At 36.5% G+C, this 72089-nt stretch overlaps 1 pseudogene; it reads right to left on the bottom strand.

Annotated features, from left to right (window-relative positions):
- Positions 1–24808: 24808 nt before the first annotated feature.
- LOC103673201 lies at positions 24809–48683 on the bottom strand (annotated as a pseudogene).
- Between the last annotated feature and the right edge of the window lie 23406 nt (positions 48684–72089).

The following is a 72089-nucleotide window of genomic DNA, read 5'->3' as shown; positions in this document are numbered from 1 at the left end:
TCCTGAACCATGCAATATTGGAAACTAGTCTCCCTTAGAAACTTATTCTTATGTGTCATAGCTGTAGTAGGAAAGCAAATGAACGTGGTAAAGAGGCATAGTTTTGGAGGGTTTCTGTTGTTTGGTTTTGTTTTTGTTTTTTTTTGAGAGAGAGCAAATGAGAGAGAGAGAGAGAGCAAACAGGAGTGGGTGACAGCAGCAGAGGGAGAGGGAGAAGCAGATTCCCTGCTTAGCAGGGAGTCCGATGCTGGACTCAATCCCAGGACCCCGAGATCATGACCTGAGCCGAAGGCAGACACTTAACCAACTGAGCCATCCAGATGCCCCAAGAAGCATAGCTTTTTATAGCACTCTTTACTAATCCTTAGGAGATAGTTTTAAAGCACCCAAACAGAGGTGACAGAAGGATCGAGGTTTTGGGATTTGTTTTTCCTTCATTATAATATTTAGTCTTCTTACATTGATTCATTCCAAAAGTATCTGCTGGAAGTACACTATTTTTGTGTATTATGTTTAATTTCATTTGGTTTATACAGTTACTGGCATGTAAACTTTTATTTAGTTTTCAGTATTGCAATTCATGAAACATTTTTGGGAAAATGTCTAGTCACTACTATCTTAAACAATCAAGAATTGAAAATTTAGCTCCAAATTTCTAGTGACAAAACTTTTATAATTTTATAAGATGCAAATATAGTTATCAAAATAAATGCTAAAATAAGGCAGTTAGGATTTTTTTTCTCACATTGACAAAATATTCTATAAAACATAATTATAACAAAATACTATTTCAGTAGTCCATGAATAAAAATTCAGATCTCTCTACATTTCATGTTGGAGTAGAAAGTTCACAAAGAACATCAAGTCTTTTTTTAAAAAAGAAGAAAACAAATATCTAAACCCTTTCAAATTGTTATATTCTCATGGCAAGCATTCTGATTTGTTTTTATAAACAAAAATTAAAAGAAAATCTTTCAAAATTGTGCTTGTGCAAGCTTACATAAACAAATACTAATGTTTTGAAATATACAGAGATCTGAATTCTAACCCCTTTTAAATCACGATTATCTGCTGGATGACCTTAGAAGGTAACTTCTTTCAACCAAAATTAGTTTCCCCAACTACTACATATCACATAGTTGTATGAAAATCAAATGGGAAAGTATTTTGGAAATGCTAGGGTTTTAATATTCCTGCAATATATGATGCGGAAATGAGAGAAAGCAACATCAGTGTCAGATAGAAGGCCCAGAAGAAATTTCCATTGAGTTCATTAAATTTATGCTGCACCCATTTTGAAATTAAATGTTCTCAATTAAAAAAAAAATCTACATGCTATAAAATTTGTGAAGTTATAGTCTAGGTTATGGATTTAGCATGAGTTAGTAACAATTTAATCTTGTTTTAATATCACAGGCTTCTGGCCAGGATTATACCTCATACATTGCTGAAATATTTTCCTGAAATAATTCAGTACTTTGAGAGGGAATTTTATATTCACTGTATATGCCAGCCCTCAAGCCTCAACTAAACTCAACTTGAAAAACAATGCGGTACACAACACCCCAGCACAAACTTTTCTCACATTACTTAAGAGATTCTGATTGGATTATAGTGATCAACCCATATGGTACGATATCATTTGGCACCATTTTCCAGGTAGCACGATATTATTCACAGTCCTGCAGCTATGTCTGCAGGCTTTATAGGTGGTTACAAATGGAAATGGGCCACATGCCCCAAACTTTCTCTCCTTTATTACCTTCTTTTTTTTTTTCCTGACAGTTGTGGTTTCATTTATTTTATTTATCTATTTCATAAGACTGTCTCCTTAAGCAGAGGTTAGCAACAGCATCAACCGGAAGCAGGGCTGAAAAGAAACCCAGAATTCTCTCTAGAATGCTGGAATTTTCAGAGGTAGTGATTCTATCCAATTCAAACTACTGGTCAATTCCTGCTTCTTCTTTTGCTCAGATTTATTTGGCTTCTAAGATAGGTTCAGAGACACCCAAGTAAGGTATACCAGTATATTCAGGAATAATGATTATTCAAATAACATCTAAAACTGATGCACTAATTACAATTATTGTATATAATAACTAATTACTTTTGGATTCATATGAAAGCAAGTCAAATAAAATATACATATTAATTATCAGTCCTTGTTTTTGTTATTTGATTAAGGAATTAATTTTCCCTAGGTGTGGTTCAGGAGCACATCAGCCAACATTAAACCATAGATTTTATTACATCAAAAAAATATAATTATGAAAAGAAATAATACAAAGAGGAAAATACTATAATTCCGAACTTGAAGGAAGACCTTCTACCATAAGTCTGTTTGTGTTAGTACTTTTGTCTTTTTTCTCTATTTATTTATTAGAATCTCATCCATGTTAAACATGTCTACTAAGAGACTGTTTGCAAGTTGGTGGTCAAAATTTCCCTCTCTGTACTCATGCCTTTGGATAGTCCCCTCCCATACTGATTTTTGCTTGGCCATGTGACTTTCCCTGGACGATTTGGAACAAAACAGCTGAAAAGTACTTTTGGTGGGGGGGGCACACACTCTCCTAGTGCGGGGAACCGTTCCCCTCCAAGAAAATAAGTCTAGGCAACACTTCCAGAGGTTGAGAGAATATAGGACAGAAGCTCCAGCTATCCATCCACTCCACCAACGGACTGCAAAACTCAGCCAAGTAAATGCAGACCAGGAAACATCGCCCAGCTGAACCACAGAATCAGGGGCAAATAAATGATAAATGTTTAGCATTTTTGCCACTAATTTTTGGAGTTGTTTTCACAAAACAAAATCTGACTAATATGACTACCATCATGATATTTTCAATGAAAAAGAAATGGTAAAGGAAGACAATTTTGTGGTGAGTTTATAATCTGATTTTTATTATAAATTTAATATGGGACTTCTAGAACTGAATTTTGGCAGATTCTCCAATATGTATGCAATACTGTACCATGACAGTCTTATATATAACTTTTCATAGACTGTCTTACATATTGCATTCATTTAATACAATTAGATGAATCAAATAAAATGATGGCTGAGTTATGATTCTGAATTTAAAACTTTAAAAATTACCTTTAAAATAATTCTAATAAATTTTAATGTACTAGAATGGTTTAGATTGATTTCTGTTTATGGTACCTTCAAGTGGAATTCCTGTTTAGAGTTGTTTATCTTTTCCTTGATAATCTGTGGTTTCTAGTACTGTCCCCAAGAGTAAATTTGCATGTAAGTTTGAATGTTCTATAGTTTGAACATTTTTAGGAAATGTAAGAGCTATTGCCAATTCTCAGGGAGATTTCCAAATACATCTTCCTAAAGGAGAAAGCGGTACAAGGAAAATCTCTCTGAAATAGCCCTTGTAGAAATAAATATAAACCCTAAGCCAGGGGAAGATTTCTAATTCATTCCCTATGCCAAGGAAACTAAAAGAACAGTTAGCAGAGTAGATGTTACAGAGTTACAAAAAAATTTCCATAAGACGACTCTGTGGATCATTAAATAGATTCTGTATAAAAATGCCATTTGTCCTTGGACTTCACTATCCTATATCTATACAATGAACTTGTGCATCTGTTTTCTATCAAATTTTGTCAAGGTCCAGAGCAGCCTGAATTTCAGAAACTTGCTTCCCAGCTATTTCTGTTAACTTCCTAGGAACTGCCTCAGTTTTTTCCAGAGAAAAAATGAAACTCAAGTTTTTCCCCTCTGGTACTTCCTTCGATGCTGGCAAATCTCGTGATATAGACACAGAATTGAGACTTACAGCCAATAGTAACCACCTCTGATGCCCCTCAATGACTTCTAATGGAAGGAAGAAGACATTATGTTCTCTTACCCTCTGTAACACAAAAGAGATAGGAATGTGCCTTCTAATAAGATTTGAAAAACTTGGAGAAAATGGAAATAAAAAGGTAAAGTAACTTAAAACTGCTATTATCCATTCTTAAAGCCCATGGTTCTAGGCTCTACTTCATCATCCTTGAGTAGCTCCTGGAAGCTTTCCGTAGAAGTGCCCAGCTTAGCCTGATGGTCAGGAATCCCTTCTTTCAGCTCCCTAATCTTCTTCAATGGAAAAGGACATTGTTTTCTCTCCAAGTTCAAGTTTCACCTTATTTTCTGCCCTGGATATGACATAATTCATGAAGGATAATAAATCAATTCCCTTTGGGAGTCTCTCCCACCTGAAAATTGCCTGAATCCAAGGCGCAGAAAAACAATCATGGGAGTTGGTGTTACATTAGGCAAAGTTCGCTTCCATCATGTTAATTACACAGTAGGCATAACACCCTCAGTTGGCCCAGGCTACCTTCCAAGCAGACTAGAGCATCTCCTTTACATGTTTTTTCTTCCAGCATGAGGTAAAGGTGAAATTAAACTGAAAAGTTCTTCCACTTTTGTCTGGTTTTAGCTTCCACGTGACTTTGAGTAAATGTTGAAGCCAAAACAAATGAGCAAGTAAATAGGACATACACATGCTCCTGAAAATGTACTTTACATGCATGGAGTATGGTAAATACACATTTGGGAACTTTTTTCTTCAAATTGAATTTTTATAACAGTTCTATCATATTATGAAGTTATTCCATTCCAATCTTATTATTAAATAGAATACAAAATGTCTTCTTGGGTGCCTCTCTTGAGTACATTCTTACAATACATGTACATGATTTTAAGCAAAAATAAACATTAGTATCTTAGAGGACAGAAAGGCATGCACACCACTCCAGATGGTGGTTTTCCAGGCACAAATGCCATCAAAGTCACCCATTACATATGAAATTCATCCCAATATCCACGTTGCCAATAGATCATCAGAAGGTCCAATGCCATGGGTGGTCCTCTGAAGGAATTCTGAGAGAAAAGTGTGGAATTTGCATTAGTAAAGAGAATATGAGATACTGGAACCCTGGAGGAGAAAAAATCAGTGGGTCCAGGACATCAGGAGCTCTTTTGAAAGATGGTCAACTCATGTTATTAGAAGCTGACTTAACCTCAGTGGAATTATGTAAGGAGGAGAGTTGGGCCTTAAAATGCCTGGATTAAGTAACTACCAGATGAGGTAGATGCATAAGAAATTACATTTGTTATCTACCAGTCTCAGTCTCCTCCTACAAAGTCATGACACTTGAGGGAAAAGGTAGTGCCAAATATTTTCATACTTAGTGATGAATTCAAAACACACACACACACACACACACACACACACACAGATACACATACACATTCCATGTCATTTATCCATTCATTTCCTCCATCATTTATTCTACACCTATTTATTAAGAAACTATTTGTTCCAGGCTCTGATTTAGATATAACATTTGCAACCATGAAGAAAAGACACAGAGTTTCTCACCTTGGCACACTTACATTTAGTGAGCAAGACAGAACACCAACAAGCAAACGGACCATGTAAATGCATACTATGTTAGATACTGATGCCCATTATGAAGATGACTGCAGTAGACAATGGGGATAGGGATTTCCAGGGCAGGGGACAGTTTTATGTTGGGGAAACGCCTTCTAATGAGGTGACATTTTAGTAAGAACTTAAAATTGTGAGGACCAAAATATGAGGATGGTTTGGAGAAGAATATTCCAGGGACAATAAACAGCTTTTGCAAAGGTTCTGTAATATCATGTTTCATAGATTTAATGATCACCCAGCAGACCAATCTGGTGCCAGTGGAGATGTCAAAGGTGAGAGTATCATGAGCTGAGGCAGAGAAGTACCTGGGGCTAGATTATGAAGAACATGTAATCATAAAAAGGTCATAGTATTCCAAGGGGGTAGGAAACCATAGGAGGGCTTTAAGTAAAGGAGTAATCAAAATTTACTTCAATTGTAAAAGATGGCTCATGCTTCTATGTTCTGAGTAGTTTAGAGGGAAGTGTTGAAGAGGAATAACCTTGTAGAAAGTTATTTATTGCAATAACTGGCAAGAGATGGTGTCTGTTTTAGGTCAAAAGGTAGCAGTGATAGTTGGAAGAAATGTTTAGATTTTGGGTATTTGTATCTGTTGATTTGATGTGGGGTAAAAGGAATACAGAGAAATTGTGGATACTCCAAGAATCTGACCTTGTCACCTAGAAAGATATTACCATTTGGTGACATTGAGGAGACTGGAAGAATGTTTGGTGGGGAAAATCAAGAATACAAATTTGGATATTATTAGTTGGCATCATTAGTTAAATATTTAAGTGAAATGTCAAGTAGACAGCAGGATATATGAGTGTGAAGTTCAGAGAAAAAGTCTAGAGAGAAAATAGAAATTTGAGAGTTATAGGCAAAGAGAAACCAAACTTTCTAATTCTGCATAGAGATTGGAACTTCAGTTAGTTTGCAGGCTCTGTTTCCATGATAACAAGATAAGAGTTAAATACCATCTCCAGGCAACATATTACTTAACACAGAAATTACCCCTGATTTGCAAATTACATCTGGACAAGGAGCTATGAACATCAAATAGGGTTATATATTGGGCTTTCCTGAGGGCAATGACTCTTAAAACTGTTTGTACCCTGCAGGGACCTGGAAGCTATCCTTATAGGAGTATTGGCTCCTGTATGACATGAGGCTTTTAAACCAGAGAAGATTCCCCATCTTCCGAGTATGGCTGAGTATGGTCTTTCTTCTTGAACCTGAGTTGTCATCTGATTCAGTATCTTCTGGATGGCTTTGTGAACTTTTCCACAGACTGCTGCAAAAAGAAATATTTGATGTTGAGTTGCTGGTATGCTGTGGTTCCTGTCTGATAACCTTCTAAGCAGATTGATGTCAAATGTTGTTTATGATAGGGTCTTGAGTCTAAATGTGTAGTTGAGGCCAAGAAGACCCTGATGAACATAGGAGGAGTGTTCAGCATGTGGATGGTATCTAAAGGTGTAAGGCTAGATAAAATTTCTTTTTTTTAATTTTTTAAAAGATTTTATTTATTTATTTATTTATTTATTTGACAGAAAGAGAGAGAGCACAAGCAGGGGGAGTGGCAAGCAGAGGAACAGGGAGAATTAGGCTCCCCAATGAGAAGGAGCCCAACACAGGACTCAATCCCAGGACCCTGGGATCATCACCTGAGCCAAAGACAGATGCTTAACCGACTGAACCACCCAGCCTTCCCTAGATGAAATTTCTTAAGGACCATTAACAAAGAAGAGATAAGTTCTGAAAACTGTGCCTTTAGGCACCCCAGAAGTTAGAGGTCAAGGAGAAGAGAAGGAACAAATAGAGAAAACTGAAAATGAGCACAGACTGAGGTAGGAAAATACCCAAAAGAATGTGTTATACTGGAAACCAAGGAAAAGGGTATTTCAAAAAAGCATGAGGAGTCGTTTCTGTCAAATGTTCTCTTTGCCACTATAAAGTTGATTACCAGAGAAAGCACACGGGGGGACAGTAAATTTTGGCTAAATTCTATGTTATGATTGACTGATATTCATGACATACCAAAGAGAAAAAGTCTAGTCTACCTCTTTCGGGATTGAAGCTAGAAGTTCATAGAGTTGGAATTAGTTAAAGGCACTGTAGCTTGTCCCAGAGATGAAAGGTGGACCAGATATTCAATGTTCAAGGGCATGGTGGAAGAATAACTAGAAGAGGAGAAAGAAAGAAATGGAGTGAGGGAAGGTTTGGTTTGTACTTATATCACTATTTCATTCTTTCATAGGAAATGACCAAAGGAAATGGAATTGAAGTTTTTCTGTTTTTGCTATTCCCAAAGACTAAGAATGAAAATTCAAATGAGGGGCTCCTGGGTGGCTCAGTCCTTGAGCGTCTGCCTTTGGCTCGGGGCGTGATCCTGGCGTTCTGGGATCGGGCCCCATGTCAGGCTCCTCTGCTGGGAGCCTGATTCTTCCTCTCCCACTCCCCCTGCTTGTGTTCCCTCTCTCGCTGGCTGTCTCTCTCTCTCTGTTCTGTCAGATAAATAAATAAAATCTTTAAAAAAAAAAAAAGAAAGAAAATTCAAATGAACTAAGGCAACATTGCATGTCAACTACACTCAAATAAAAAAACTTAAAAAATAAAATTCACATGAAAAGTAAAATATGCAAAATAAGAAATGGAGAACAATAAATATTTGGTGAATCCATTAATCTTAGGACCTATTAACCACCTTAAAAATCAAAGGAACATATACAATTGTGTTTTTACTGTTAATTAACTTTCAGCATAATTACTTCACAACAGTTGGGTTTTTTGTTTTTTAATTACATGCTACATTCGGGGCACAGTCATTTCCTGTTCTTCATTCAGCGTATGGCTCTTTCTTTGATGACACATGTAGGCTAGGGAATGTTTCAATGAATGAAAACTGCAGTTCTAGTTATTTCATACACCCTGTTGCTAGTCAGTGCATGTTGGCTTATGAATCCCCTTTCACTTTATTGACAATCTCATCTTCACCATAAATCAGTTGTCAAGGATGACTACATCTGGCATTCTACTCAAGAGGAAATTTCACATTATGTCATAATACTTAGAAAGGGAATGTAGAACGTTGATATTCTCTCAAATTCCTGTGCCTTACTTCACTTTTTTATGTGAAAAGTAATATTAACAAATATCGGTATGATTGGCACATTCCCTTAGGCTGGGAGAAGCTATGAATCTAAAAGCATCTTAGTTATGCAGCCATTATTCAAATGCCCCCCACTCCAAATAAAATAAGAAATTAAAATAAAATAATTTTAAAAAACACCCAGCAGAAACAATTAGTTATGTGGGTGTTATCTTCATGGCTAAACCAATTTCTGGTGACATACTATTTTATGTGAGTAACTCCTAATACAACATGAAGTCGTGTGTGATGGAAATCAGATTACTCTTTTAGATACATAAAAGGAACTCACTTGCAATTACTACAATTCAGATAGAAGCATGACAAACCTTGTGTAATCAACTAAAGAAAATCAGATTTCCCAATTAATAGTGTAAATAAATTTTCTGGGGTTAGATATCTCTATCTCTATATTATCTGTATATCCATCCATATACAATAGAAAACCCACTTGGTCGGGGAAGAATTTGTATTCCTGTCCAAAGGCAAAATATGCAAAGCTTCCTGCAAACAGTAGCTGCAGTATGATCTTGAGAATAAAATTTAAAGAGCAAACTGAAACAAAAACTGTGATTCTACAGCTAAGACTGGCTGACATTCATGGGGCTTAGTTTCCATGAAGAAATCGGTAAAAAAAAAAATATCATTTTCTATAATTTTACCTAAAATTATCAAAATAATGATCACACATTTTTTAAACTGCTGACTTGTGATAGAAATTGGCTGAAGGCACTAGATACAGAGGCAGGAAAGCTCACTTCATAACTCAAGATTTTTTGGATTCTTCTTTAACCTTGACGAAGCTCTCTTGACATTGCTAAGCCTTCCTTGTAAAGACAGTTTTAACTATCATTAAGTTTTTTGAGTTGTGGAAACCTCTGAGGTTAGAATGAAAGCTAAAAGACCCTTCACCCAAAAAACACATGTAAGAACAAGCCTATGGTTTAAAGATACCTAAGAACCCAAAACAGATATTATAAAGGATATTAGATATTTTTCCTGTAATTAGACATGAATTTTTAAAAAATTATAGAACATTTGCTAATTTAATGCCATACAGGTACCCTTTCAATCTGTGTCACATACCTGTTCTAACAGACCAATTCCTTAATTGTTTATTTCATTCGATTGCTGAATAATAATCCATTGCATACTTGTTTTATTCACCTACCTCTTGGTTGCTACCAGATATCATTGAAACTGCTATAAACAACCATATTTAATATACATTTTCAAATCAATTGTGCAGCAACCTAGAAGCATAATTGTTGGGTTGTATGGTAGACAATGTTTACCTCTGTGAGAAACTGCCAGATTGTCTTCCTAAAGCGTTGTGCCATTGTGCGCTCCCATCAGCAGTGAGAGTTTCTTTTTTTTCATATTCTTTGCAGCAATTGATATCATCAGTTTTTTAAATGTTAATATTCTAAATGTTCAGTGATATCACATTAAGACAAATGATGTAGAACATCTTTTTACGTGCTTCTCTGCCAAGTACATAACAGGTGTTCAGATATTTTGAACTATTCAAATATTTTGCCCATGTTTAATTGGATTTTTCATTTCCTTATTATTTATTTTGAGAAGTGCGTTGAATATTTTGATTAAAAGTCCTTTATTACATATGTTTTTGGCAAATATTTTTCCTAGTGTATGGTCTATCTTCTCATTTTCTCAACCATGTTTTTTTCAGAGCAGAAGTTTTTAATTTTAATCAAGTTTATCTTGCCCATTTTTCTCTCTGATGTACCTAAAAGAGTAATCTGGTGTTGTATCTAAAAATTAATCACCAAAACCAATGTCACATATATTTTCTATATCTTGGCCTTTTCTTTCCCTAAAAATTTTATAGTTTCACATGGAAGTCTACGATGAATTTTGAGTTAATTTTTTGAAGGTTCAAGGCACATGTTTTTTTGTCTGTTTTTGGCATATGGATGTCCAATTGTTAACAATTTGTTGAAAAGGTTATCCATTCTGCTTTCAACTGTCTTTGTTCCTTTGTTGAAATTTGGTTGACTATGTATATGTGGTCTATTTTGGCTCTCTGTTCTGGTCCATTGACATATTTGTTTATTCTTTTGCCAATTTCATGTTGTCATGATTACTCTAGATTTATAAGTCTTGAAATCATGTAGTTTGACTTGTTCAACTTTGTGCTCTTCTTTAGTACTGTGCTGAGTATCCTGGGTCCTCCCCATTTCCATAAGAAATTTGGAATCATTTTTTGGTATCTTCAAAAACAGCTTGCTAGAATGTTGTTTAGTATTACACGGCTCTATAGATCAAGTTGGGAAGATATGATTTGGTTTCTAAAAGCTTCACCAAAAATAAATGAGAAAAATATGAAAGGGAGAAGGAAACACTGGATTGGCTGAGTCCTCCAATCCATGAGTATAGACTATCTTTCCATTTAGTTAGATCTTCTTTGATTATCTTAGTCAGTGTTTAAGTTTGTTGCAAAAGACTCAGAAAATATGTTGTTAGATTTACATCTAAGTACTGTATATTTTTGATGCTAATATAAATGATGGGTTTTTCTTAAATTCTAAATTTCTTTATTGCTGGTATATTGGAAAGCAATTGCCTTTTTGTACTGATCTTGAATGCTTCAACTTGCTATACTTGCCTATGATTTCCAGGAGGTTTTTCTGTTTCTTTGTTTGTTTATTTGTAGATTCTTCGTGGTTCCCTTACTATTAATCATGTCATCTGCATGTAAAGATAATGTCATTTCTTTTCTTTTAATCTAATACTTTTTTTTGCACTAGCTATGATTGCCAGTATGATGTTAAATAGGAGTTATAAGAGAGAACATTCTTGCCTTGTTCCCAATAGTAGTTGGAAAAGTTCAGTATTACACCACTAAGGATGATGTTAATATAGGTTTTCTGTGGATTTCAAAAATTAAGTTGAAGAAGGACACTTCCATTCAATACTTTGCTGATATTTTCTTTATAGTAAATGGGTGTTGGATTTTGTCAAGTGATTTTTTTTTTTTTTGCATCAACTAATACAATAATTTTTCCTCTTTAGCCTGTTGGTAGATTACATTGGTTTATTTTCAATTTGTTGTTATATTCAAAATAAGTTGCAGTACCTATATTAATATCATACATAGTGGACTTCAGAACAAAGAAGATTATTGGGGATAAAAAAGGACATTATGGAAGGGAGGAGTTAAGATGGCGGAGGAGTAGGGGACCCCTTTTTCAGCCGGTCCCCCGAGTCGAGCTGGATAGGTACCAGACCAGCCTAAACAACCACGGAACCAGCCTGAGACGCAGGAAGACGCATCTGGATCTCTACAAATGAACATCTCCAGCGCTGAGTATTGAGGTACGAAGCGGGGAGCCATGAAACCGTGCACAGATATCGGAAGATAAACGGAAGGGGGAGGGAGCCACCGCGTTCGGGTGCCGGGAAGCGGTAGCCACTTGCACGGGAGAGCGGGCGGGGCTCACGGTCGGCACCCGCAAAACAGCAGACTGAGACCGTGAGCCGGGTGCGCGCACCACCAGGCATCTCGCGGAACCCCGGAATCCTGGTGCGCTCACTGGATCCAGACTGAGACCGGGAGATCCGGGAGCGCGCGCCGGGCGGCTGGCGGCTGGCGGCATTAGAAACACAAAGGAGAGAGACTCGCGGCCCTGGAAGTGTGGAGCTGACGCCGGGTGTGGGGCGCACATCCCGGGACGCTGCAGGGTTGAGCAGCACCAACAGAAACAGAGTTAAAGTGGCCAGAACATTAGTAGAGAACGGGCCGCAATCCTTCTGTTCCGTGACAGAGGCTGAAATTTGGCCGCTGCTGCTCTGACTCTCAGAAGAGGCACAGCAAACCGCCAGGGAAAGCCGCCAGAGAACAAAAGCCTGGAAATACCGGCTCAGGGAGTGCCCATCCCCATCCCCCCTCGCAGGGGACACGGAGACTCTACCCAAACAGGGCTGCCTGAGTATCGGCGCGGCAGGCCCCTCCCCCAGAAGGCAGGCTGAAAAATCAAGAAACCCACAACCCGGGCGCCTGGGTGGCGCAGTCATTGAGCGCCTGCCTTTGGCTTAGGGCGTGATCCCAGCGTTCTGGAAAGGAGTCCCTCATCGGGCTCCTCCGCTGGGAGCCTGCTTCTTCCTCTCCCACTCCCCTGCTTCTGTTCCCCCTCTCTCGCTGGTTGGCTGCCACATAAATAAATAAAATCTTTAAAGAAGAAGCCCACATCCCTAAGATCCCTATAAAACAAGGGGCACGGCCTGGGACCCAGTCAATAATTTGGGCTCTGGAAACCCCGCAACCTCTCTTCATCAGAATGACAAGAAGGAGAAGCCCCCCCCAGCAAAGAAAAGACAGTGAGACTGTGGCCTCTGCCACAGAAATAATGGATATGGATGTAACCAAATTATCAGAAATGGAATTCAGAGTAAGGATGGTCAAAATGATGAGTAGAATTGAAAAAACTATTAACGAAAAGGTTACTGAGAATATAGAATCCCTAAGGACAGAAATGAGAGCGAATCTGACAGAAATTAAAAATTCTATGAGCCAAATGCAGGCAAAACTAGAGGCTCTGACAGCCAGGGTCACAGAAGCAGAGGAACGGGTTAGTGAATTGGAGGATGGGTTAATAGAGGAAAAAATGAAAATAGAAGATGGTCTTAAAAAAATCCACGCCCACGAATGTAGGTTACGGGAGATTACTGACTCAATGAAACGATCCAATGTTAGAATCATCGGCATCCCCGAGGGGGTGGAGAAAAACAGAGGTCTAGAAGAGATATTTGAACAAATTGTAGCTGAAAACTTCCCTAATCTAGCAAGGGAAACAAACATTCGTGTCCAAGAGGCAGAGAGGACCCCTCCCAAGCTCAACCACGACAAACCTACGCCACGTCACGTCATAGTGCATTTCGCAAATATTAGATGCAAGGATACAGTATTGAAAGCGGCCAGGGCAAAGAAATTTCTCACGTACCAAGGCAAAAGCATCAGAATTACGTCAGACCTGTCTACACAGACCTGGAATGAGAGAAAGGGTTGGGGGAGCATATTTAAAGCTCTTTCAGAGAAAAACATGCAGCCAAGGATCCTTTATCCAGCAAGGCTGTCATTCAGAATTGATGGAGAAATAAAGACATTTCAGAATCGCCAGTCACTAACCAATTTTGTAACCACGAAACCAGCCCTACAGGAGATATTACGGGGGGTTCTATAAAAGTAAAAAGGCCCCAAGAGTGATACAGAACAGAAAGTCACAGCCAATACAAACAAAGACTTTACTGGCAACATGGCAACATTAAAATCATATCTCTCAGTAATCAGTCTTAATGTAAATGGTTTGAACCATCCCATAAAACGCCACAGGGTTGCAGATTGGATAAAAAGAAATGACCCATCCATTTGCTGTCTACAAGAGACTCATTTCGAACCCAAAGATGCATTCAGACTGAGAGTAAGGGGATGGAGTACCATCTTTCACGCAAATGGACCTCAAAAGAAAGCTGGGGTAGCAATTCTCATATCAGATAAATTGGATTTTAAACTACAGACTATAGTTAGAGATGCAGAAGGGCACTATATTATTCTTAAGGGAAGTATTCAACAAGTGGATATGACAATTATAAATATATATGCCCCCAACAGGGGAGCAGCAAGATACACAAGCCAACTCTTAACCAGAATAAAGAGACATATAAATAAAAATACATTAATAGTAGGGGACCTCAACACTCCACTCTCAGAAATAGACAGAACACCCTGGCAAAAACTAAGCAAAGAATCAAAGGCTTTGAATGCCATACTCGACGAGTTGGACCTCATAGATATATATAGAACACTACACCCCAGAACCAAAGAATACTCATTCTATTCTAATGCCCATGGAACATTCTCAAGAATAGACCATGTTCTGGGACACAAAACAGGTCTCAACCGATACCAAAAGATTGAAATTATCCCCTGCATATTCTCAGACCACAACGCTCTGAAATTGGAACTCAACCACAAGGAAAAATTTGGAAGAAACTCAAACACTTGGAGACTAAGAACCATCCTGCTCAGGAATGACTCGATAAACCAGGAAATCAAAAATCAAATTAAACAATTTATGGAGACCAATGAGAATGAAAATACAACAGTCCAAAACCTATGGGATACTGCAAAGGCAGTCCTAAGGGGGAAATACATAGCCATCCAAGCCTCACTCAAAAGAATAGAAAAATCTAAAATGCAGTTTTTATATTCTCACCTCAAGAAGCTGGAACAGCAACAGAGGGACAGGCCTAATCCACGCACGAGGAAGCAGTTGACCAAAATTAGAGCTGAAATCAATCAAGCAGAAACCAGAAGTACAGTAGAGCAGATCAACAGGACTAGAAGCTGGTTCTTTGAGAGAATCAATAAAATTGACAGACCACTGGCAAGACTTATCCAAAAGAAAAGAGAAAGGACCCAGATTATTAAAATTATGAATGAAAAAGGAGAGGTCACGACGAACACCATTGAAATTGGAAGGATTATTAGAAATTTTTATCAACAGCTATATGCCAATAAACTAAGCAATCTGGAAGAGATGGAATCCTTCCTGGAAACCTATAAACTACCAAGATTGAAACCGGAAGAAATTGATTCCTTAAACAGGCCAATTAATTATGAAGAAATTGAGTCAGTGATAAACAACCTTCCAAATAACAAAACTCCAGGCCCGGACGGTTTTCCTGGGGAATTCTACCAAACATTCAAAGAAGAAATAATACCTATTCTCCTAAAGCTATTTCAAAAAATAGAAACAGAAGGAAAGCTACCAAACTCATTCTATGAGGCCAATATTACCTTGATCCCCAAACCAGGCAAAGACCCCCTCAAAAAGGAGAATTACAGACCGATTTCCCTAATGAATATGGACGCCAAAATCCTCAACAAGATACTTGCTAATAGAATCCAACAGTACATTAAAAGGATTATCCATCACGATCAAGTGGGATTCATACCTGGGATGCAAGCGTGGTTCAATATTCGCAAATCAATCAGCGTGATACATCATATCAACAAGAAAAGACTCAGGAACCATATGATCCTCTCAATCGATGCCGAAAAAGCATTTGACAAAATACAGCATCCTTTCCTGATTAAAACCCTTCAGAGTGTAGGAATAGAAGGTACATTTCTCAATCTCATAAAAGCCATCTATGAAAAGCCTACTGCAAATATTATTCTCAATGGGGAAAAGCTGGAAGCCTTTCCCTTAAGATCAGGAACTCGACAAGGATGCCCACTCTCGCCACTATTATTCAACATAGTACTAGAAGTCCTTGCAACAGCAATCAGACGACAAAAAGGGATCAAAGGTATTCAAATTGGCAAAGAAGAAGTCAAAATGTCTCTCTTTGCAGATGACATGATACTCTATATGGAAAACCCAAAAGAAGCCACTCCCAAACTATTAGAAGTTATAGAGCAATTCAGTAACGTGGCGGGATACAAAATCAATGCTCAGAAATCAGTTGCATTTCTATACACGAATAACGAGACCGAAGAAAGAGAAATTAGGGAATCCATCCCATTTACAATAGCACCAAAAACCATACGTTACCTTGGAATTAACTTAACCAGAGACGTAAAGGACCTATATTCTAGAAACTATAAATCACTCTTGAAAGACATTGAGGAAGACATAAAAAGATGGAAAGATATTCCATGCTCATGGATTGGAAGAATTAACATAGTTAAAATGTCCATGCTACCCAGAGCAATCTACACTTTCAATGCTATCCCGATCAAAATACCGAGGACATTTTTCAAAGAACTGGAACAAATAGTCCTTAAATTTGTATGGAAACAGAAAAGGCCCCGAATCTCCAAGGAACTGTTGAAAAGGAAAAACAAAGCTGGGGGCATCACAATGCCGGATTTTGAGCTGTACTACAAAGCTGTGATCACAAAGACAGCATGGTACTGGCACAAAAACAGACACATAGACCAATGGAACAGAATAGAGAGCCCAGAAATGGACCCTCGGCTCTTTGGGCAACTAATATTTGATAAAGCAGGAAAAAACATCCGGTGGGAAAAAGACAGTCTCTTCAATAAATGGTGCTGGGAAAATTGGACAGCTACATGCAAAAGAATGAAACTTGACCACTCTCTCACACCATACACAAAAATAAACTCCAAATGGATGAAAGACCTCAATGTGAGACAGGAATCCATCAAAATTCTAGAGGAGAACATAGGCAGCAACCTCTACGACATCGGCCAAAGCAACCTTTTTCATGACACATCCCCAAAGGCAAGAGAAACAAAAGATACAATGAATTTATGGGACTTCATCAAGATTAAAAGTTTCTGCACAGCCAAGGAAACAGTCAGAAAAACTAAGAGGCAGCCCACGGAATGGGAGAAGATATTTGCAAATGACACTACAGATAAAGGACTGGTATCCAAGATCTACAAAGAACTTCTCAAACTCAATACACGAGAAACAAATAAACAAATCAAAAAATGGGCAGAAGATATGAACAGACACTTTTCCAATGAAGACATACAAATGGCTAACAGACACATGAAAAAATGTTCAAAATCATTAGCCATCAAGGAAATTCAAATCAAAACCACACTGAGATACCACCTTACGCCAGTTAGAATGGCAAAAATAGACAAGGCAAGAAACAACAAATGTTGGAGAGGATGTGGAGAAAGGGGATCCCTCCTACATTGTTGGTGGGAATGCAAGTTGGTACAGCCACTCTGGAAAACAGTGTGGAGGTCCCTTAGAAAGTTAAAAATTGAGCTACCCTATGATCCAGCCATTGCACTACTGGGTGTTTACCCCAAAGATACAGACGTGGTGAAGAGAAGGGCCATATGCACCCCAATGTTCATAGCAGCAATGTCCACAATAGCTAAATCGTGGAAGGAGCCGAGATGCCCTTCAACAGATGACTGGATTAAGAAGTTGTGGTCCATATATACAATGGAATATTACTCAGCTATCAGAAAGAACGAGTTCTCAACATTTGCTACAACATGGACGGCACTGGAGGAGGTAATGCTAAGTGAAATAAGTCAAGCAGAGAAAGACAAGGATCATATGATTTCTCTCATCTATGGAACATAAGCACTAGGATGATCAGTAGGGGAAGAAAGGGATAAAGAAAAGGGGGGTAATCAGAAGGGGGAATGAAACATGAGAGACTATGGACTATGAGAAACAAACTGAGGACTTCAGAGGGGAGGGGGGTGGGGGAATGGGATAGACCGGTAATGGGTAGTAAGGAGGGCACGTATTGCATGGTGCACTGGGTGTTATACACAACTAATGAATCATCGAGCCTTACATCGGAAACCGGGGATGTACTGTATGGTGACTAACATAATATAATAAAAAATCATTAAAAAAAAAAAAAATAAAGATTGACCTCCTGCTGAAAGCTAGTGAATACCGCCTCAAAATCTATAAGTAAGAGTGGGCAAATGTGAGAAGCATTTGTTTGGCTGCTTGTGGTATGTTGGATACGGAGATGCCCCAGCTAGGAGACGGAGACAAAATAAATAGATTGGAAATTATAAAAAAAAAAAAAAAAGGACATTATGTAATTATAAAGGAGTCAATTCTTCAAAAAGACATCAAATCTTAAATATGTATACACCAAACAAAAGAGTGTCTACATACATGAGACAAAGCTGATAGAACTGGAAGGTGAAACAGACAAGTCAACTATGATAGTTGGAGACTTCAACACCTCTATATCACTAATTGATAGATGAAGCAGCCAAAAAATAAAGAATATAGTTGATTTGAGTTACAAGCTTCAAACACTTTACTTGAATAAGTACTCTTTGGGTTGTTCTGAGCCTTTAAGGGTTCTGTAAGTTATTTTGGCGATTTTGGCCAATGTTTTAATTGGTTTTGTGGAGAGTATATTTTTGGAATTCCTTACTTCTCCATTCCAGAAGTTCCTCCTCTTGTTTACTCTTTAAAATGAACTTTTATTCATGTAATTCATTATATAGAAGTAATTGCATGAAGAAAATACACTGCACATCCCAATCAAAATATATGTCACCTTTGAAACACTCCAGTCATACCTATAAAGTAACTCCATCCTCTGAATATCAAGGATGGTAAATCTCCAGAAACTGAAGTTAGTTGTAATGAAAAGAAGCCTGGTTGTGAATTCAGGAGACATATATTCTAGATTTATTCTTGCCACATAATGACTGTGTGTCTTCAAACAGAAATTTTCAATTTTATTATTCTTAAAAGGGGAAGAAAAATACCTGTCTGTCTACCTGTCACATGAGACTAGAAGGAATATCACATGGTCAAAGGTATATGAACAAATTTTAAGTATTTTCATTCTGTTACTTATTTCAAAGTGGGTATTTGCACCATGATTTTTCTGAAGAATTTTATGCTAAATAGCTGAAATTTGTTTCTAGCTTTGGTTTGTTAAAATTGTAATTGTTATGCAATAAACTTCTTTTTTTGTAATTATATGATGGGGACTAAGAAATCCACATGACTTATCACTAACAAAATGTGTTTAGTAAATGGATGTTAAATACGTTTTGTTGAATCATTTAACCTATTAGATAACAGATGTCAAATATCAGAGACTGATGGCAAATATAATTCAAACATTCCACGTACCTCCTGGACATTCAACAATGAGTAGATTCCATACTGTTTTTATATATTGGGATCAAAAACATCTCCAAGAATTTTGTGGCATTTTTTTAGTGAAATCAACATAGGTTGGAGCAAGGGAAGTAAAAGCTGGTGAAAATTGCCATCCCATGCACTTGCCTATCGATTTCAAAAACTACATAATTCTCATGGTCACTAAATAATCCACAAAATTCCATTAGTTGAATAAAAACGTTTGAAGACTGTACCTTTACTTTTCTTTTGTCAGTGCCAATGTCTTTCCGTTTCTACTTATCTTCATTCACAAAAGAAAATCCAAAGAAATGACGAGGAAGCCGTCATTTTCAGAAAGGGTCTAAGCAGATATTTTACATTTTAAAATGTGAGGATCTACTGCAGATTGTTTAAAGCAACATTCAGAGACTTGATGAAGAAGACGATAAAAACGTGTTTCCATAGACAGTAACTTTATATATTTTCAGTTTGGGAGGGTAATTAGCAGGATAAGTAAAACACAATGTAACATCAATATGATATGTGTATAAACTGCAGATTTGGGGTGTATTCACATAGCACAGAGATTTTTAGATAGTTTCTCAAAAGAAAATGATGAATCATTTTGTGTAGCTAACTCCTGCTAATAGCGATAGAAATGCTAAATTTAAATAAATATGTCTTGTCCTCCTAAAGGACTTTATATCAAACCATCATGTTACCTATGTAATTATGAATAAAAACTTTGGAGTGGAGGCAATATTATTATTGTAGAAATAAATGAAATATTCTATTACCTTTCTATGTATTGCTTTAGCTTTTTATTATTTTTCACTGTTGCCTACGACACCCATTCCCTAAGACATCTTTCATAAACATATCTGCCCATTAAGTAAAAATTACCCAAAATATTAAAGTATCATTATAAAAATCACTAAATTCAGTCAGTTAAGCATCTGACTTCTGCTCAGGTCAGAACCTCAGGGTCCTGGCATCAAGCCCTGCAGTGAGAGCTCTACTCAGCAGGGAGTCTGCTGCTCTCTCTCCCTCTCCCTCTGCCCGTCCTCCATCTCTTGCTCTCTCTCTCAAATAAATAAATAAAATCTTTTTAAGGTAATGGCTGAATTTCCCCTAATGAATGTTTGTTAACACTAAAGCAGTGCTATTAAACATCAAGTTTGACTGGTACTCAGGAAATGGTCTTTTCTTGCAACATGTACATGGAAAAAATGTCCAAATTTTAGCCTCTTAATACTTGTAATATGCACTTATATTTTAATTTAAGAGGAAGAAATAAGAAGTCAGTGACTGATGTTCTATGACTTACGTGTAGCCTGTAATAAGAGCCCAAACGCTGTTAGATGATGCATGAAACACACAGCAATACATTGTCTTTTCAAGATGAATCTCAGCATTGTAGTTGTGATTCACAAGAATTCAAGGCTCCTTTGAACTTTTCAATGTCTTCCCAGCCTCAGGACTTAACTCCAGTTAGAATCGTAACTGCAGCATATATCAAATCTATTAGAAAGCAGATAAATTCAGCATACGGGGAATATAACTTTTAATGGAATTAAAAGGTGAGGAAATGTTTAATGGGTACTTTTATACCATGACTTCATATTTTAAATTATGGAAATCCCCAATACAATTTGTCCTGGTAGATTTATTTGACAGCTTAGTCTAATATCTGATCATAGGGTCCTGAAAATTCTTCTATCTTCCAATACATTATTTGATCACATACTCCCAATTTCTAGAATAAGGTATATTATGTGTGTAAGGGCAGGTAAATTCTCTTGGAAAGCAAATTTAGAAAATGAATGGATCGGTTGGCATCTGTCTTGAGAATTTTATTTAGAATATGACTTTTTTTCATGTCAATAGATGGAATTTCCTTCCAGTGTGGAAAATCTGGAAAATGGGAGGGAATATCATGGTTTTTCAAAATAACTGGATGGTAGTGAGTAGGTGGTAATTAATCATTTGTTTCTACACCCAGTGATTCACCTCTTATTCAGAAAAAAAAAATTGTAAAACAAAACTTTCTCATCAGTACTATTTTGTTACCAAAGAATAACTTACTGTGAAGTGGATAGATGAAAATTATATTTCATTATCTCCCACCTACAAAGATAATAAAACTGTGATGGTGATGCTGTCCTTTTACTACTGGCTGTTTTAAAATTTCTTCAAAATTGTTCTTGGTAAATGTTTCATTCTTGCTTTAAAAAAAAAAAGTCAACCCCAAAAAAGTGTAGATTGTCTCAATTATATGAATACCATCCTCATTCCACTAACTGCAAGAACAATGTAACAACTAAGTCTTTAATATAAACTTTGGACCATCCCTCTTTACAGAGAGGTGATGCTTACCCTTACAAGCATGTCAACTAGACATACAGAAAAGTAATGATAATAAACAACTTTTCACTGGCTTTTTTCCAGATACCTTTTCAGAATCTTCCAGAAATGTAATTTCTGATGAAGTAATCACAGCTTAGTTTGATGTCCCATATCACCAGCTCCAGTCTAGAGCCTTGGTTTGCTCAACGGTGTTCTCTTTAGGTATAAACTATCTGAGTAGAGCATGGACACAGGAAATGGTCCTAAGTTTGGCAATCTCTGCCTCTTGTCTTCCCTGTACAATGAATCTCCCTCCTGCCTCACTACTTCAGCACACTCCTAGCTTTCTGTTCTATTGCTTCACTCAAGTTTCGTCACTTTGTGTGTATGTGAGTGAGAGTGTGTGATAGGACTGAGGAAAATGGAGATGTGTGTTATTCTAGAGATAATATTTCACTAGAAAGAAGTAATCCTGAGGGGATGGATTCAGACAGGTGAACCAGTGTGGCTCCCTATAAAAAGGTGACAATTTTGATTTCTCTCAAAAGGCAGGAGAGCAGGGATCCACCATTTGGAAGTCTGGCTTCAAATCACTCCCCTTTTAGATAAGTATAAATCACAAAATCAAAAATCAACAATAGATACAAGAATACATTTTCATATATACAATCTTCCCCTCAACAAACAACCAATCTTCAGCTCTCCTTCTTCTCTTGACTGGCCATTTGGTTTGTCTTCATGCACTAGCAATCAATCATTTTCATTATCCTGTCGGTCTCCTCCCCACCTACCCCTCTCCCTCATTTCTTTATACTCTTATAGCCTGTATCTCTGTGAGCCCTCCTCTGACTGAAGCACTATTCTGTGACTTTTAATGGCCTTTGAATGCCCTTTCCTGCTCCAGAGTTCCTCAGCCAGTTTTCCTTATTTGGAGAATGAAGCAGACTTTCTTGGAGCCAAGGAACTAGAAAAGCAGAGAGAATGCATTTAGAATAAAATGAGACAATTGTTTCTCCTTCTTCAGGGTCTTCTGGAGTCCCTTGTTTTCTTCTACAGATGACTAGGAAAAAGAAAAAAAAAAAAAAGGAAAGCCTGAAAGAAATCTCTGGTAAACTGGAGAACACAGGAAATATGTGTCATTTCAAAACTCAATTTTACATCAGACCAAAAGTTGGTGGTGACACATCCAACTAATAAAACCATTCAGACAGGTCCTCACAAGCTTGGAGCGTGTTTTTTGACTTCTGTGGTGACCTCACTTGGAGGATGCCCTCGGTTTGATGGATGTGAGTGAAAATGAATAAGAGATAGTTAGATCCCTAGGAAATGGGCAAAAATTCTTTCTGATGAAACTTCAATTATTTGTGCTTCATTTTTAATTCTTTTCTACCATGAACAACTTGAAGTATTCTGACCCTTTTATATCAGACAGTATTATACAGGGACCAATTCATGGACGGGGAAGATTTTTATTATTTGTGTGTGTTGGAGAGGGGGATCAGGGATGGCTGCTAGGGAAGACATGGGATTCGAAAGATATTGTAAAAAGCAGAAATTATATTTAATAACAAACATAATTCTTCAAAGGGAAAGATAAAAATTTATGGTACATTATTATTTTTATTTGTATCTTATAAAATTTAGTAGATATATATTATTGAGTATATGACATTTTAATACACATTTTTAGTGGGAAAGATAACATTTTTGCATTATTCTGGATGTGAGGGTTTCTTTTTAGTTTACTTGTTAATTAATATTTGTGAATTTACTAATACTAAAATATGAAGTTAGAAAATTAGCCTGCCATTGGGGCGCCTGGGTGGCTCAGTCATTAAGCGTCTGACTTTGGCTCAGGGTGCGATCCCAGGGTCCTGGAATCGAGCCCCACATCAGGCTCCCTGCTCCACTGGGAGCCTGCTTCTTCCTCTCCCACTCCCCCTGCTTGTGTTCCCTCTCTCTCTGGCTGTCTCTCTCTCTCTGTCAGATAAATAAATAAAATCTTAAAAAAAAGAAAAAAAGAAAAGAAAAGAAAAGGAAATCAGCCTGCCATAAACTTACACATCAATCAAAAAGTAAAATAATAAAGTCATTTTTGACATTAAACATATAACTGCTGAACTATGTAACATAAATATTTTAATTTGTTTTAATAATTCTCATATTAATTGCCTACATGTCCGTGGTTGCAAAACAACCATAATTATTCAATATTGTTTTCATCATTTTAAATAAAATTTTTCATAATTTTTAACAGGGGGGAAATGCAAAGATAACCCTGTAATCAGCTATTTCTCTTATAAAGATAAAACGGGGCAAATCTTAATAAAAATGACCCATTAGGAGTCTTTTTTTCCATGCAGAGAATGCAAATAACAAAATAAGCAATTTTTTTTTTAAGTCTTAACAGGTCTTTCCCAATTTAGAAGTCAGCTACTCTGAATGGTTAAAATAAAAGCAATGACTTTATGAAGCTGGAACCTCTTCCCCTAAGACTGAATGTGTTAAGAGAGTGTTGAATGCAAGGAACTGAGCTGACAGGTCACATTATTTGATTTATACCCACATAACCACCAACTCCTTGTCTTTATAGATTTCAAATAAAGCTCTTTCGAGTCCTGATGATAGAATGAGAAAATCTCCCATCTGTAAGGCATTTCCATTTATGGGGTTTCTGTACCAGGCAAAACTGGTGAATCTCAAAGTTCCCAGGATTGTCCTGGAACTTAAAAATACTTGAAGACCTTGAGATAGGAGTGAAAGCTAAACTTCTCATGGCCTAAGAGCAGGGGACTGTGAGTGCAGGTGACCTAGGCCGGGGACACACCGAGGGAGCAGGAATATCATTCAAGGGAGTCTGTCTTATAGGTGTTGAAGGGCATGAACAGGCTTTACTCAGTAAAGAAATGCAATGGTATTTGCCCCTTACAAACATCATTCTAAGCAAGAGTGATGTTTAATACTATCATTTTTATAACAGACAATTTATATATATTTTTTCTTTTTTTAATGAATTGTTTAGTGAATAGAAATCCCCTTGAAAATTTCGGAAAATTTTTATAAAGCTTTTTTTACCAAAGGGTACAATTGTGGCTCTGGAATTCTTAGAATTTCCAAATGAAAAGCATATGTTTTATCCTCTAGTTAGTTTTGAATGTTATAAAGAAATATACTTTTCAATCAATTTATTGAATATATACTAACACATTACTAATACATCTTTGGCCTATTGCTCCTTAAATGTATAATCATACTTCATCATCCAATGCATATTTTCTGTATCTGGCCCCCTCGATGTCTCGAAATACCTCAATCACTGTGCATACCTGTGAGTCAAAGAAGGAAATTGAAAAAATTAAATCAATAAATCTTTGCTTATTTTCCTGAAGCATTTTTTTTTAAATGTGGACCCACTGCTCTAAAATAGACACACATTATTTTAAACACTTGTGGACTTTGGTGACATGAACAGTAGTTTTACATTTGGGAAGTAATTTTTATTCATTAACTCATTTTTTTTTTATAGAGATAGCCAGCGAGAGAGGGAACACAAGCAGGGGGAGTGGGAGAGGAAGAAGCAGGCTCATAGCGGAGGAGCCTGACGTGGGACTCCATCCCATAACGCCAGGATCACGCCCTGAGCCGAAGGCAGACACTTAACCGCTGTGCCCCTATTCATTAACTCATTTATTCTGTGAATGGGTAGCTGGGGTAAGGGACTGGACAAGAAATTCTAGAACCTGGAAGCTAGTTATTTGAAAGCAGCTGTTCAAATCATCAAGACCTAAGATAAGAAATTGAACTAAGGGATGCCTTGCTGGCACAGTGAGTTAAGCATCAGACTTTTGCTTTTGCCTCAGGTCATGATCTCAGGCTCATGAGATCAAGCCCTGCATCAGGCTCCCAGCTCAGTGCAGAGTCTGCTTCAGATTCTCTCTCCCTCTCCCTCTGCCCCTCCCCACTCATGCTCTCTCTCCCTCTCTCTTTCTTTGTCTGAAATAAATAAATAAATCTTAGAAAAAGAAAGAAACTGAACTAAGATTATTGAGAGACCCAGAAGAACAACAACTTTGGTGGAACATAACAACATAAGAGAGAAAATTAAAATAATCTGATGACAGAAGATTCAAGGTTGCGCGTTTTCAGGAAACAAAGAGTGAAAGATCTGAAAATATAAATGAGTAGCAAAGACAACATATCCCCTCCCGACCCACCAGAATGAAGTCTACTAGTTGAGAGAGTTTTCAGGAAAGCAGTGCTCTTAGGAGAGAAACAAGTTTGTGTTAATGCAAGAAAGTGAAGGGGGTATTTAGTAGGGCAGGACTGAGGGGAGGTAAAGGAATGGGCCATACGCAGAGCCTTCCAGTGATCAGGGTGGGGAGGTAAAGGGAGACCCGGGATTATGAGAGTGTCACGGTGCCTGAAATAACAGGGATAATGGACATAATAAAATCAGTCCTGGGAAATAGCACTAGAACGTTTGGGTGAAGGCCTGAGCATCTGGGATGAGAAACAGAAAGGGCTGGCTAACTTGGACACCTTTTTCTTTTTAAACAGCTTTATTGAGATACAATTAGTATCACATACATTTTACCTATTTTTTTTTAAAGATTTTATTTATTTATTTGACAGAGAAAGAGACAGCCAGCGAGAGAGGGAACACAAGCATGGGCAGAGGGAGAGGAAGAAGCAGGCTCCCAGCAGAGCAGGGAGCCCGATGCGGGGCTAGATTCCAGGACCCTGGGATCATGCCCTGAGCCGAAGGCAGACGCTTAACGACTGAGCCACCCAGGCGCCCCCATTTTACCTACTTATTGTCCACAATTCAATGGTTTTTAATATATTCACAGAGTTGTGCAACCATTACCACATCTAATTTCAGTACATTTTCATTACCTCAGAAAAAAACCCTAAACGCATTAGCACTCCTTCTCTATTCTCCCTCCCTACCTCCCCATTCCCAGCCATAGGCAACCTGAATCTACTTTTCTGTATCTGTGGATTTCCTTATTCTGAACATTTCACATAATAGAATCATAAGATAGGTGTTTTGTACGGCTTCTTTCACTTAGCAGAATGTTTTCAGGGTTCGTCCACATTGCAGCCTGTATCAGTAGTTGATTCCTTCTTATGGTCAAATAAGATTCCATTTTATGGATCTAACACTTTTTCATTATCCATTCCTCAGCTGATAGATTTAGGTTAGTTCTACTTTTGTGCTATTATGAATCATGGTGCTATGGACATTCATGTTCAAATTTTTGTGCGGATGTATGTTCTTATTTTGAGGGGGACATGTATCTGGGAGTGGAATTGTGATGGGCCATATGGTAACTATGCTTATCTTCTTTGAAATTGTCAAACTGTATGTTAATGTGACTGCCCCATTTTACACCCTGCCAGCCATATGTGAGGTCTTGAAAATCTGGAAGTGACATCATTTTAGACAGAATGCCTAGGTTTACTCTCTATCCTTATGGGGAAGGGAAGGGTTTACATCAAAAGTCAGGTCACCTTGACCCCTGTTATTGAACATAAGACTTTAGAGCCATTGAATGTTACACAGCATGATGCCCTCCCCTACTTTCAGTGTCCATTAAGGGAACCCAGCGCCACAGGTTCATTATAACAAACATTTCTACTACTCATGATAATCTTGCAAAAATAGCTCTGGCCAATCTGGCTTTACAGAAGAGGAATCTGGGCCATAAAGATGTAACAATGCACCCAAGTACTGATTGTCATCACTGATGGTATAATTCCACAATTATTCTCACAATCCATAGCGGTACAAAAACCTTGGAGTTGTAGTTTCCAAAACTATTTATTTAGGATAGTCTTACAATTATACTTCTGTATGTTTAGGAATGGTCCTAAGCACTGTAGTTGTCATTGGCAATGGCATATACATGCATTGATGCAGAAACATCCTTTGCAATGTGGGAAAGACTTCCACTAAAGTGTTGTGATGTGGCATTAAATAAGGATGACTTATATAATGGGAGTAAAAATTGATCATATTCTTAGTCATAGTGAGGAACCACATTTCAAATGACTTACTTTGGCAAGTGGTTATTAAATGTGGTTTGACGTAATGCCATAGGAAGAGAATTAGATAACTAACACCTGAATGAGTGTGAAAACTGGCCTCTTAATTGTGATTCACCTTTCTTAAGAGGCTGTAAGTTAGTGTACTATCCTCATCTGAAATTCGTCTTTCACACTGAAGTTAAACTATGTTGTTCTTCTCAATACATAAAAAAATGTCTAAATATGAAAAATATATGCACTGTGGTTCCCCTATTAGAAAACCAAAGAATATGTTATTTTTATTTTAAAAGATCTTTTCAAAAGTTCTAAGAGATTACTTAGAATAGTTATTTAGATTAAAATAACTTAAAATAAGGTATTGAGCATATGAATTATGCACATGGATACAATAAATACTATGAAATTGTTGCACATTACTGTGCAGAAAAATACTCAATGACAGAAAAATCGTTCACAATAAGTTTTAAATGAAAAATAGAAGCAGGTAGATTGGGATAGACAGGAACATCTTGATGAGAACATACATCTTAAAAGAAGTACACTAGATGGTAACATTGCTTCTCTTTGGGTCTGGGGATTTTCTTCCTTTTTGCACATAAGCAATATCAAAGTTTTCCATAATAGCATCGATAAAGAGAAAAGTAAGTATTTTTTAAAAATCTAAGATTCCAAATTATTTTGTCAATACCCTATGAAGAATTTTCTACTTATTTGGTTAGGGTTACAAAAAAATTTGACGTATAGATTAATGTTTAGAGTACAGTACTATCTGTAAATTTTTTTTCCTTATCCCTACCAAGATATGTGTGATGAGTAAAATTAAATAGGAAATTGGAATTGAGAGAGTTTATTTTTTATTTTACAAAAATGTGAAATTTTATGTGCATGATAACCTCTTGAATTTGTGGAAATGAAACAAGTAGCTTATTCTTATGAAAGATCCAATTTGTAAAGCAAAGTGATTGCACTACTGTTTCATGTATGAGCCATTCACTTCTCTCCAAGGGAAGGGCATGCTGACAAACTTTTGTGATCCAAGCCTGCCCCCTGGTGCTTGATCTGTACCTGCTGATGAAAATTCCTAGCCTGACAAGGCAGCGCCCTCTTCAAAAACTGTTCAGAAGTAACCTGTAAATGAAAATATGATAATCCTGAGGGTAAACGTTCCTGTAGTGCCCCAGGCATTTCCATTGGTGGCTCAAAACCACCACACATGCTTAATGATAAAATAAATAGTAACATGAGTTCTAATGGGACTGTAGAAAACTGAATTACTCGGGTAAATTATAAAATATTCTTAACTTAGAAAATAAAGAATTATAGACTTGGCAAATTTGAAGGAGAATCCTTTATACGAAATAATATGATCAGTTTTATTCACCAGGTGCCATGAAAGTTGTGTAAGCATCTTTTTGAAAGTCTATGAGTCTTGAACATCAAGTAAAATACATAAAAAAGCTGTCAATTCATCAAAGTATTTTGTCAATCAAAATTTTTTGTGTGTGTAATTCTAAGAAACAATAAATAGAATGGGGAATTGAAAGAGGAGATGTGAAATGAGACTATAAAGTGTTAAGAGTTGCTTTGTCAGCTCTTAGTCATTAACCCCTTGCTTTAAGGGAAAATCTTGTCATCAATGCTGCTTGGTTTTTTTTGTTGTTTTTTTTTTTACTTTTTTAAGTTTTTATTTTAATTCCAGTAAGTTAACACACGGTGTAATATTTGTTTCAGGTCTACAATATAGTGATTCAACACTTCCATACAACGTCCTGTGCCCATCACAACAGGTGCACCCCTAATGCCATCACCTATTTTCCCCAACCCCCAACCTACCTCCCTCCTAGTAACCATCAGTTTGTTCTCTGTATTTAAGAGTCTGGTTTGCCTCCCTCTTCTTTTTTTTCCCCCTGAATTCATCTGCTTTGTTTCTTAAATTCCGTATATGAGTGAAATCATATGGTATTTATATTTCTCTGACTTATTTCACTTAATATAATACTATCCAGGGGCACCTGGGTGGCTCAGTCATTAAGTGTCTGCCTTTGGCCCAGGGCGTGATCCTAGGGTCCTAGGATTGAGCTCCACGTCAGGCTCCCTGCTCCACTGGGAGCCTGCTTCTTCCTCTCCCACTCCCCCTGCTTGTGTTCCCTCTCTCGCTGGCTGTCTCTCTCTCTGTCAAATAAATAAATAAAATCTTTAAAAAAATAATAATAATACTATCCAGCTCCATCCATGTTGCTGCAAATGGCAAGGTTTTATTCTTTTTGATGGCTGAGTAATATTCCATACTTCTTCTTTATCCATTCATCAGTTGATGGACACATGTATGTTCCCATAATTTGGCTATTGTTGATAGTGCTGCTGTAAACATGTATCCCTTTGAATCAGTGTTTTTGTGTTCTTTGGGTAAATACCAAGTAGTGCAATTGCTGGATCATAGGGTAGTTATTATGTTAAGATAGGAAAACATGTTTCTTCTTCCATAGGAGGCAGTCCTGATACTGACATAAGGAAGCCAGGAAGGCATGTGGTGAGGTTGGTGCCTACAGGGACTCAGTTTAGATGGCTCAGAAATGGACTCAACAATAACAACAACACCCTGAGAGGCACAAGTACGAATGCCCAGTCCACACTGACATCACTGTATGTCTTTTGTGATGGCTTTAAATGTATTTATGGATGTCAACATGAACCATGTAATTTCATCCTTTTCTGAAATATTAAAGCCAGAGTGTTACGTTTTATGATTGTGTCACAAAATGAATTTTAAACATTATTAATATTACTTTCCAAAAATACCATGGACAACTTGAGGTCATCTAGAAGAGCTAATTTAAACAATCATTAATAAGATTTGATTTGGGACTCTTAAAAGTCATCAGTGAAAGGTCTGTGTGTTCCTACATATCAAGAATTTGGCTACTGTGAGTATGATTGCATTTAACATGGGAGTCCAGATATTGCTTCAAAATCCTGGTTTCAGTTCTTCTGGGTATACACCCAGAAGTGAGATTGCTGGATCATATGCTACTTCTGTTTTTAGTTTTTAGTTTTTTATTGTTTTCCATAAAGGCTGCACCATTTTTCATTCCTATCAACAGTATACTGAGCTTTCCTTTTCTCCACATCCTTGCCACCACGTACTTTTTCTTGTTTTGATAGTCATGGTAACAGACGTCCAAACTCATCAAATTGTGTACATTGAACATGTGCAAGGTTTTGTCTATTTTTTTAAGATTTATTTATTTATTTTAGAAAGAGAGTGTGTGAGCAGGGGGGAGGGGCAGGGGAAGAGGAAGAGAACCTTAAGCAGACTCCCCTTCTGAGCAGGGAAGCCCATGGGGGCTTGATCCCATGACCCTGAGGTGACGACCTGAGCTGAAATCAAGAGTTAGACACTCAACACAGCTGAGTCACCCAGGCACCCCAGGGTTTTGCCTCTTATCCCTCAAGAAAGCTGTTTGGAAAGTATTTATAAGAAACAAGGTCTGAAGTTCCAACCTCGGAGAAGTGAGGTTAGAAGCAAAAGGAAAGCCTCTCTAAACTTGTCCTTTATTTTCTTGAGAGCTTTAGCCCTCATAGTTATCAAAATACCACAACAAGCTACTGCTTACATCAGTGAGTACAAACAGGCGGAACAAAAGAAAAAAAAATCTTATTAGTTCACTGCAGCTCACACACAAGATGTTTATGAACTATGCACTTGGCCAAAAATGAGACCCAACTAACAGTTCACATAAAATCCAGAGCTATACAAGACGTAAAACTTATCTGGCATTGCCAGAATCGAAAATAAGAAACAGTTTAGTGAATTCTAGGGGTGAAAGGAATTTAAGTATTAAGTTATCTCACCCTACTTCTTTAATTTACGTATAAGAAAATAGGCCCTGAACATGTTAGTGGTTTCCAGTAATGGAGACAGAAGCAGAGCCAGAAAGGAGATGAGTGGTCAACCTTAAACTTTCTTGCATCTGCCCATCTCATCCTTACTCACTTTGTAAAATAAAATTTTAAAAAAAGAGTCCACCAATCCATCAAAGGCCTGTTCTTCCACCTGTGCACTGAAACTGTGCTCTCTCTAGGTCTTAGATGCTTTAATTGTTGTTTTCCCTCCTTCACCCTTTACCTAGATCCTTCTCCCATTGTGTTTAAATAAATCCAAGTCTTTAGTATCTAAAACAAAAAGAAAATAATCTCTCCCTCCAGCAAGTACACTCTGCCACGCACTGCCCTACCTCCCTGACATGTTCATAACCGAATGTCTTGAAAACAATTGTGTCTTGCTAGTATTTTTTTTTTCACCTCCTACCTGCTTTTGGATCAAGTACAATGTACGTCCTCTCTCAGAGTTTCTTCCCACAGATCTTGCTAAAGTCACCAATGACTTCAGTGTGGTCCTAAATTCAGTGGAGGGAGGGTTTTCAGTTGTTACCTCTCTTAAGATTTCAGCAATGTCCAACCTTATTACATGATTTGCTGCACCTTTTTAAAAACACTCCATTCTTTTTACTTTCAACCTCCACCTTTTCCTGGATTCGTCTTTGTTTTTGCCTTGTTTTTGTTGTTACCTGTCTTACTGGTGATTTATTTTCTATCCCATTCTCCTCCTAATCTGGGCCATTAGTGATTAGAGTTCTTCAAGGTTTGGGCCCTGGCTTTTTTTTTCTTATTCTAAGCTCTGTCCCTGGCAATCTGGTACTATACACATGGCTTTACCTACAAAGCGCATACTAACCAGTATTCCCAAATTCACACCCACCTGTCAGACCTCTCTTCCGAGCACCAGACATGTCCCTCCAACTACCTAATTGACATCTCCTCTTTGATCATTAAAAGACTTTTTGCTTAAAATCCATGAATAAATTCTTATCATCTTATAATTAAAGAGCAGAAACTTACCTTATGACCTGCAAGGCCTTGTACAATTCGACCCTTACTAAACTCAGAGGACGTTTGCACTAAACACCGACTCACTCTGTGCCCCACTCAGATTAGCTTTTTCCACCATGTGCCCTCCATGGAGAGGAATTTTGCTTTCTTGCAAACCCCTTTTCTTGGTTTCCCATTCTCTCTTTTCCCAGGTATTTCTATTTGTCTTTCAGATTTCAGTATTGATGTCACTTCTTTAGGAAAGCTTTGTTTGATCTCAGCTGGTATTTAAAGGATAAGTTATACTGATGGGTTTTTCTAGTAATTATTTTTTAAAGTATTATTTTCCCAACACACAGCAGCTTTTTTCTCGGTATAACAAAAGTTAATACTCTGTGTTGCTGAATAGCAAATAGACAATTTTTTATTCCCACTTGAAGAGTTATATTTTGCAAAAGTGTTCATAAATAATAGCCTTATTTTGATTTTTTCAGTATAAAAAAAATGGCCTTGATGGCATATTATGATGTAATGCTATTGTTTATAGAATGATTAAAGGTCAGTATTGAAACCTGATATTAGCTGCCATCTTATAGATATGAATGAACGCTCACCAAACATTTATTTTACTGCACTGGATACTGTAGCTAATAAGCCAAGGAATAGACATATATTAGGTGCATGTACTGTTTCTAAACAACACAAACTAAAGAAGATAAATTATCAATACAGTTTAGTATTTGCTAATTTTACTACACTCTTCCATTGTATATATGAAGAGAAGTCATAGGTTTTGTAAATTCATTTTGAGTAAAGTTAAAATATTATTTTATAATAAAGGGCCTTTTATTTAAGGTGGCCCAAACAATGATATTAAATATTTGCTATAAAGAGAATTATAAGAGTTTTATTTTCCTAATACTGAAAGTGACTTAACAAACACTTATTTCTATTAACTTGAAAGAAAAAACCTTTCATACCAGGTTATCAATTATGAATTATTGGATAATTATTCTTGATAACACTCACTATAGCTGTAATTGCATTCTTATTTGTGTCATTGATTTTGTCTCCATTAGCCTGTAAATGCCATGAGGGTAGGGGTGCCTGGGTGGCTCAGTCAGTTAAGCATCTGACTCTTGGTTTCAGCTCAGGTCATGATCTCAGGGTTGTGAGATTGAGCCCAGCATTGGGCTCTGTGCTCAGCAGAGGTCTGCTTCAGATCCTTTCTCTCTCCAGCTCTCTCTTTCTCTCTCAAATTAATAAGCAAAATCTTTAAAAAAATAAAAATAATAAATAAATGCCATGATGGTAGAGACTATTTTCTTTTTACTTATTTTTTGCTAATGCCAAAGACAGTATCCGACATTTAAGAAATATTTATTAAATAAATTGAATTACAGTTTTTTAATCAGAAGTGGATTTTGTTATGCACTTTGGCGTCAAACTTGACACTGATGCTCAGATCCTGATAAAAGAGTCATAGTGATGATTCAGATTCTCATGAGCATTTGGCCAGCAAATCATTAATTCTTTTTACAACTGCTAGAAGTACTTGACTCATAGCATGTGCTCAATACATTGCAGAATGATTAACAACAGAAGGTAGTAATCACAGAGGAGATGGACTATTTAATTTCTTTTGTTCTGTACAAAATGTTTCTATTTTAAGGATTACAAAGATTAAACAATTAAATATGTCTATCTCAAGTGAAAAAGAAAAAAAAAAGAAACAAGTGTTAGTGAGGATGGAGAGAAATTGAAACCTTTGTGTGTTGCTGGTGGTAATACAAAATGGTGCAGGTACTGTGTGAATAGTATTATGATCCCTCAATAAATTAAACAGAATCACCATATGATCCGGCAATGCCACTTCTAGGTAAATAGCCCAAAGAATTGAAAGCAGGGATTAGGACAGATACTTTTACACTAATGTTCACAGCACTATAGCCAAAAGGTAGAAACAGCCCAAATACTGTACATTGACAAATGAATAAATAAATGAAATGTTTGTAGTATATTCATTCAGCAGAATATTATTCAGATTTAAAATGGAATGAAATTCTGAGACATGCTACCACATAGATGACTCTTTAAAGACATGCTAATTGGCAAGAATGCAGAGAAAGGGGAACAGTTTTACACTCTTGGTGGGAGTGCAAACTGGTGCAGCCACTCTGGAAAACAGTATGGAAGTTTCTCAAAAAAGTTAAAAATGGAGCTACCCTATAAGCCAGCAGTTGCACTACTAGGTATTCACCCAAAGGAAATAAAAGTGTTTATTTGAAGGAGCACCTGCACCCCAATGTTTTTAGCAACATTATCAACAATAGCCAAAGTATGGAAATAACCCAAATGTCATTGACTGATGAATGGATAAAGATGTGGTATAAATACAATGGAATATTACTGGGCCATCAAAAAAGAATGAAATCTTGCCATTTGCAATGACGTGGATAAAGCTAGAGAGTATTATACTAAGCAAAATAAGTCAGAGAAAGACAAATACTATGATTTCACTCACATGTGGAATTCAAGAAAAGATGAACATAGTAGGGAAAGAAGAGAGAGGCAAACCAAGAAACCGACTCTTTACTATAGAGAATAAATTGAGGGTTGCTGGAGGGGAGGTGGGCAGAGGGATGGGTTAGGTGGATGGGGGATAGGTTAGATGGGTGATGAGCATTAAGGAGGGTGCTTGTAATGATGAGCACCAGGTGTTGTATGGAAGTGATGAATCTATAAGTTCTACTCCTGAAACTAATGTTACACTGTATGTTAACTAACTGGAATTTAAATAAAAACTGGAGAAAAAAAAAAGAAACTACGATTATTTCCAAATGGTGATACTCTAATTTCATCATCCCTTCTCTGTATATAATGGTCATTCTACTTTAAGTAAGAACTTTTTTCTCCCATTTATCTATTTATTTATTTTTTCATAGTATACTCGTAGATTTCCATCTGATTCAAAGAGATATAATAAGATAGCATACATTTTCCCAAATCTGGCCAGTGGGAACCCCTTAAAGCTTGGTTTTGTGTCTTTTGACATGTCTCCACAATCTTCGAGTACTTTATTATTTTCATGTCAAACAAGAAATTCCTTCTCATACTTTTCCTGACCTAGCCCTAGAACCAGCAATTTTTCCACGAAATTCCTGTTTCTGTTAGTAAGGATTAGTATTTAGAAATCAAGGTCATGGGTCTAGGTTTGCTTATTTGTTACTGGACCAATACAGCACAAGGGCTCCCTTAGTGAACAGAGCTAGAAACACACACACACACACACACACACACACACACCTTTTACATCTATATCTATTTCTATGTCTGTCTTATTATCTAACTGTATTGAAAACTATGAGTTCAAGCCAATATCTCTGATTCCAATATAGCACAAACGCTCATTTTAGCAATCTCCCTACCTTATTTTTAAACTCACCTCTCTGATTGTGAGAAGCCTGGCTCCCATTATCCTCAACACATTTACTTACTGCTCAGTCCTTCTGGTAATATGAATCTCTTGATCTTGTTGGACCCCTCCCTGCTCAGTCACTTCCCTCTCCAGGCCCTGGCCCTTGCCAGGCCAGGTCCTATTTCTCATTTCATGTACCTAACAGCTTTTTGGCTAAATTATCCAGAATGGAAAGAAGTAAAGAAAGAAGGGAATGAAAGAGGAAAAAAGGGAGAGATAGAAAGGAGTAGAGAGGAAGTAAGGGAAGTAGAAGACAAAAAAAATATAGAGAGAAGGAAGTCAATAAGTTTTAGGATAATGCAGCAGAATTTGAATCCAGGAGCATCCGACTCCAAATTCAGAGCACTTTCTTCTACATAATGTTATCTCCTATGGCAGGTCACATCTGAGTGTGTGTGTGAGTTTTTTATCCAGCTCCAATACTGCAGTGTGATTTTTACCTAGGAAAAATGATTCTCTCTGGAAATTTCTCATCAAACCATGCAAAGTGTGTATATGTGTGTGAGTGTGTGCCCATGCATACTTAATTTACCAATATAAAATAAATTACACCTCCAAGTATAAAATGCTATCATAATGTAAATAATCCTAAAGCTGTGTATTTTCTCACCAAGATACATTTTCTCAAAGGGGTGAATTTGGAAGATAAAAGATGATAATACAGTGAAAAGACAAATCACTAGGAGTTACTGAACTTGCTTCCTACCCTTTGCTCTATCCTTGCTTGCAGACCAGCTGTGTGACTTTTAGCAAGCCAACAAAACTGTAGGTGTGAGTTTTTGTTCACTCTTTAAAAAAAGCTCTAGAAATGATCTCCGTCATTCATATACTTGAAAATGTTATGCAATCCCTTATCTTTGTTTGACACCATTTAAAAGGGGAAATTTTCAAGGATGTACACAACGCAAGTATGTGGCACCTCCGATATGAAACTCAGCAGCCAGAATATGTGAACTTGTTCAACAAGGGAAGGACCTGACAGGAAGAATGTGTGGCTTCACTTAAGAACCCTGAAAATGAATACAGTTACTTCGTGTAAGGTCCTAATGCAGTTCAGTAACCTTCCTACACTTGTAATTAAAAAGAGGAAAATATTAAGTAGGTCATATACTGAACTTTCTGAGTTAACTTAGAAAATTTTTAATCTCCTCTACACAATTTAGCTGTCTTCATTTACATTTTCATAAGAGATAAAATTAGCACCAAGCATGAGGAATTTAAGAAATCGAAATTATGTTCTTAAAAAATTGGCAATGTTGATAAAACATTTTTGAACTATATTGCATAGGCTTACAAATGTTTAAATTGTTAGAATTATTTTAGAACTAGACTGGGAACACCATTTTATATTAAATTTTAAAAAACCAAATTCATTAAAGGTCTGAATGAGGCTTTTCTGTACACAGAAACTCAACAAAGTCTATCCTCATATATAGCTCAGAAAGGTTTATGGTCAAATAAATGTGAACAATCCTCTTCCTTATCTGCTCTTTATTTCTATAAATAAATGTTTGTTTATTTATTTATTTATTTATTTATTTATTTATTTATTTGCAAAATGGTGTAAAAAGAAAAAAATCCCTGATTTTTTATGAGTTTCCTGTCTTGAAAAATGTAATCTGATAGGTGATACTAATAAAATTTATCATTTTAGAATATACGATTTTTTACAAATGTGTAATTATTATATTTGACTCATTAAAAATAGTAAGAGGATATCATAATGGTACATACATCCCAGGCTACTTACAGTTGTTTTCACCTCAGGCTTCCTTGAAGTCTGGGCATGTGGCTCATCCAGGTGGTGTGAACTACACACGGATAGCCATGCCTTTCTTCATCCAGGCCAATTCCTGTATCTGACCGCATCAAATAGTAAACCAACTCCACACAGACACTTATTTTGCATTTTATTTTCACTTTTTGCATTATATGTATTTCTATAAACTTCCATAGTATTTTTGGACTGAAGAGTGAGTACATGTTAATTAATCAACTGCTTAAGAAAATAATACTTTCCCATCCTGTGCTCTTTGGAGTGGATTTTGTCATCCAGTGTCTATGGCCTGAATGACAGCACTATGGATTAATGGGGTTGATCACAGGTGGTCATAGAGAGTTTTCCTTATTTCATCAATAACTACTTTAGATGTATCTTCTGGGCCCTGAGGAATTATGTGACAGTAATAATAGTTTACTAGCTCTTGGAAAGTCTCTATAAGTTCCATCCAAAAGGCATCCCCACCAGCTGTAAATATCAGAACACAAATATTATGAGCTTATATAATTCAGTTAGGTGGACGAATTCTACTGTAAAGGTAACAAGGTGATAGAAGAAATCCTTGTCTTCCATTGTTGAAGAAATATCTTCACAGATCTATCAAGGTAAAATGAATGGTTTAAATCATTAGGATGTGTGAGAGAGACAGCAAATACCCCTATATAGATGGTGTCCCCTTCTCTTTTCTTCCTTCTGTATTTCTCTTCCCCCCTACCTTCCCTGGATGCAGAAACCATTTTAGTGGGCTTTGCTCTATGACAGTTGCCACTTTGAATGGCTACCCAGAGAAGGTGAAATAATCCTCAAGGTCAAGGGCACCTTTCCATCCTTTTGCAGTCTCTCAGGCACATGCACACCTGCAGTGTCTGTCACACATGGGAACCCATTAACCCTGTTCTTTCTAAAGAGCTGTAAATGGGAAGTGTTGGAGAAAGGGCTATGTAGTCCTGGCCTTTACACTGTTGTGGGTTGGGTTTTTTTTTAAACTCTGACTGAAATTAAAGACTATATTCCAAACACTCCAAGCTCAAGTGAATCAGACAGATCTGACCCCCCTCTTGGACACACTGACTTATTTTCTACTGCATCTAAGATTCTCTATACCTTGATTAGCTATGCTTACATAATCAGCATTGTTGCTACTTTTCAGGATGCCGTACTACACATCATAGAATACACATTACATACCTTTTTCAACTCATCAAAATGTTCTTAACAGAAACTTGAAAAGAAGATTACTAAAAATACTCCATAGAACGCAGCAAAGTATTTTGAGGCAACTTAATGAAAAGTACAACAGTGGAAGGTCTATAACAAATGTTTATTTCCTTCTAAACTCTTCTTAATATGCTATAGACACATTTTGACACTTGATGACTGATCTTCGGGATCCTCATTCGACTTCCTTGCATTTCCATTAAGAACAAGAAAATTATCATTTCATAAGCCCCAATTTTTCTCCTTTCTCTTCTTTGAAACCTTAAATGACCAAGAAAAGAATATTTTTAGATGGCTTCCTCTTTGGAGTAAAAGAGGTAAGTTTGGGTGATGTTGTTTTTGAAATGTGGACATTGATTTCACAACTCAAGTGTCACATGCAGGGAGCAGAGTATGAATATTTATTTGTCCTCATCTGCTCAGCCAGCAGTGCTGACAGCCCTTTCTTCTGAAGTTACCAAAGCCAACACCTAGGTGGATTCCTAGAGGGCTGGAGTTGGCAATGACATTGTTCAGACACATTGACATGTAAAATGAGTGTTACAACAACATAAGCATTTCAGCCCATGGTGGCATTACCTTCAAGGTTTGCCTGGAAATAGAAATTTCTCAATTATGCTCTATTAAGCACTTTATGTTCTCTCTTTTCCTTAGCTTGTGAAACTCTAAAATGCTTGATCTGCTTAATATTTTAGATTATACTGATGATAGAATGATAAATAGGCTTAATTTTGCCAACATAGCATATGGTGACTGTTGAGGTTGTTTCATGTGTGTGTTCTTAATTTTCTTAATGAGCCCCTGTGCCTCATGGGAGTAAATTGACTATTATTTATATTGTTTTCGGATGCCCAGAGGCTTAAATGTGATTCATCTGGGGAAGGAGAGCTTACTTTCTTTTTTTTTTCCTTAAACAGAGCATAAAAAATGTAAGATAAAATGTAGGTCATTGAAAATAGGATTGATTAGTGACTTGACATCTCACTAAAAAAACAGGGAGACATGAACTCCAAAGAATGGGGCCGTGTCAATGTCATAGTCAGTTTAGGCTGCTATAACAAAGTGTCACAACTTGGGTAGCTTATAAACAATAGAAACTTATTTCTACTAGTTCTGGAGGCTGGGAAGTCCAAGATCAAGGTGCCAGCATGGTTGTATTCTAGTGAGGACTCTTCCTGGTTCATCGCTGGTGTCTTATTGCTGTGTCCTCACAGGGACAAAGGAGCTAAGGCTCTGAATCCTCTTATAAGGCTCTAATCTGTTCATGATGGCAGAGCCTCCCAAAGACCTCATCTTCTAATACCATCCTATTGGGCATTAGGATGCTAACACAAGAACTTTAGGAGGAACACATTCAGCCCATAGTAGTCAATATGGCAATATTTAAGAAACTCTACCTTCCATACCATTAGGAGAATGTTTCCTTAACAAAACTACAGAGAAAGGGAATACATCTCAAAATGGAAAATCAAAAATCTCTATGTAGGTGTGACTCCTAAACCTATAGATTTACCTGAGAGAAATATGATCACTAACCAGATCAATGGGAACAATTTTCTTTGACATTTCCTAATAATATCTGAGATCCCCAGAACCCCTGAGTATATCCAGGCTCACTGAAAGATGGCGGTGAAGCTGTATACCAAGAAGACAAAGATGGCCAAGCATGTGAACAGACATGGAACCAGTCACAGAAGCAGTTACCACTGAAAACCAGTAAGTCATGGCCAAGGTAGTTGGCCTTAAATTCTTTTCCTTGTAAGTGACTTTAGGAAATCCTTTCTTTGGGACACCTAAAGACCATGAGATTTGGGATATTGTAATTTGCTTAAAAATGTGCTGGGCATATGATTCATCATTTATTATTTGGGTGTGTCGAAGTAATATATTTTCTTTATTTCTAGATCTGAATTTAATTTCTGACTTGAGGCCTGTTTGCCCAATATGAATTTCTTAAACTAGCTCATTATGCTTCTTCCATTTGTCCTTTTCTTGTGAATTCTTAGATCAAATCAGAATTGTCTGGCAGCCTGGCTCACAACTCCATGTTAATCTGTCCTTCCCCTCTCCCAGTTCTGTCCCAACCCTCAAGGTTTACAAGTCTGCAGGCTGCCAAAAAAAAGGACGAGTTCTTCTAGGTGATTGTTCATCCACTGGCGGTGGGAAGGGAGAGGCCTGCTTCTTGTTCTTTTTTGCTTTTTGGCAGGAACAACATGGGAACTCACTTGTTGGTACACATTCGGTTCCCTAGCAACTCCTTGGCATCGCCTCTGAGGTTCCAGGCTCTTTGTAGGAGTTTTAATTGCATCGTGAACAACCCTATATTCTTACAGACTTAAAACAACACAAACATTTATTTTTCTCATGAATGTGTAGGTTCAAGCAGGGCAGTCCAGCTATAGGAGGTGTGTTGAGTTCAAGTCTGTTCCAATGGCAGCCAGGGCTCAGCAGTTCACTGGGATCTGCTCTTATCATAGTGGATGGCAGAAATCCGGGAAGAGAATAAGAAACACATGATAGCCCTTAAGGTCTTCTCACTGACTCACTATCTCTTCCTCTCCTATTCACTCACCAAAGTAGTCATATGGCCAAGCATAGCTGAAATGGTGCAGTAAAGTACACTCCATGTCCAGTAAAGTATGGCAAAAGTCAGGGTTAAAAAAGTAGGTAAACATGACAACATAAAGGTCAGATTCAATCATCCTTCCTCTGTAAATCCCACTTTCAAATTCAAATCCCATTTGGAAGTAGAAATGAGTCAAACAGATGGCAGGTCAAAATATTATCTTTTCTTACAGATAAGATTTATTGGAGAAATCAGAGTGACTCTAGGCTAGACTGGACTTCCAACTATGCAACTTCATTGGATATTATTTACCTGCCCAAAAACTCAGAGCCAGCAATTGTATTCTGAAATGAGGAAGAAGATACTAGACAGACATGGCTAAAACAGAAAGAACCCAGAATGAGATTCACACTCAGAGATAAGTTCTAATTCCCAGTCTCACCCAGACAGTGTCTGTATACCATTTCTTTTTGAGAAAGAAAAGTGAGAGATAAGAAGAACCTATATTCCTGGGAAGTATGGAAGTTTGGAAGTTTCCAAACCACTTTAGAATTATAAGTGAGGGATACATATTCTGCTCTAACGTATCTCTCTTCTGATTCCCATCATGGCTCCCATTCTGTTTCCCTGGATGCAAGTCTTTTCAACTTGCCTTGGAGATCCCCTCACTGTTGCCTCAGCTTACTTTGCAACCTTCTTGTATCCCTCTCATCTCTCAATTCACCAAAATAAATGAAGTGAAGGATCTTCTCTACTGACAATGAGCCATGTGGGAGAGGTAGAAAGAACTGTACACAAATCATACAATTTCTGGTTTACTACACATCTATCAGTCTGTTGATTCAAACAGTCCTAACCTGGCTGTGAGCAATGGTGAGCAAACAGAGTCACCCTTTATCAAATATCCCTCAGACAACAGGATGAGCTCAAATATTTGCTTCCCTCTTCTCTGTAGGGATTATTCCAGGCTTGGGGAAAAAAAGTGTTTCCCACCTCTTTTCTTTCTCAATTCTCTTGTCCTCTGGGATAGAATACACCATTGTGTCTGTTTGTACCACCATGCAAATCTGCATAAGCTCATCTCCAGATTGGTGTGTTTTCAATTTAGGATTTAATATCTGGCAGCTTTGCTTTTAGGGCAATAGTCATAGTTTCTTTTTTGCCAACATAATGAAAGAATAGAAATATAATACAGGGAAATAGGTAGGAATTAATATTCCACCAATAAATACTTAGGTTCTACCTCAGAGAAACCATATATATTGCAGTCATTCTTTTTTTTTTTTTTTTTTTTCATTTTGTAAATATTCCGGAACCTACTTCTAGCGTTCTGGTAATGATTGCTATTCCATAGCCATCAAGATAGGGATGACCTCATCCTCATTTACTTACAACTTACTAGGCTATTGATTTTCCCTTCTTTTCCATTAAATGTCTTCTTCCAATGATTGTAAGAATGTTTTTTAAAACATTTTTTTTTAATTTTTAAGTAAATGTTTTTAAATGGAGAGTAGGAGGCTTTCCCTAGTTTTGTAATATTTCAAACCAAGAAGTATATGTATTTCAAACCAAATTCCTTTTAAGATAATACAGAATTTTTATCTTTGGTACATTCAAATGGCTGCAAAAATTAAAACATCAACAACAACAAAAATCTAACACAAGATACACAAGTCTCACTCTATTTAAACAAGTGAATGTGCAATATACAGAAAAGAAGCTCATGTGGAGTATTAATATGTTAATGCATGCTGTTTCTAGTAAATTTACCAAATAATTCCATGTAGTTTGGAATTGTTGCTTTATCCTAGAATTTTCTGGGGATCCCACTTTACTTTGTCTTCCACAGCTGTATCACATCCTAAGTGACTCTCATATCCAGATTTTTTTTTCTTATTTATTTGATTTTACTTTTTCACCAAAGGCAGATAATGGGGTTACTTTAGGATATTGCCTCAGTAATTCTGGTGTGTGAGTAATGCCATGTGAAGTCTAACTTTTAAAATACTTTCACCAATTTTCCTCTTCAATTAAAAACCTCATTGTTTAAGAGCACCCTAAATTAGATTTCCAACAAAAATGCGTGATGAAGCTACATGTTTATTAAATTTTGAATCATTTTCAATATTCGTTATCTGCCCAGACTTTTCTTTATACAGCTCCTACCTCCCCACCAAGTAGTAGACATTGACACCCTGCCTAGCACTTGATAACCCCCCAATTTGGGAGCTGGACTTTGTTTCCTGCTTCCTCAGCAGCTGGCCGAGACCCAGAGAGAGGATGAAGCCCCCCTAGTTCTAAAGCCTTTATCAACAAGGCTAGCAACTCAGGCAGTAAATACACTGCTTGTCAAACTTCTTTGGAATTAATCATATAAATTAAGAACCAAAAACTTTCCAATTCTTTCGATGGCTTAAAGTAGGCTTAGAAGAGGGTAGTATGGCATATGTTTGGGAATAAGAGCAACTATAGGGTAACCATTATATTCCAGGATTGAGCCTTCTCTTCAAAACTGTGTCATTAATAGCATTTTTCCTGTTTCTAGGTGATGAACTAAAGCTCAAAGAGATTTTAAAAGTTTTCTGAGGCTACAAAGCTAGCTAGCAATGAACAGATCAATAATTCAAATCCATGTGTCCATTTTTTTTCTCTCCGAACCTATAGCACTTTACATATTGAAGACCTTACATCAGCCAAAGGTAGCAAAGTTGGTAATTTTAAGTAAAAACAGGAAAAGATGTATATTTTGTTAAAAAGAGTAAACCCAATAGCAGAGCTATGAAATCTGCCAGCATCTCTTTTGAGCCCTCTGCAAAACATATATTAGAAGTTTTCACCGAGAATATTTTATTCCCTTGCAAAAACTTCACATTTGTTACTATAAACCTCTGTGACTAAAGTTAATTGTTCACACTTGCACTGTGTATTCCAGAGTTTGTAGAAAATATTTCTGAATATCATTGAAAAAGCAACCAAACGGTAGTTCTAATTCCAGAAATTGCAGGGTAAAACGTATCAGACTGCTTCTGAAGCAGATAATTTAAAAAGTCCAAACAAATATAACAAAAACAGGTATTTGAAGGCCCTGGAGACAAAAGAAGAATGGGCAAAAGCTAGATGATTTATTTCAGATTGAGGTACCAGGGGACAGTTCTGGGGCTTGAATGACTTGAAACTGAGGGAAAATCCCAGAAAGGAAGTTAGTCACAGAAGAGAGGAGGCTGACAATCTATGTAAAATCCGTGTGTAAACTCTTCTCAACTTCTTGACTGACCCTGGACTGAGTATATACAGAGGAATTCAGTAATAATCAAGCAGACCAGTGACAACCCAAACTAGAAAGTGAAAACGGAGAAAAAAAAATTATTTTGTTGCCCATTGAAGAGAGATGAAGTTTCAAGTACGAGACTTGCTAAGTGAGAAGATCCTGGATAAATCCCAACCTTTTCATTAAAATCTCAGGAGGGTCATATGGTAGGAAAATACTATGTGCCAGAATTAAGAGATCTGCAGTAAACTTGAAAAAGATATAGCCTGCCAAAATATAAAACCAAGTCTCCAGAAGAAAAGTGACAAGTCTTTTACCAAGGATTCAGGAACTGAGTTAGCAAACTATAACAAAAATTAACACTCTTCAGGGATAAATAACAGAATCCAGAGTCTCTAAAAATATTAATGGCAATATTACTTATGCGATAAAAAATTCTGGACATGCAAAGAATAAGGAAAAAGTGACACATAGCCTAGACACAGATCAACAATATAAAAGGAACCTGAGATGATGCACATGTTAGAATTAGATGACAGGCAATTTAAAGCAACTATTGTATAAATATGTCAAGATATAAAGAAAGTAATTATCATAATTATTTAATGAAGAGTGGGTCTCAAGGGAGAATCAAAAAACCTCAAGAAACTTCAGAGAAAAGGACAATATATACAATGAAGAAAGCTGTCAAAACCAACAAAAACAAGTTAACTGTCACAGCCCAGAGAAGCATAAGGACACATGACAGTTACACATAGTATAGTATCCTGGATGAGATTCTGGAACAGAAAAAGAATATTAGGTGAAAACTAAGGAAAGCTGAATCGAGTATTGATTTTAATTAAAATAATATATTGATACTGGTTCATTAATTGTAACATAAGTACCATACTAATCTAATATGTAAATAATAGAAGAAAAGTTATACAGGAACTCTCTGTCCTATATTTTCAATTTGCTTTTGTAAGTCTGAAACCGCTTTAAAAAGCAAAGTCCCTTAAAAAATATACTGGATGTACTTTGCAACAGATTGGCGATGGCAGGAGAAAGGGTTAATGAATTTGAAGAACATCAATAAGAATGACCCAATCTTAAAAAAATCGAGAAAGAAAAATTTTAAAATATAGCCTCAGGGATTTATCAGACAATATCAACATGCCTGGTACACAGGTAATTAGATTCCCAGAAAGAGAAAAAAGAGAAAAAAGAAAATGAAAAATTTTTAAAGATGTAACAGCCAAAAATATTTCAGGTTTGGAGAAAACACTAACCTACCAACACAAGGATCTTAACAAACTGCAAGACAAGAACAATAAAAGCTATACCTAGATGCATCACAGTCAAACTGATAAAAACCAAAGATAAATATATATATTTGCCAGAGGGAAAAACACAGCATATTTCAAGGAACAAAGATACAATCAATGGCTGACTGCAGATAGAATCAGTGAAAGTAGGTAGCTTTTAATGACATTTATGTTAATGAAAATGAAAACAAAATTTTCAATTCAAATTCCCACATCCAGTCAAAATAACTTACAACAGCCACATAAATATATTTTTAGGTAAACAAAAGCCAAGAAGATACCTTTCTCAAGTCCTGTACTATAAGACATGTGAACAGGAATTCTTCAGGCTGTAGCAAAGTGACACCAGATAGAAATCCACATCTACAGGAAGGAATGAAGACTATCAGAAATGAGACTACACATGTTTTTCTTAATGTCTTTAAAACAAGTGATGGCTCAATGCTAAAACTATAGCATTGAAATTTGAGATTTATAATAGAAGTAGATTGAAAATCTATTAATCCATAGAATGGGGATGAGTATATAACATTATTTCAAGTTTCTCACATTTCACATGAAGTTGTACAAGATTAATTGTAATTCTCCTGTGGTAAGTGAAAGATGACCTATTGCAATGACCTATGGCAAAAGACCGAAGTCATACTAAGCAGTTTTCGACAACCACCATGAGATTAAATTTGAAATCTGTTACAGTGTTAGCCAGAATAGTCCCAAAATTTTGGAAATTAAGCCACACACATCTAAATAATTAATATGATAAAACAAGAAATCCTAAGAGAATTATAGAAGGTTTTGAATTTAATTCTTTTTTTAAGTATAGTTGAATATAGTTGACACCCAATGTCACATTCGTTTTCAGGTGTACAACATAGTGATTCAACTTCTCTATACAATATGCTGTGCTCCCCACAAGTGTTTGAATTTATTTCTGGTCACAACACAACTTATCAAAATGTGTGGGATGCAACTAAGATGGTGCTGAGGAGGAAATATATAGCTATAAATGTTTTAAGAAGAAAAGAAAGTTTAAAATTAGTGATAGAATTTTCCATCTTCTGCAGCTAGAAAAAAATGAGTCACTTATATCCAAATTAAGTAAAAGAAGGAAATAATAAAGATAACAGGTATTAAAAATACATAGATTTATTTTTTAAATAAGTAGAAAACAGACAAATTAATAAATATAAAAGTTACCTGTTTTTTTTTTTAAAGATCAGTCAATTGATAAACAACTAGCAGGACTGGTCAAGGAAAAAGCAAATTAAGAAATAGAAAATCGCTAAAATCAGGAATTATAGCAGGAATCTCATGAAAATCCTATCAAGAATACATGTGTAATAGTGGAATATATGAACAACTTTATTCCAACGAACTCGAAGGCTTCAATGATAAGGACAATTCTTTGAAAAATAAAACATATCAATACTGTCATAAGTGGTAGGTGATGAGACACTAAATTGTACACCTGAAACTAATACTGCACTGTGTGTAAACTAACTGGAATTTAAATAAAAACTTGGAGAAAAAGAATTGAAAGCTCTATACCTATTTCTATATTAACGCATTTGAATTTATCAAAAAATTCCTCCAAAGGAAAGTACAAGAAAATACATTTTGTAGCATATAAATTCTTTTAATATTAAATAATACCAATATTAAGCAAAGTCTAAAACATTGTCTGGTAGCTCTTATCAAAAAAAGAAAGAGGAAGAAGAGCGAAAGACAGAAGGGGAAAAACTTCAACTTAGTACCATTAGTTACAATAGTATGACAATAGTCCAATTTTATTATTTCATTCAACAGTAAACTTGTTTCCTATGGAGGCTCGTACAACTTGTGTCCCAACCTGACCACTCTCGTGAAACATTTTGGGAGTGCGCACACTTACCTTTTTTCTCGCCACCTTATATCTGCACGGATTTTTTTCTCCTCTTCCAAGATTTCTCTACCTCTAGATGGCCTAGCTCATATCTAAGTTATTTTAGCCACAAATTTCTATAAACCGTAGTGTTGTCATGAAATTTGAAGTGGAGAGGATGCTTGGGTAAAGCTTGGAGGAGAAGGTTGGCTTAGAAAAGCTTTGTAATTGATTTTAAGAAAATGATCGAGTAGTGATGCTCTCTGTGCTTGGGTGAAAATCTGGGCCTTGAATCTGCCAGATTATGACCTTCCCAGGCCACAGCAAGAAATGCACATCTAGTTTTAAAAATGAAATTTTTATTTTTTTAGCTTTGAGGCATTTTATTATAAAAAGCTGGCACTTAAATATATCAACTAATAAGAATTTAAAATTCATCACACATTTACTTCATGTTTTTTATCTCGACCTGCTAGTAAATCTTTAGCTTCATTGATTTTGGCTGTGGTACAAGGAGCCAAAATTGTCCAGGTGATTTAAAAGCATAATCCATTGATGAGTATTTCATATTGTTCCTTTACTGGCAGCAGGACTTATGCCTAGCATTAATACTGCTCCTCATTTTGTCATTTGGGGTTCAAACCATCTCTGTAATAACCACCCCTGGAGGCAGATTTTGGTGGGCTTTGAAAAACTTGTTTTACTGGAGGCTCCCTATGTTTCATGGCTTGCAAAACGTAACAGCCTGCAAATCGTGCAGCAGTCATGACCAGTGCACTGGCCGTGGCTCTGGCTCAGCTCCTCAGCCTCGCCTGAGAGGACGGCTCGTCCCAGCCCAAAGGCGGCAGCCACCAATTCCCATGCCTCTAGCCGATAGCCATGTGGCCACCACCAGCAGGCACCAAACCAAAAATGGAACTTTAAATAGTAGCACCATCAAAAATAAATGGTTGTTTTGAACATTTACTTATATGAATAGAATCTTTACTGGATTGTAACAGTAGTGTTAAAAAAAAATCTCCTTATATTAATCTGAATATTGATACAATTTTTCCCGATTTCTGTTGCAGTATCATTGCCAACTGTCTATAATTTTCTACCAATATAAAGGTCATTCTGCAAAATTATTATTTTTTTAAACATTTATTTATTTATTTGAGAGAGAGAGAGAGCACAAGTGGGAATGGCAGAGGAAGAGGGAGAGAGAATCTGAAGCAGATTCTATGATGAGCCCAGAACCCGAGTTGGGGCTTGATCTCAGGACCCTGACATCATGACCTGAGCCGAAACCAAGAGCTGGCTGCATAACTGACTATGCCACCCAGGCACCCCAACAAAATTATTTTTAATGTCACTATGAAAACAGTACGTTCCTCATACTGAGAAAAACAACAACACACATACAAGCTGTAACTTCTAGGCTTGGTTCTTGATATTTCAAAGGAAATTAGGAAGAACCTTTATCTACCTTACCTGGATTTTCAAGCCTAATTGTTTTTCAGTAGTTTGCTTGGTAAAGGGATCCATTACTTGCTCCCTGTCATCCTGGAATACTCAGGACACTTAGCTTTACTCTGCACGTGGACAGCTTACAGGAACATGGGGTTAGGAGAAAACAGAGTGAAATAATTTAATATTTAAGATACATTCTTTTGTAACAATTAGTTTTCTTGGAGCCACACAAAGACTCAATATTATCCCCTTTTTTCACCTTATTATTTATGTATATGATTTCTAATAAAATATCACCATTAAAAGCATGCTCCAAACATTTATTTTACAAAAGCCAGTTTTATATGCTTCCTTTGAACTTAATATAATTGTCTTATCATCAGTTAAATCATTATCCTCAGATTTAACAAAAACATGTCCCCAAGTGTTCGTCTAATCATATTATAATTTTTCCTTTGGCAAATTTCTATATTTTAATATATTGCAATAAATAAAATGCTTCCTGTTATTTTCCATGAAACCATAGAAAAACACAGCCAAATTATCTGAGGATGAACTGAGAATCAATGAACTGCAAATGATCTTAATAGCCATTTATCCTGATAGGATAAATAGCCAATGCTATGGACTGTAAGTAAACCTAAATTAGCACTGAAAGACTGTCCTATAGCTACAGTTTGAATTCTTTCAGTGACAGATGTTTCATTACACCAGAAAGAAACCTTTACACTTTGTTATTTTAAAAGCTCTAATTTTAGAAGGAGCATCTTATATTAAACCAAGTCCTACCTTCCTTTAATTTTTACTGATGGTTTGTATTACCAGTCATGCAGTCATTTTTTTCTTTTTTTTATTAGTTTCAGAGGTTGAATTTAGTGAATCATCAGTTGCATACAACACCCAGTGCTCATTCTATCATTAATGCCTATTCTCCTTAATGCCTGTCACCCAGTTACCCCATCCCCCCACTCTCCTCCCCTCCAACAACCCTCAGTTTGTTTCCTAGAGTTCAGCATCTCTTAAGGTTTGCCTCCTGTCTATTTTCATCTTATTTTATTTTTCCTTCCCTTCCTCTGTGTTCATCTGTTTTGTTTCTGGTAAATGGATAAAGAAGATGTGGTATATTTACAATGGAGTATCACTCAGGCATCAAAAAGAATGAACTCTTGTCATGTGCAACAAAGTAGATGGACTAGAATATATTATGCTAAGCAAAATAGGTCAGTCAGAGACTGACAAAGACAAATACCATATGATTTCCCTTATATGTGGAATTAAAGAAACAAAACAGTATGTAGTCATTTAGTGTAAGCTTGACCTTTCTGAACAACAACCCTTCCAAGATTAAGGACCATCACTTCCTTCCATAAGTATCTTATCTCAATCAATACTTCTACAGACTTCTTGTGGACTCCAGCCCTTGTCACACACCTTTTTACTTTTCCTTGGGATACATACTCTTACTGCGTCTAGCTCATCTTTCTGTATTTCCCTTGCCCTGATACTATGTAGCCATGACTATCCCATAAAGGAGCTTTCCCATGTCAGCAGTTAAGTGGACCTACCCTCATTTAAGAGGATGACAGTAAAGCAACTCCATTTCTCTATCTTTCTTAAAAGAAATGTAGAGTTCCCTGATTCAAATAAAGCAAGGAAGAAGAAAATGAAATGACGAGAGAGCTTTTATTTTCTTTTTCTTTTTTTAAAGATATTATTTATTTATTTGCCAGAGAGAGAGAGCACAAAAAGGGGGAGCAGCAGAGGGAGAGAGAGAAGCAGGCTCCCCATTGATCAGGGAGTCCAATGTGGGGCTCAATCCCAGGACCCTGAGATCATGATCTGAGCCAAAGGCAGATCCTTAACCCACTGAGCCACCCAGGCGCTGTCCCCCTCTTTTGTTAAGATTTTATTAATTTATTTGACAGAGAGAGAGAGCGTACGCGCACAAGCAGGCAGAGCAGCCGAGGGAGAGAGAGAATTTATTTTCCGTTAAAATAACAAATGAAGGAGACAAAGACTTAACTGAACTGTCCTGAAATCTGTCTCATGCAGAAATATGTACAAAATAGGTTCACGGACTCTATGAATGGAGGCAATTCTTTCTTACAGAACGTGTTTCAAAAATTCTATGATGCCTTTTCTTATAAAATAAACTATGGATAACTCAAGTAGGTGAATTTTCGTTACTGAAATGCAAGTGCGGACAAACCACTGTAATCAATTTCCAAATGGACCTTTATGGTAACTTTGTACAGATCAATTAGATAAATATGTCAATGGAAAAACTGGCAAAGGATGTGTATAGATGAAAAAAACTAAATAAAATGGCAAAGTATTATGAAGTTAAATGAAGAAATGCAACTTGAACAATAAGCACTCTGTTTTGTATATCATTATGAAATAATGTTCATTTATTTTTGTTACTAGTGATTTACTGTGCTGTGATATGTATAACTTCACTCTGAAAAGCAACTTTGGAGGAATGTTTTTAATGCCTTAGAAATGGACACATTCTTAGAAATAGTAATGTGCCTTCCTAGGAATTAATCTTTAATTAAATGTACTCACAAGTATGTCTGTGTAAGTATATTCATTATGTTATTTGTAATAGCAGAAAATAGTGTGTACATCCTTCATGGTCAAAATAAGGGGTGATCAAAATGTTCAATGCATTTATCTCATGCAGTGGTTATATATACACATTATACTCCAATTTCCTGAGCAATGATCTTGACATTTAGTATTGTTATAATTCATTTTGAGAGAAAAGATCACAGGACGCATAAAGAGTTATAGAATATGAATTTTAAACACTGGCACTGTATAAACTGAGAGAAGATATACACCATCTTATTAATTTCAATGCATTAATTTGGCTACAAGAAGACAGATATTTTTAGGGAAATTAGAGGGATAAAGGACAAATCGGAACAAGGAACATGTTATTGGTTGAATTACATCTCCCAGAGTAATACCCAGTATCTCAGATGTGACTATATTTCGCGCAGTATGTAAAGAGGTAACTAAATTAAACAGATATAGTGAGGGTGGGCCCTATTCTGGTAAGACTAGTATCCCTAAAGAAAGAACAGGACACAGACACGTATGCGCAAAAAAAGGACCATGTGAAGACAGACAGACAGAGACGTTGGCCACCTGCAAACCAACGAGAGAAGGCCTCAGAAGAGGCCAGTTCTGTTAACACCCTAATCTCAGACTTCCAGCCTCCAGAACAGAGAGAAAATAAGTTTCTGTTGTTTAAGTCACCTAGCCTGTGGTACTTTGTAAGTAAGCTAATACAGAACATAATTACTAAATAAAAAGATAAGCACGATGGGAATTTGCTGATTATACAAATCACTATCTCCATATGACAACTGAACTATGACTAAAGACTGGGAGGACCAAACCATTACAGATCAATGCATTTTATGTGTGCTGTCTCTGTGTGGTGACTGAGCCTGCTCCCTCCCGCCTGGCTGTTCCTGTTTAATGCCTCACCTTTTCCAAAAGTTCAAGGTTTCCATATGCAACAGCTGATTTTGGACACCAGGGTTTTTTGTGTTTTGTGTTTTGTGTTTTGCTTTTTAATTTTTATGATTAGAAAACAGAAAAAAACACTTGAAAGCTATAAACTAGGTTTATGATTTTTGAGTTTGAGACTTAAAGTTACCTTCAGAACAGGGAAGTTTATTGTTTGCAGATAATCACTTTAATGGGCTTTCAATTTGCAGATAATCACTTTAATGGGCTTTCAATTATGCAATGTTTAAGCAAGTTCCCATTCTGGGATGCTGACTGTCCAGACATCCTGGCTCCAAGAAACTAAACTGTGCTAATTGATAATATACAAGACTCTTCATTCATTATGTCTGTAGATTCGTATCCCACTGAGAAATGTTTCTTTTATAAATATGGATTTAGACTTCATTTCCCCTAATTACATTTATTGTTTCTTGGCAAATGTGTTGTGTCTGTAGCCTTCTTCTAGCATTTGCTTGAGATACAGAAAGCAAGGGTGTTGTGATGTTTTTGGATCCCATCCTAGCTGAGAGACCATAAAGATGACCTGACTGGGACTGTGGAAGTTTATGGTAGAATCTACATTAAAGATCCATTCATGGAGTTACTTTTATAGGAAGTAAGTCAGATATGGACAAATGCAGTGATATATAGGATTCATATATTCTGATGGATTATGTTCATGAAGTCCTAAGATACAGCCAAGCTCTGTATGGAGAGAGGGCTGTTTTCTAATGAAGAGAGTTGGAAATGTCAAGTCCAGTCATTTTGGAAAACAGCCAATCCAGGGGCAGGAAATGAGCACTAGAAAAGCGAACTTTAGACTTGGTAAGGGAGAAGGGCAGTGATGAAATTATTTTTGTTAGCCCATGGGGAAGTTCAGATGCTCAGCTCCAGGTGAGAGTGACTCAAGAATATGCTGACTGGAGAACACTAAGGTGCCTCCTGCAATTGGAGCTGAGCCAAGTCTAGTCACAGAAGGGCTTGTGCAGCATAAGGGCAGCCATAGTTTGTGTGGCAGTTTCCTTTTACAGCCTCATATTTACTCATTGTTTTCCAAACGCTGGAAGCGTGATTGTGCCTCCAAATAGCACCTAACAGCTAGGCTCATTCTTGAAAGGCTCTTTTAAATTTATTAAACAGAGTCTGCTGACCATTGGAGACAATATGACTAATAGAACCAATAGATGAAATCAGGATTCTAGTTTGGTCTAATTAGATACCTGGACTTGACCAGGATGATCATTATAGTCAACTACCAGAATGAGCATTTTCTAGGTTATTGCATGTTATTGACATATAAACGTCGTTATTTTTGAACATCAATACAGTACTGAGTTGTATGTGTGAAGCAAGAGTCACGTAGATTTAATGAGACCCTGAACTCAATTGGAACTGATGCCACGCAAGGTGCTTCTGAATTGTGTTTCTTTAAAAGAAAGAAGCATGGTAACAGTGAACCATCACTTCTCTTCTCCCTGCTCTCCTTCCTTCCCCCCCACAGGATGACTACTGCAAAATCTCATGACTTTCTAAGTGAAGTCTTGACAATTTTCTGGAAAATGAATTGAGTTGATATAAAAGTGGCTTTTTAAAACCTATTTTAAAAGTCTCTAGAAAATGTATTTTTTAGTTCCCACTGGTTATCGTTTTCCACTCATTATCATCTTTAAAGCTTCATCCAAGATTTCCACATCATAGACGCAATGGTCCATAGTCCAAGGCTTTTAGTTCATATCAATCTTTAATCTCACTTGGAAGTTTGATTAATAAGACAATAAGAATATAATACTCAGTCTTTCAATGATACACATTGATGTATTTTTATTTAAATTTATGTATCAGTAAGAATTCTTCAGAAAACATAAACCATGTGAAGTATCTTATGGACAAAGGGACATAAGTAGGAACTAGGTGTGAAGTAGATGTATGGGCACTGGAGGGGTTGAAGGAACAAGTTCTAAAATGGATCCAAAAGGGAAGCTATGTGCTTATGGACACCATGGAAGCCATGTTCATGTCAACACTAGGAACCTGAAAAAAGGAATTTCTAAAGCCTCATTCTAAAAGAAAGGGAGCCATCAATAAGCCTCTTTTTACTGACACCCCAGATTGCTGAAGAATGAACCCTGTTACCTCTTGGATCTTTCCAAGGAGCAACAACATAAGAAGTTGCAGGGAGATTGTCTATTTGTCAAAATCTGCCTTCTGGTTTGGCTTGAGATTTTCTGTCTAGATGACCCTAATTCACTTCCAATAGAAGTAAAGCTTCAAGAAATCTTGGAGACATGTCTTAACCTTCAAAAGAAGGAAGATGAAATGGAGATTGAGAGCCAATCTAAATATCAATGACAATTTTTTAAGGCCAAAATACTCATAAATACTTATAATCAGCATTATTTTAATCAAAGAAAACACTTTTGGAAAGGGGACAAAAACAACTTTCTTCAAATCAAAATACTTGATTTGATGAAAATATTAGTAACAAGAAACATTCAAAGAACATGAAGTTCACTCAATTGAAACAGCCTAGGCTGTCTTCTGGCCTTTCTGCTAAATTTGGAAAGTCAACATTTTTTCATTGAAAATCACTCCAGGAAACAAATCTTGATTTCTTATTTTTGCCACATGTCGCATTGATTTAAAACCTGGGGAGATTTTGAGGAGCTGCCTTGTTGAAATATTAGAAAAAAAAAAATCCATGAAAATTTCCTTTTTTTCATTTAAAGTTTATACAAATATCTTATGTTTTCTATCTTTTTTCTTATTTTTAACTGAAGTATAGTTGAAATAATATTATAATAATTTCAGGTGTACAACATCATGATTTGACAATTATGTACATTATAACATGCTCACCACAATAAATGTAGTTACCATCTGTCACCATATAGTTATTACAATATTATTGACTATATCCCCTATGTTCTACTTATCATTGCTGTGACTTATTTAGTTTATAACTTTTACTTGAAAATATTAAAATCCTTAACGTAAGGGTTAAGGTGAACCATTTCCAGTTTGCTAGTAATTTACCTGCTTTGTAAAATGTTACCATTTTTAAGTGTTTTTAATTAGTTTTTCACAAATCTATAGAAGAATAATGATAGCTTCATTACTGAATATTTCCTTTGACCCCTGATATGCTCCATTTTAAGAGCCACTTGTGTTCTAGGCACTGTTACTCTTAAATATCCTTTGTAATACCATATGTATGCATATTAAAACACAACCACACTTCAAATCAAATATCAGTGTGTGCCATAAAGTGCTGACAGAATTTTGTGTAATTTTTCCTTCGAAATTGCTCTTTGAACTATGAATGAGTTATGTTTAATTTGTGCTTGGTTTTTTATTTCTTAAAAATTATCACACAACCTTGGGAGTTCATGTTGGATCAAACATAATCTAGCCTTCAAACACTTCTCGATTTTTGTAAACTTCTTTTGCATATCAACATCATAATTAACCAAGTTCACGTGTTACGTGTATAGATACCCAATCAATCAAAATTTTATTGATTTTCATTTGTGATGGTACTTATATAGATTGATATTTTGTTTTGTCTGTCACCATCTCAAAAATACTTAGAGGCCCCTGAAAATCTCTTTGGCTTTTCGCTGTTCACTAAGCTTATTATGACAAAAACCAAAACAGCCTGATCTTAAAAGTGATTGAATACGTGGGCCCCTGAACACAATTTTTGGCCAGAGTGTACAGCTGCTGGTTTCTCAGTTTTTCTGTCCGTTTCGCTCCTCTTTTTCTCACCCAGGGAGTACATTTGTTGGTTATACCTGTATTGTGGTCTGTTGTTTACATTTATGAATCATCTTCATAGAAACAACCCCCCCAAAGAATAGTATGTTAAATACTGTATTTGTTTGCTCAGGCTGCCATAACAAAGGACCCAGATTGGGTGGTTAAGACAACAGTTCTGGAGCCTAGAAGTCCCAGATCCGAGGCGTCAACAGAGTTGATTCTTTCTGATGGCTGTGAGGGAGAATTGGCTGCACACCTCTCTCCTGGCTTTTGGAGGTTTTCTGGCAATCCTTGGCATTCTTGGCTTTTGCTATATCATTTTGATCTTTGCCTTCATCTTCACATAATGTTCTCCCTGTTTGTCTAATTCAAAACTTCCCCTTTGTATGGGATACCAGTCATATTGGATTAGGGGCCCACCCTTCTCCAGCAGGATTTCAACCTCATTTAACTAATTACATCTACAATGACTCTATTTCCAAATAATTCACACTGTGAGGTACTAAGGAATTGGTGGGGGATGGGGGATAGGATTCAACCCACAACACATGCAATTGATGTTGAATAAAGTTTTGTGGGGTTTTTTGGTTTGGTTTATTTTGGTTTTAATGAATGGTCTGTGTACAATAAACATTTACTTAATCACAATCTGGTAACTCAGAAAAAAGCCTTCATTCAATGCCAATGTTAATACTAGGTAACCTACCACCACAAGCAAACTCTTGCATCCCATGCCAAGACTTTCCTCCCCAAGCCAATGTATAGTAGCTGGTGGATTTGGGAAAGAGAATGAATATAATAGCTCATCTTCTTTCACACCAAAACTTAGGTCTGTTTAGATTATTCTACATTTTTCATGCTCTTTGGCATTAAAAAAAAAGAAGACATGTTTTGTTTTCCTTATATTTTTTCTCTCTTGGTTTTTCTTTGAACATTTTCCAACCACTAAGAATGTTGTGCATTAACAAGGGAAAGCCCAAATTAAAGGAAGCTAGTGGTTTGGCAGTTGGAAATCGTTAGAAATAGTTTTGCTAAAATATCTTTCCACTACCATGTTTTAACTTGTCTTAATAGTACTGAATATATCCTTTTATTAGTTGCAGAGAAGTCTATGACTATTTACCTGTCTGTTAGGTTCACCTATTATAAGGAACACAGAGGAGAGGATTCTTTGACTTCAGGACGCTATTCATTTGCAGAGTGTGGATTAGCTAAAAACCAGTTTTGGCTCATGATAGTGGAAAGTCACTCAGTGGGAAGAGGAGAGGACAGTGTTCCTATTCTCTTATCTGTATAATGAGTATTTAGTTTCCATGGTCATTGCAAGTTCACATCAACAGCAACAGTGTTGTAACTGAGTTCTACTTTTTATGCAAACTTCTGGCAAGCTGTTCTTTCATTTCACTTTCTTAAATGGGACAACTGAAAGCATGCAGATTTTGTTTTTGGGTGAGCCTAGGTTCAAGTAGAAGCTTGGCAATTCTATCAGTTGTCTTGTTTAAATCCTTTGCAGCTTCAGTTTCATCAAGCGCCAAGTGGAGATGATAGGACTTATCTCACAGTTTTATAATAGTGAGGATTGAAACTAAGTAAGGTCATGTATGGAAATATATATAGTATAGTGCCTAATTTCTATTCATTAGGGAATGATTTCTTCTAGAGATATTTGATCATTTCTTTCCATTGAGATTTTAACAACATTACCCCACTGTATTTTGTTAGTTTCCGCTTTCCTATCTAAATTCCTTGTCTAATGTGGAAAGTTTTCTTCCATTATGCTCTTGATTGCCATTTTTGTTTTGCATATTCTGTTTTCTTACTTGCAGGTTGCCTCTTTGTGATCAATTTTTCTATGTACCAAATATTCTCTTGTTTCCAATTAATTCCTTCTGCTCTCTGGGAGAGTTCCTCTAGTCTTTCTCCTGTTTTATTTGTGTTTTCCATGAAGCTGCTTTTGCTACTTACTGGTTCTAAATGGTAATTTTATTGGGCATGGTTAGTTGACTTCCTGGCATCCATTCCACCAACCCCCCACTGTCATGAGGATTTGGAGTCATGAGGTTTGTGTGTTTCATTCACTCTTCTCTCAGCTCCATGGATGGAGCCTGAATGTTCGGAGACAACCCATAAAATATTATCCCCTTGGGATCACTGGTTCTGTGTTGGACACTCAATCTGACTTACTTCAATCAGACTAGAGCCAAGTTGCTGAAAGGGAACTTTTCCTTCTTCTGGACAGTGTTTGGGGTTTATAAATGTGAATGATGCAACTGCTTTAGCTCTTCTGCTACCTTGAAAGAAGCTAAGGTGAGACCAAATCCAAACTAACAAGGGGAGAAGTACGCAGAGAAAAATGGGACACCAAGCAAGAGCTTTGATCAAACCCCGCCTGAAGCCTGACCTAAATGAACTTTCAAGTGGGACAATGTATGTTCTCCAAAGGTTAAATTACTTTGAATTGGATTTTTCTTGAAACTTCCAACACTTTAACCTATTTACTCTGCTATATTATCACTTTCATTTTGTTCTACTGACTTTAATTTGTTAACATTTAAGAGTTTCAGTGTTCTTTTATCTAAATAAGAAAAGATGACAGCCATTTGCTAAAGTTATACTCTATTTTCCATAAAAAATCTTTAGGATAAAATTGCACCTCTCCTTTTACTACTTTATAACACTTTTACTATTTTGTAATATTGTAACAGATCTAGTTGTTTTCTCTTTATCCCTCTTTTCAAAAGGATAATTTATAGAATCTTGTTCTTGCTAAAATTTTGTTATTGTTTCAGATAGTCTTCAGCTATTTTAAGGGTCTTAGAGCATGCAGTTTCTTGAGATGCGCCTTCAGTTCTCCATTTTTAAGGAAGAATTCACAATCTTAAGTGGTGTGTGATGATTGCAGGCTTTTATATCTTTATTGATCAGGATTTATATTGCCTAGTTCTCACGCCTTAGCATCTGTCAAGGCCCCATCCCTATAATGTGATCTGAAATGAATCCTCATTGCTGCATTCAGAACAGCAGCTCCTAGCTCCCCCAAGGCTTCCCTTCTGCGATGCTGCTTTACTTCCTTGTTACAGCACATCCCACTCTCTATCGTACTATACATTTTACTTTCACTGTTTTTGCCGTTACTGTCTGTGTAAGCTACACAGTATTCCATAATGAAGATATGCCATAATTTATTCAATCTCTATTCCACTAATGGGCATTAGGAATGTTCCCATATTTTTCAATAAATATTAACTACTAGTAGTGTTATGAATAAAAGATAGCGTGCTGGCACCGAGAATACTGGGGAAAGGAAAAACTGACTTTTTTTTCGTAGGTAGATGATGAGCTGAAAATGTTTCATTTCCACTTAATTCTTTGACTACTTTTGCAGGTTTACGCTTTCATATATTGGAGGCCTTTTGTCTCTGGTAGTGGTAAACATCTTTTACTGTTTTTCTATTATTTGTGTCTCTTAACCACTTATAGTAAGTCTCTATCGGTGATTTAATTTGCATTTCATGAATTGCAAATTTTTCCTTAGTCAATCACTTGTCTTTGACATTGTGTTTATTGACAAATTTTTGCATGCTATATATTTTTGAAGTGACCTCTAGGCACAATGTAGGGCTTGAACTCCTGACCCCGAGATCAAGAGTTGCATGTTCTACTAACTGAGGCAGCCAGGTGCCCCTACATAATTTTTTAATATTACTTCAAAAAATAGTCCTTACCTGGTCATTTAGAATTTATAGCTAGTTTATTTAACGTAACTGGAACTTCCTTCCTGTATTACAATGGGGTATGTTAATTTAAAAGCCACTTCAAATACAAAAAGGTGAATTTGTTTTTATTAAAACAATTTATAGATAACATACTCATTTTAGATAAAATTTAGATGTAATAAAGATTTGAGATTCAATCATTCTTGTAGTATTTTGCTACTACTCTTTACCTAATGCTCAGTTTTTAGACATTTAAATATAGACCACTAAAGTACTGTAAGACTTGCTTGCTTTTACATTCCCTAGTGTTATTGGGGTTTTAAAAAGAACTTGAAAATATTTGCCTACTTTGGTTTAGATGATAACTAAATTTAAGACTTTCAGGGTTAAGAATAGGGTGAACAACCCTGAAATTTTAATGGTTTACCAAGATAAAAGATTATTTCTTGCTTACACAATAGTCCAACATGGATCTGATCCATGATATTAGACAACTCTTCCCTCCAAGTGGCAATTATGGGTTTGAGGTCCCTTTCATCCTTTGGCTCTGTCTGGCTCTACATTCTTCCAGTCCTTCTATTCAGCTGGAAGATGGAAATACAAAGGCAGGATCACTTGGGAAAATTCATGGGCTTGCAAGGATCCTACTTCATTTCTAGGCATTCTTTGGCCACTCACTATCCCCTACTAAGTCATGTGAGCCACCCAACTAAAAAGGTACCTGAGACCAGTTTGAACATGTATTCTCTGTCACAAAAATGAACACAAAAATTAATACAAGGGCGTTATTTTTCTTAAAATTTGATAATTATCTATAAAAATCTAAAATTATTCAGAATGTAACTCTAGGCCATGGTCATAATGCATTCTTTTATTTCTTGCACAGTGTTCACATGCACATCTCATTCAAACACTCTCTCACTAATTGGTGATGTCGACTGGAGCTCCAACCATGTACCCAATTTTTTTTAAGATTTTATTTATTTATTAGAGAAAGAGAGCATGAGCAGGGGGGAGGGAGGCACAGGAAGAAGCAGACCGCCACTGAGCAGGGAGCCCAACGTGGAGCTCAACCACAGGACCCTGAGATCATGACCTGAGCCAAACCATGTGCCCATTTTAATAGGACCCTGGTAGCCAGGCAGTGCCAAAGAGAACATGATTCATGACCAGTGAAAATTAATGTTAGAGACATTTTTTTTCTTTTTTTTAATTTAAATTCAATTAGCTAACATATAGTACATCATTAGTTTCAGATGTAGTGTTCAATAATTGATCAGTTGCTTATAACACCCAGTGCTCATCATATCATGTGCCCTTCTTAATGCCCATCACCCAGTTACCTCATCCCCCCACCCACCTCCCCTCCAGCAACCCTCAGTTTGTCTCTTATAGTTAAGAATCTTTCATGGTTTTTCTTCCTCTCCGATGACTTCCCATTCAGTTTTCCCTCCCTTACCCTACAATTCTCTGCACTGTTTCTCATATTCCACATATGAGTGAAACCATATAATAATTGTCTTTCTCTGATTAACTAATTTCACTCAGCATAATACCTTCCAGTCCCATCCATGTCGATGTAAATGGTAAGTATTCATCTTCTCTGATGACTGAGTAATATACTATTGTATATATGAACCATATCTTCTTTATCCATTCATCTGTCAATGGACATCTTGGCTCTTTCTACAGTTTGGCTATTGGGGACATTGCTACTATGAACATTGGGGTGCAGGTGCCCCTTCGGATCACTACATTTGTATCTTTGGGGTAAATACCTAGTAGTGCAATTCCTGGGTCATAGGGTAGCTCTATTTTTAACATCTTGAGGAAGCTCCGTACTGTTTTTCAGAGTGCCTGTACCAGTTTGCATCCCACTGACAGTATAAGGGGGTTCCCCTTTCTCCACATCCTCGCCAACATTTGTTGTTTCCTGTCTTAGAGACATTTTAAGTATTAGGTACATAAAGATACCAGTTAATATTTGAGAGACTGTGATAAATGTAATGCTTTACGTTTAATCAACTAGCTTAAGATATAAATGAATATATCTGTATGTCTATATGCTTATCCATAATTCTATTCCTATCTATCAAGATTAATTAATGAATAAAGTGATTAAAACCTTTTATTTTAGTTTCTGGTCACTTAGACCCAGACTGACACCCAGTCTCTGCAGACTTCTTTATCCACAGCTGAAACACTGAGCTTTCATTTACACTTTGTTTCTCTTCTATCTTTATGATGGAAGAATGACTATGGCCATTCAGGAGTAAGATGAGTAATTCAAATTTACCCCTCATTTTTGGCAATATAGTCCCCCTTAACTTTTTGCTGTATTGCAGTACTTATACTAATGCCTATTTCCAGAGATGAGATGTACATCTCACTTCTGCCTATGGTCTTTTATTGTATACTCTGAGCTGAATCAAAGCATCTTACTCCTCCTGGTATCTTCCTAGTACTAAGGTCCTAATCCTATACTTCTATCAAGTAACTGACACTCTGCTACTTTATGATAATCATCTCCATTATGATCTGTGTGGGAACTCAATTTACAGATCACTGTCTGTTTGAATAGGCTTTCCCTAATTTGGACCTTCTTCATGCCTACTAAAGTTAACTATGCTGGCCACTACTTGTTGTATTAAACTTCAAATTAATAACCTCCATCAGGTTCTGGTTCCTTAGGTTCAGACCCAATCTATGATCCAGTCTAATTCTAAACTCTTCCATCCCCCAATCTTCCAATTCTTGGGTGGGCCATTTATTTACCCAAGACTGTTCCAAATCTCAGCTAAAAATGCTGTTTGTGTGTGTATGTGTGTATGTGCATGTGTGTATGTCTATGAGTGTGTATGTGTGTTCACTGTATTTGATAATAAACCATTATAAAAGAGACATTAATTTGACTGCTTTTGCTCACTTATCTTCATGTGTTTATTTTCATTGCTTGTTTACTTGAAACAGCTTAACTTTCTTTGGTAATTTTTAAATTAAGTTACATTTTATTGGTTGCAACTACTGATATCTTCCCTTGTTTGTTTATGTTATTAAAGTCAGGGCTTCAAAGAACTCTGGGGATATTAATTCCAGTTTGAACATGCAGTTGGGGCCACCCATGCAATTGTTTATTTCCTCAAACATATTAGTTTGCTACTGTGTAGAGAGGTGCCAGACAGTTCTGAACCCAGACTAAATTGTTGCGTAGCACCGTATAGACTTGGCTTTGGAAAGCATGGCAAGATCAAAGAGACCAAGATATCGGATTTGTTGATGTGTTATAGTTCATCTCACATGATGAGCTAGAGATTCAGCAATATTGCTTCCATGGCTCCTGGTGATTGGACGGACAAAATTTTCAGGCTCATTATGGTTCCACTGAAAGATTTACTCTGGGGAGTCTAGAAGAATAAACATAACGCTCTTGAGAGCTTTGAAAGTGTTTGTCAAAGATTTTGTGTTAAAACTTAAAATACACATGCTTGTTTTTGATCTGTTGCTCAGTATGATTATTCTTTGTCCTTTATATCTCCATACTCCCTTTATTTAAAATTCTAAGCCTGTGTATCCAACTTCCGTTGCATACAACTGAACTTCCATTTTCCCTACACTCACCCACCAAAATAAATCTATGTGATCTCTTCCCTGTTTATGTCTTTAACCACAGCACCTACTATAGTATTTCCCTTCTCTGCTGTTTCTTGACTGTCCCTTGAACACTGCCCTTCCCATTCTTTGTTAACCAATTCTATTCAGCCTTGTGGCCTCAGAATAAATGATAGTGACTCGGGAATGACTGCCCTGAATACCCCCTTTCTAAACCAGACTCCTGTGTTTCAATGGCTCATTTCATTCACAGCTTTTCTTCAAAGTATTTATTATGGTTTTAAATATATTTATTGCTGTTTGTAAAAATCTATTCTAAATCTTCCACACTAGTCAAAAGGCCCCATGAGAACTAGTTCATTTGCTTTTTTAAAACATATCATTCTATCATGAGTAATATGAGTATACAATTATTTACCAATGTGTTAAATGACAGCATCTCAAAAGAACTTTGATATAAAAATACCTAAACCTCATCCAGCGTCACCCCAAGGACAGACATACCCCAATTCCTTCCTTTCCTCCATAGTCTACTCATATTCCTGCAGTTTTGTCTATTCAAAAAAAGGATTATCCATGGTAAATTATTAAAATCTGGGGTCAGTCTCCCTAATCACCTTCTGGTGACTCCCGCTAGCTGAACGAAATCAGATGCTAAAGAACAAGGGAGCCACTGATTTATATTCACAAATGTCAGTCTCCTGAGACATACAGAAGGGTGGCAAAGAAGAAAAAATAGAACTCGAAGAACAATGGCTATTTCTTTGTTCAGAAATCAAAAGACTTTGGAGTCCAATGGAGTTGGGTGCAAATGCCAGGTTCATTGCTTTCTCTCTGTAGATTTTGGGTAATTAATATAAATGTGTGAATAGATTTCCTTAGATGTTTCTTGTATGTATAAGCTATGCCAAAACCTATCACATAGGGTTGTGATCAGGCCAGAAACCTTATGTTCTAAAAGTTCCACATACAACAATGCCTGACATGTAACATTTAATAAATGATAATTCACTTCCTTTCCCCTTCGAACTAATGCTTATTAATCTGGAAATATGAAGCAATTGGCTGGGTCATACTAACTAATCAGAATGTTAAACTTATTAAGGGTCAGTAGTTAGGATTGCTTGATAAAATACAAAAAATACAATTTATTTTTATTTGGTAAATCTGGCTGGCCTAGTTGTACTACTCCTACTTATTTCTTCACTTGAAAGAATTACTTAACAGTAAGTAATGATTACTTAACAGTATTTATACAGTTGGCTCACATTTGAAAATTGTGATATATTTTTCTTGTTTCTTAAAAATGTTTACAGTGACAAAGCATACTGATTTAAACCAGAGAATTTTATAAAATACTTTAGAAGGAAGAAATAATTTCTATGTTATCAAATTCATACATATAACATTAGGTCCTGGGTAATTCCCCCCCACCACAATATTTAAAATACATCGTCACATAACCAGACTTCTATTGTGTAAGGATATTATAAATAATAATAAAATCCTGCTTTTAAATAAATCTGAAATTTTTGCAAGAATAAGAATTCATTGAGTTTATATCATTGCTTATAGACTGAAAATCAATTTAATCAGTTATTAAACTATTATTAAAGCATTTATTAGCTTATACTTTTACTTAATATAGCTATTTTCTATATAGCTGTGTCCAATTAATAAGCAAAATATGTTGCAACTGGGACCAAAATCAACATGAAGCCTATTCAGGGAAAAGGCACATTAAGATTAAAATTATCAAGAGTAAAGTTTCCTTGTGCAATGTACCACATAACCGCATTGAGATTAGACATTTTTTTCTTGTAAGAAACAACAGATATTTTCTCCAACTTTCAAATAGGATCCTATAAAATGATGATTTGAAATGTTTTACATTGCATCACTGATTTGTGGAATGATTATCATTCAAGAAGATACTGTTCCCATAATAATTGTTTTCTTTAACAATAAATTGAAGTGATCAAAAATGGTAGTGCATGTATACTGAATAAAGTCTTCTACTGTAAGTAGCAAGGGGGTACTAAAGATTTGCTATTGTTAAGTAGAAATTGATCATTTACCTGCCTGCTTCTCCTTAATATATTCATAAATATTAATTATTACTGGATTAGGAAATCAAAGACAGCAAGCCCCAAATAATGTGGGCTAAACAATACAGGGTTTTATTTTTCTCTCACACAAATGTAGTTAGTTCACAGCCTGTATGGAAGCTGGACATTAACAGGAAAGAAGGAAATGTCTATCTTGTTTTGTAATCTTAATCACACAACTTTCACCTCATGGTCTAAGATGGTTGGTCCAACTCCATCCATCATGTCACCATCCTCTAGCAGAAAGGAGGACAAGAGTAAGAAAAGGGCAAATCACTCCCTTTAGGAAAACTTCCCAGAAGTTACTCACACCACTTCTACTTTTATCATAAATTGCCCAGAACCTAGTCACATGGTCACCAGACCCAATGTATCTGAGAAACTGGGAATCTTAAGCAGGGTAGACATGGTGGTCAGCTATTCTTACCACAGAAGAGGAGAAAGAATATTGAGCAGAATCCGCATTCACTTTCTGCTACCTACCCGCACGCTAAAAATGTTTTCAGCTTGAGGTTGCAAGATACAATGTTAGAGCTGGCTTTCCTCAGTAAAAGTTGAGCACATATTTCCTAGTTTCTCTCCTAGGTATTTATACTTACAAGGCTGCTTTGGAGTATGGAAGAGGAACACAGAGGGGATCCTGAGTTAGCTACACTGAATCACTTTAAGTAAGGTTTCCACAGGCTTAAGAAAGGATATTTCCTTTTCTTCCTTTGGGTGTTGCATGTCTGTAATTGAGACTTGGAAGAGTGGAAGCCACGCTGATGTCATCCTGAGGGTAAAGACCACACAGGGAGGTGCAAAAAGCCAAGATAACCAGAGCAAAATGGAGCTGGATCTTTCAACTATTATGGCTGGAGCCTCTTTATACCTGGGGATATATGATGACAACTTCCCTTAATGTAATGTGAGTCTAGTGTAGAGTTTTCTGCTATTTGCATCCAAGGCAACCTGGATAATGCAAAGTTAAGTCAATACCTTTACGACTTTCTGATTTCATACTCCCATTCTCATCTGTTTTTGCCAGTTCTTTTTCTATCCGTTAAATAAAATAAAATACCTACCCGATATTTGGATACTTCATATGTATTTATGGCATACAATTTCTAGAAGGGACAGTGCTTTTCTGCATAGATATGTGTGTGTATATGTATACACACAACAGCAACACTTTGCATAAAGAACACTTTGCATAAAGATAGCAATAGCCCAAGGGGGTCTAAGTAAGAGCTAGAGAAATCTTGAACTAGCCCATTATATATTGTTTGTGGACAATGGGAATTTGAAAACCTCAAAAGTTCATTACTCTGGCCAATATCTTACAGTCAATTAAAATATTTCCTTGAAAAAACTATAGTGGCTGCCCCATTCACGGAGAAACTAATGCAATTTAAATGGAAGTTGGAGAATTTAGAAGAGTGTTTTGTTTTGTTTTGTTTCATTTTCTAGCTAATGATCTCTTCAAGAAGGAGTAAGAGAAGTCTATGCCATCCAAAATAATGGTAATGTATCACCTGAAGAAACTTCTTTGATTAATACTCCAAGAGATACTCATTCCCTGATTCCTCTTGCTTCTCTCACTTCTTTACATTCCATACATCATTCTTTCAATCTTTTCCCCTTCTTCTTTCTTCCTCTTCCTCTATAGTTCTCCATTCCATTTCTATTTTCTCTGTACATACGGCCAACATATGTTCATGCTGTTTTCTCTTCCTGCTCATATTGTATCTATTCAGTCTTCAAAACCAAATTCAAATGTTATCCTTAATTCTCCTAAACTGAAACAATTGCCCACATCTCTCAACTCTCTATATACTATCATGCACCAATCAGAGGCATATATCATGTCCTACATTGACTTAGATTTTGTCATTGGGATCTAAAAACTTTGAAACATCACAAATTATTGTATTCTGCACAACATTTAAGCACCCATATTGATCAAAATAATTTTTTGTAGAAAGGCTTTTGTTCAAACTACAAATTTGAAAGTTTTGTAATTGTACAATTAATTAATTTCATATCAAACTACTCTTGATTTCCATTTATCTTTTGACTATTTCCTTCCCTGGGGATTAATGTGTCTCAACAAAAACCCCTGCATAATTTTGTTAGAAAGAGGATAGATGTCATTAAGGCAAAATCACCTGACCTAGAAACTCTGAGTTTCAGACTCATTCTTTACTCCTATATCTTCTGCAATTCTTGCTTCTGGTTCAGTAAAAACCAAAGATCAAGCAACTCAAGTCTGATCATTATTTGTGCCAGTTTGCAGACTTAAACACTCCATGATTAGATCCAGATGAGCCCCTTGAAATTCATTTCAATTCCATTTGTGTCCAGCACTATTTCCTGTGGTCTTTGTTTTACATAAAAATTGTTGGTATCTGTACTCATTGGTATAATTTTATTACAGAGAAGCCTACAATGTTATTTATTTATTTGCTGGAGAGAGAGAGCTCACCAACAGGGGGAGTGGCAGGCAGAGAGAGAAGCAGGCCCCCTGCTGAGCAAGGAGCCTGATGCAGGACTTGATCCAGATGCCTAACAGACTGAGCCACCCAGGTGTCCCCAGAGAGACTCTTTAAATAGCTTCCAGAATGTAAAGATGTGCCAGGAGAGAGAGGAGAGACACTGGAAGTAGAAGGAGTTTCTTTCCTGGTTCCGTGTGCTCTTTCATCAGACTATCCTTGCAGGGCACAGCTTCTCCAGCACCTGGTTCCCACAGTGCAGGAAGAACAGCAGCACCCAGTGGCTGTCAACCTTCCCTTGAACCTCTCTCATGTGGTTTTGTAGTAGGATGTCTCTGGACAGACACAGTCTTATGATTGGCTTTCCATGATGCCCTAGAAAGTGGATTTCCTTCCGAACAAGGAGAGCATATTTCTAGCAATTTCTGTCAATCCAGCACCTCAGGGTGGTGTATGGTAGCCAATGAGCCATGTGTAACAAGGTTTGGATCCATCCTGTTGGGGAGGAACCATCTTCTTGGGTGATCTATTTCAGCCATGGGTTTTGGAGAGTAGTTCCTTACCCTTGCATTTGCTCGTCCTGTACTCTATAGAATTTTTTTCATTTCTTACTATTCTGCCCCTCATTATAGCAATCCCCCATTACAGTGAATAATTCCTTATATTAATCTTTCTCTGCTCAAATTACTGTGTGGTTTTCTCTCCTTGGACTGGACCACAACTGATAGAGTTGTAATCAATACTTATTGTAAAATAAATTAAGAAACTCATTCCTTCAGTCTCTGGGTATTTAGAGTTTTAAAATTATTGGGACTTAATTATGCCTTAATTTTAACAATTTACAATTTATATGAAGAGACTCAAGAGATATTTAAACTTGTTTTTCCCAAAATACCAGTTTAAGGAGGAAATTCAGGTAACTGAGCCCTTACACAAAATAATCACTGAATCCTAGCAACCTCCACCCTTAGAACTTTATTCTTCACCACCCCAACAGACACACACTCTCTCTTTACCACTATTCAATAAAAATTTCTATTCTCTGAAGCATAGTAAAACAATGTGATCTTAAGTTCTTTTTTATGAAACCTATTAGCTATTATAATTCCTTCACTCTCTGTGTCTTTTTCAATTAACTTTTTTTCTAACTATTAAAACAATATGGGCTCTTGTAAAATGTTTCAAAAATAAAGAACCAGATAAATTAAAAAGTCATGTATAAACTCATAATACAAAGATAACTCGTGTTAATATTTTGGGTTATTTATTCTTTAAGTAGTATTAATATTTTGAGTTATTTCCTCTTTGTCATTCTGCAATTACTTCAGTGTTAGATTTGCACCTGTTGCTGCTCTTACCAAACAGATGCTCCCATTTATCCTGGCTTCTATTTTAGTGTGCCCCAGAGGCTACAGCTGATGCGGCAATCTGTTGTTGCCCCATCCCTGAAACTATGACTTTGTTCAATCAATGTTGCTGCCATCATAGGCATAATGGCATATCAGGATACTATAAATATTTTGGTATTTGATTCTTAAGTTTAGCAATTAAGAGACAGAAATTTCAAGGAAAAAAAATAGCACATATCCTCTTCAATCACCCAGGAATAAACTTCCATTTTATTGAATTTATTTCACTTCAAAACAAAACTGTAACTATAGCAATTAGTATAGAGAGTTAAAGTATAACAAGAATAAGTATGAGCTAACTCAGAGAGAAAAGAGATACACAAATAAGGAAAAAATAGAAGAAGGCTTCATATGTGGGGTTTTATCTGGCCTTAGAAGAAAGCTTAACTTAAGTAAGCAGAGAGAGGTTGGAGAGTACTTAATAAAGGTACAGAGGAAGAAATGTACAAGTATTGCTATAAGGATAATTAATAGTCTTATGTGAATACAACCTGATATATATAATTTAACTGAAGCATTTTTCCTGTTCTGAAATAGATTGTCAACACTTCCAATAATAGTTTTACAACATGCATAGCAAAGTGGGTTGATTAGTTGTCATAGCCATGATCACTGAGACCAAAAATGTAAAATAATTCTAATCATTGTCAAAATACATTACTGTTTAGTTTCATAATGCATACTAAATGAGTAGTTTCTTCTTCTTTTTTTTTAGTACATTCTTCTTTGATTAAAAAAAAGACAAAGTTTTAAAAATCACTCATTTGAAACTCCCAAAAGAAAACACAGGAGAGAAATTTCATGATATTGGACTTGACAACAATTTCTTGGATATGACATCAAAAACACAGACATCAAAAGCAAAAATACACAAATAGGACTACAGCAAAGTTAAAAATTTTGTGCATCAAAGGACACAATCACAGTGAAAATAAAATCTGTAGAATGTAAAAAAATATTTGCAAATCATATATCTGGTAAGGGGCTAATATCCAGAACATAAAAAGACGACAAAAAATGGACAAAGGACTTGAATAGGCATTTCTCCAAAATTAATACACAAGCAGCCAGCAAGCATTTGAAAATATGCTCAGGATGACTAATCACAAGAGAAATAAAAACCAAAATCACAATGAGATGTCACCTCACTGGTGGATGACTACTATCAATTCAACAGAATATAACAGGTGCTAACGAGGATGTGGAAAAATTGGAACCCTGTGCACCATTGGTGGGATTATGAAATGGTATAAGTGCTATGGAAAACAGAATGGAGCTTCTTCCAAAAGTTAGACACAGAAATATATAGCCTAGCAATCCCACTTCTGGGTATATATCCCTCAAAATTAAAAAGGCAAAGCATTGAAGAAATCCTTGCACACCTATGTTCCAAGTAGCACTATTCACAATTGCAAAGAGGTGGAATCAACTCAAATGCCAGTTGGTGGATGAATAAATAAACCGAACATGGTATACACCTATAATGGAATATTCTTCAGCCTTAATACAGAAGAAAATCCTGTCAGATGCTACAACATGGATAAACCTTGAGGACATTATGCTAAGTGAAATAAGCCAGTCGCAAATAAACAAATGCTAAATGATTCCACTCCTATAAGGTACCTAAGGTAGTCAAAAATCATGAAAAATAGAATGGTGGTTACCAAGATGGAGGCGGGTAGAGGGAGGAAAAGGAGTTGCTAAGTGAGTATAGAGTTTCAGATTTCCGAGATGAAAAGTTCTAGAGATTTAATTTCACAACAGTGTGAATACACTTAATTCTACTGAACTATATACTTTAAACTGGTTAATATGGTGATATATTATGTGTTTTTTTTCCCACACTTAAAAAAAACGGGAAAAAATCACATATGTAGTGATTCGTAAATAGCCTTGTAAATGTTTTAATCCAAGCCCCACACTTTGGAGATGATAGACCTGAGACAGCAGAAGGTGAGCAAGGAGACCCAGGTGTCTCACGTCACCTGACTCACAATGTCTTCAGTATCTACATCTGCTGACTCCATCCATTTGTGGTCCCCCTACAATATCCACATCCAGCTGTGAAAATCCAACTCTCCTGAT

This window comes from Ursus maritimus, unplaced genomic scaffold (genome assembly GCF_017311325.1).
Source record: "Ursus maritimus isolate PB19 unplaced genomic scaffold, ASM1731132v1 scaffold_4, whole genome shotgun sequence".
Taxonomy (NCBI): Eukaryota; Metazoa; Chordata; class Mammalia; order Carnivora; family Ursidae; genus Ursus; species Ursus maritimus.
Note: the sequence above shows the minus strand (reverse complement) of the source record. Positions and strands in the feature narration are given on the sequence as shown.